At 44.9% G+C, this 64,309-nt stretch overlaps 3 protein-coding genes across 5 annotated transcripts in view; 2 read left to right on the top strand and 1 right to left on the bottom strand.

The window, feature by feature from the left end:
• Positions 1 to 8,358: 8,358 nt before the first annotated feature.
• Positions 8,359 to 29,430, top strand: RAB11FIP1 (RAB11 family interacting protein 1). Of its 2 annotated transcripts, XM_026658156.2 has the most exons (6): positions 8,359 to 8,730; positions 18,646 to 19,097; positions 20,310 to 21,153; positions 22,154 to 24,478; positions 25,837 to 25,942; positions 28,292 to 29,430. In XM_026658156.2, the coding sequence occupies exons 1-6, from the start codon at positions 8,372 to 8,374 to the stop codon at positions 28,505 to 28,507; spliced, it is 4,302 nt and encodes a 1,433-aa protein (XP_026513941.1). In that variant the 5' UTR covers positions 8,359 to 8,371; the 3' UTR covers positions 28,508 to 29,430. The 2 variants fall into 2 exon arrangements, with proteins under 2 accessions (XP_026513941.1, XP_026513943.1); XM_026658158.2 differs by lacking the exon at positions 22,154 to 24,478.
• A 7,912-nt stretch (positions 29,431 to 37,342) lies between these two features.
• On the top strand, positions 37,343 to 47,051 carry BRF2 (BRF2 RNA polymerase III transcription initiation factor subunit). Its single transcript, XM_024214255.3, has 5 exons — positions 37,343 to 37,420; positions 39,012 to 39,174; positions 42,864 to 42,923; positions 43,302 to 43,623; positions 46,325 to 47,051. The coding sequence occupies exons 2-5, from the start codon at positions 39,021 to 39,023 to the stop codon at positions 47,034 to 47,036; spliced, it is 1,248 nt and encodes a 415-aa protein (XP_024070023.2). The 5' UTR covers positions 37,343 to 37,420; positions 39,012 to 39,020; the 3' UTR covers positions 47,037 to 47,051.
• A 1,304-nt stretch (positions 47,052 to 48,355) lies between these two features.
• Positions 48,356 to 64,309, bottom strand: part of ADGRA2 (adhesion G protein-coupled receptor A2) — a 114,503-nt gene continuing 98,549 nt past the window's right edge. For both annotated transcript variants that reach the window (XM_026658136.2, XM_029912921.1), the window contains 5 exons: positions 60,945 to 61,072; positions 58,701 to 58,824; positions 58,109 to 58,254; positions 57,405 to 57,494; positions 48,356 to 52,240 (listed from right to left, as the gene is read on the bottom strand). In XM_026658136.2, coding sequence (XP_026513921.1) covers positions 51,004 to 52,240; positions 57,405 to 57,494; positions 58,109 to 58,254; positions 58,701 to 58,824; positions 60,945 to 61,072 — 1,725 coding nt within the window. In that variant the 3' untranslated portion in view covers positions 48,356 to 51,003. The remainder of the gene's footprint in view (positions 52,241 to 57,404; positions 57,495 to 58,108; positions 58,255 to 58,700; positions 58,825 to 60,944; positions 61,073 to 64,309) is intronic.

Raw genomic sequence — 64,309 nt, 5'->3', positions numbered from 1 at the left:
TCAGGTGGCAGCTCCCAAGGGGGTTTCTGTGATCCAACCCGTCACAGCAGTCTCTCTATTTCAGCAGCTCTTAAAGCACCCCTGGGTTTTCCACATGAAGTACCACAAAGTGGAGGTCTTATCCACTCCTGTATTGAAGCTTATTACCTCATTACTGTCTACCTCAGCAGCACCTAACTTGCCTCCCAGCCTGGAGGGAATGCTCACATACCGTACTAGTATTTTACATGTGGATCCATCACTAGGCTATTGTGCTCTGCTAGAACCATTGCCCAGAAATCCACTTGCTTTTTTTCCTCCCACTCTTAAGCTTTGTTTACTGAAGGGTTTAAAGTTTTATCCTGCATCAAATCTCTCCAGACAGTGCTGCGGCTCCGTGTGCATGAACATTTCTCTGTGCACCTAAGACGATGTCTCTAGTGGTTAGGCCATTTGGACCTGTGTTGCCCTCCACATTTGTACTGACCGCTGCCTTCCTTACTTTCGCATCATCAGCAAATTCCATTGCCTCGTGCATTTCATGTTCCAGCTAACTATACACTGTATAAAGCAAACAATATCAGGCCTCCTGATCCCTGCAGCTCTTCCAAATTTCCCTCAATCCTTCCTCAGGTGCAATTTTACTCCTGTCCAGAAGGCCCATCATGCGGCCTATACACCACTTAAACCAGTGAAAATGGTGCATAGACCTTGAACTGACCCTTGGCACTGGGTGAATTTCACTCAGAAACTCTCTTGAAAGCCAATTCTTTAGGCACTCACACGGCTACATCCTACTCTCCCATCTGGGACATCAGCCCTTTGTGCTGCTGTACTCTACTCCTTTTCTAAATCCCAGGGAGACCCTGCGGGTTTCTCTGCCATTCTGTTTGTTACTTTGAACATGAAATCTGATCATTCATGAGCTGAAGGAGAACGTAAACTGCCTGCATGGTGGGAAAATTCACAGAGGCTGTCACATTGAAAAAAGTTGCAAATGCTGATAAAGACACAGAAATAATCCAAAGGGTCCCAGAGAGTTTGGAAATATGGGCACACAATGACAAAGTGAGATTCAGCTTGTAAACTGTATGCTAATGTATCTGGGAAGAAATATCTATAACCAAAGAGAAGGAGGGGGAGGGGGGTTGTACCCACCCGATCTGTGCACGGAGGGGACCTCCCCTAAAACCTCAGATGCGACAGGGGCTATGCATCTACCTAGAGAGATAGACCGACTGTGTGCACATGGATTTCTCCCCCTCACACAGAAAGAGGAGCTGCCTGATCCCCTCAGCTCCCTCCAGATACTCCATGGTTCCAGGGTATGTAAGGAGGCGGTGGGGGGCAGGTATGAGAGCTCAAGGCCAGGAGGCATTCACATCATCCCTGCCCACCATGTGGATCTGACCCAGACAAGATACTATAGCCTACGGTTGTATTGTCTTTACCATGGAGACCCCGGTGTGCACGGTGTGGTATAGCAGACACTGAAAATGCCCCTGGAAGTTAAAGTCTGATTGATTCATCATATAATCAAAGGTGGAATGGGGAGCAACACAAGCATTGTAGTTTCCTGGTCCCTCGTTAAGACCCGCCCTTTCTTATTATTGTTATAATTTATATTACGGTAACACCTATAGGCCCCAACCAATAGTGCTGGGCACTGAACAGACACATAGTAAGAGACATTCCCTGCCCCAAAGAGCTTACAGGATAAAGAGTCAAGATAACGTGGGAGAGAAAGGAAGGATTATTATCCCCATATTACAGATGAGGAACTGAGGCCCAGAGAGAGTAATTCACATGTCCAGGGTCACACAGGGAGTCTGTGGCGGAGCCAGGAACTGATCTCCTGAATCCCAATCCAGTTCCTCAACCACAGAATTATCTTTCCTTCCTCACTAATATTGGGGTTGAATTAACCTGCTTCACCTCTCAGCACATGGTTCCTTAAACCATTGCATATTCTGGGACAGAGCTCCTCATTTTCTAGAGAGTTCTTCAGACTTTCAGATTTCCTGATCAGAGACTCTGGCCTGATGCTGCTTATCTTCATACCTCCTCCTGCTCTCAGGCTTCAATGTGTCTGCTTGCCTCTTGGGCCACTAACTCCTCCTGGGCTGTCTCTTGCCCTGATCCAGCACCAATTACAATACATGGAAAATTCCTATTGACTCCTGTGGGGGTTGGATGGGATCCGGTGTGCTGGGGAAAGCCTTATATCTTACTGCAGCCTAAGGGGAAATCTCCTGTTCCTTCATCAGCTTTTCTTGTTTTTAACACTTCCCTACCTTGCAGTCTTTCATGTCCTGCTCTGCCCTGCTTGGTCCAGCTGTTTTACACCTAGTTGCCTGCACATGGCTCTTCTTTAGCTTTGTGCTTCTTGGTACAACATCACAGGCCTTATTTTTACAGCTCCTGCTATATGCATTACAACGTTACATGTCCTGTAGTTGGCTACTCATTCTCCCTCACTGTACATTTCATCAGTCTTTCTTTGCCTGCATTTGTCATTCAGTATTTCCCACAGTCTTCCAATATTTAGTCTGCTGAAATTCAGTGCATTTTCACTTTCATCCTCTGGGATCCCATTACTATATCACATTACTACAAAATTAACCAGATTACAGCCACTGAGCAAGGAGCAGTCCTGTCAAAAGGAAAAGTCCTCTGCTGCCAATGATTTGTACATTTGTTTCCTCCAATTAGCTGATTATCGAACATCTGGAATTTATTGAAGTACACAGGTACAGAGTTGGCTGATACAACCCAGAAAGAGAGGGCAAAAGGGAAGGAAACAAGAAAAGGCTTGTTATTTTTCATTTACCTCATGCCAGTTCCTAAAGCAAAAAATAAAAATAAAAAACCCAATTCTAATAGTTCCAACATTTTTAAACAACAGAGTTAATATGAACCGCATGGCAGAAGGGGGTGCTGTTGTTTAGCACACAACAATTACAAGAGACTGCTCGTTTAGAGGAACTGCAGAAGGAAAACAAAATATGCAATTACACAAGCAATGGGTACTAAATGCCCCATTTGCTTGTTCAGAGGTGCAGGCTGCAGCCTCTTCCCCTAATTAATTGTCTAACAGGGACATTTATCCACACCTGGCCTAGCTACTGTAAAACGGGCTCATAAATAATAAAACCCTTTCAGTTTAAAGTCTGGCCTATAAACCAGGCTACCTCTAAAGAGACGTGACAGTGTGCAGTGTGTTACAGTGAAGGCTTTCACTAACCCAGTTGCACATATTTTAATTTTGCAAGTATCAATGCTAGACTTGTTTTGCCTCACGCTGAGGTCTCCCATACTTGATCCATGCCTAGAGTTGGGAAAAACTGAGTATAGCCCAAACTGTAAGTGTCACAGAGCCATGGCTATAAAAGGTGAAACAGCTAATCCAGTGCACAGGCGTGCAACGAGAGAGGATGAGACAGTGGCACTGGTGACCATAGGGGATGAAGGGTGACTAGCCAGGATGGGCTACTGTGAATCACCTACAGATTTCACAAAAATAATCACAGAGGTGTTGGAAAGCGAGTGTGCTATTTTTCTTGTGGGATTAGTTTAAAAGGAGAATGAGTATTTTTCCTGGGGCAAGGAGACTGAATAACACGAGTACGTATCTAGTCCTTATAGAATGCTTTACATCTTCAAAGCACCTCATAAACATAATCAAGCCTCCCAGCTTCCTGAGAGGTAGAGCCCAGGTTTACAGTTGGAAAAAGACAAAGACAGAGAGAGAGAGAGGGCAGTGTAAACTGTATTGAATTAGCAGACACCAGAGTTTGTGCTCAGAACAATTATAGTGTCTACCCTTAAACGCTACAGCAGTGCAGCTGCAGCTGTGCCCTGGTAGCACTTCAGTGTAGACACTACCTATGCTGATGGGAGGGGTTCTCCTGTCGGCGTAGGTAATTTACGTCCCCAAGACGTGGTAGCTAGGTTGACAGAAGAATTCTTCTGTCGACCGAGCGCTGTCTACACTGGGGAGGTAGGTTGGTATAGCTGTGTCTCTCAGGGATGTGGATTTTTCACACTCAGGAAAGACATATCTATACTGATGTAAGTTCCTAGTGTAGACCAGCCCTTAGAGAGATGTAAGTCTGAGGCCTGGGATGTTCTCACAGCTTCCACCAAACCACTGAGGTATATTTCCAAGCTCTCTAGGTCAGTAGTTCTCAACCAGGGATCTGGGGCTCCTGGCGGGTTGTGAGCTGAAGCCCTCCCGCACAGGGCTGAAACCCGGGGCTCCGAGTCCCGCAATCCGGGGCTGAAGCCAAAGCCTGAGCAACTTAGCTTTGTGGAGCCCCCTGTAGCATGGGGCCCCGGGTAATTGCCTGGCTTGCTACCCCCTAACACCAGCCCCGACTTTTATATGCAGAAAAACAGTTGTTGTGGCGCAGGTGGGCCGTGGAGTTTTTATAGCATGTTGGGGGGAGGGGGTGGCTCAGAAAGAAAAAGGTTGAGAACCCCAGCTCTAGATAATGGTGTCTAATTGCAGTAGGTCAGCACTCTGTGAGAGCCCTCAAGCATGGCACCGTATATTGCAGGTGTTTGCAGCAACTCTGAAGAAAACACACACCTCTTATGCCCCATGGCAGCCCCTCCAACAACACGGAGACGATCTGTCATTAATACACTAGTACAAGTGCTTATGTGGGGCCAGATTTTTGCACAGTTCCCGTTTAGGCCTTTAAATATTTCCCGAAGTTCTCAGCACTCAGCTCCTCCCATTGGGACACTGAGGGGCAGCTTTTCCAAAGGGCTCAGCTCATTGGCGTACGTGTACATGTGTGCGTGCTGGGGCGTACACAGACACAGACATACACACGGTTTACATGCTGATGTGGTACAAAGGATTCACCAGCATGAGTTTGGATGGAGTGCATTACTCACAACTCCGAGAAGGGAAGCCTTGAGTGAATTGAGTGGCTTGTCCCAAATCTTCACCCCACTCTCAGATACTGCACTACCAAATTCACGGCCATGATAAACGCATCACGGACCATGAAATCTGGTCTCCCCCCTGTGAAATCTGGTGTTGTGTGCTTTTACCCTGTACTATACAGATTTCACAGGGGAGACCAGCATTTCTCAAATTGGGGGTCCTGACCCAAAAGGGAGTTGGGGGGGGCGGCGCAAGGTTATTTTAGGGGGGTCGCAGTATTGCCACCCTTACTTCTGTGCTGCTTTCCGAGCTGAGCGGCCGGAGAGTGGCGGCTGCTAACTGAGGGCCCAGCTCTGAAGGCAGCAGTGCAGAAGGTTGCCAATACCATACCATGCCATCTTTACTTCTGTGCTGCTGCTGGTGTTAAAGAGATTGTTTAACATAAGTAGTTAAGACATATTTTAAGGGACCATTCAAGGCGAAGTGGCTCATTAACACCCTTCCAGTAATAGGGAGGAAAGGAGGGAGGCAGCAGGGGGAAGGGGAGGGGAGGAGAAGAGTGTTGTTAGTGAGTTATAGATGGTTGTAATAAGCCATAAATCCAGTGTCACTATTCACTCCATGATTTTTAGGATCTAGTAAAGTTATGAATTTAAGCTCCCAGGTTCATCTTTGGAAAGTGTCGTATAGATTCCCTTTGAGATGAGGACTGATAGGTCAGATATAGAGTGATCGCTTTCCTGTTGAGCTCATTCGAGAGCATAGTGATTGTATGATTTCACCCACATAGTCGCTATTGGGGCATTTAGTCTCTCCAGTGAGACAGAGCACCTGCTTATAGCCTCCTAAGACCATGAGATAGTGGACTTTAAAACTGACATTTTTATGTGTAAAGCACCTGTCATGGGCTCAAGAGTAACTCTTTTCCTCTGGGCTTTTGGGCTGGTATAAATATGGGGTGAAATTCCACATTTGGGGAGAAAAGGAGGAGGCATTTCTCCAATAGGTTGACTTTTTTTTTTAAATGGTGACTGTTTGATGCCGGGTGTTTGGAATGTTGGAATGAGTCAATAGATTAGTGGGCAGAGGGCAGTGAGGTTGTCAAAGGTGTGATAAATTAATATGTTACATAGCTGTGCAATTTATCATCTGGCACAGCATATGGATGCTGCCTCCACATTGTCAATTGTCTATTGTCAATTGTCTATTGTGTATCATTACACATTGGCCATCTAATATAAACTATCTAAGTAGCCAGGGTCTAATCGCATTTGCTATAGCTAAGGTTGTAAAACAGTTGCTATCATAACCCCATATTCCTTTGATTATAATGTGCTACAGCATTCAGCATTAAGCTGACAACTTCCATACTTGGTCTCTGCTATGACGGTAAATTTATTTTTTTCCCCATATGTGTGTTTATGATTTCAGTTCTGCATTCTATTTATGTCTGGTGTCACATGGAGAACACAGACACTTGACTCATGGGTCATGAGCCTATTTGCATTAGGAGTGGCTCCTAGCATTCCTCTTTAACTGGTCACACAGGTGCCCAAGGGAAAATTATTGGAAGGCCTAATGATTTGGATGGCAATGTAAACATAAGCATTGAGGATAGAAGTTCCAGGATGAGGGAAGGTGAATCTCCAGGAAGTGTTAACACGAGTCATTAAGGGTGACCTGCAGCTAGACTGAGCTGTTTATTTTTGTGATGTATTGAGAATTCCTAAATTGCCTTTTCCCCTCAAAAAGCTGTTTTTTTACAAAGGAATGCAGGTAATATCTATCCCGAAGGCCCCGATGGAGACCCAGTGAAATGGTGATATCACAAGAGTCAAGAGAGTGAAAAGTGAGTAGCTGAAGCTTTGTCTATATTAGGGAAATGTTCTAAACATTTACTCCTGCATTGGCGTTAGGAACATCACGAGCCTTAGTAGAGGTAAAGTTCCTGTTTTTAATACTCTATTAATCTTCTCAGTGCAAGTCTCAGTGCACTCGATCTGTGAGCATGTGCAAGGAGTGACTACAGAGGGTTCTTATTGGGGAACTGATGTTAAGGAAACAGGTGAGATCATTGTTTACTAACTTGTGTGAATGAGTAACCTGTCTGATGCATTCCTCACATAAAAAGCACCACACCCCGAAAGCATTACATTGGTATGAGCCAAACACCGAAACTACAGAATGTAACAAAACCACATTCTCCACCTTCTCATTCTTCTCTTCTCTAGGAAGAACAAGGCATCCTGGTGTAAAACTGTCAATTACTGAAAAGGGGAAGGTCAGAGACAAAAGCACATACTGAAGGAAAGAAGCTCGTAGAAACTGTAAATCTCATACTTCACACCTATATTTGCAGCTTTTTCTTGGATAAAACTAAGCAATCAGAAAGCATATTCGGATATGTTGAGGGTGAGAACCTGTTTGTGACTGATATAATCACAAAGCTCAAAGTTACAATACTGTACATATGATTATTCAGAACTACTGCCAAATAAATGCCATCACCTCTCTCCCCTGTATATCCTGGCCACTTGTTCTATGACATGATGCTGTTCCCATAGGAATGGATTGAAGGGGACAGTTCAGGGGTGGCTATTCATATGGCCAGGGCAGTTGTGGGGCGGCTGTTTGAAGGGGACAGTTGGGGGGCGGCTGTTCGCATATCCAGGGCAGTTGGAGGGTGGCTGTTCGCATGGCTGGGGCAGTTGGGGGGCAGCTGTTTGAAGGGGACAGTTGGAGTGGGGCTGTTTGAAGGGAGTAGTTGGAGGGCGGCTGTTTGCATGGCTGGGACAGTTGGTGGCGACTGTTTGAAGGGGGCAGTTGCGCGGCGGCTGTTTGAAGTGGACAGTTGGTGGCGGCTGTTTGAAGCGGCCAGTTGGAGGGTGGCTGTTTGCATGGCCGGGACAGTTGCGGACCGCTATTTGATGGGGACAGTTGTGGGGCGGCTGTTTGACGGGGCAGTTGGGGGGCAGCTGTTTGCATGGCCAGCACAGTTGTGGGGCGGCTGTTTGAAGGGGGCAGTTGGAGGGCGGCTGTTTGATGGGGGCAGTTGGTGGCGACTGTTTGAAGGGGGCAGTTGTGGGGCCGCTGTTTGACGGGGACACTTGGCACTGGTCTAAGGGGACAGTGGTTACTATGGTTAGCGTTGCTGAATGTGGCAGTGGTACCCAGAGGCCCCACTCGGCAGGACAACCCCCTGGCACCAGGCGCTGCACACACCCAGGGGCGCAGACAGAGACTGTTGGAGGCAGCTGGCGGGCGCTGATTGGAACTGGGACTCAGGCAGCCAGGCCGCTCGCCCCATCCCGGATGGCCCCGCCCCTTCCATCTGGACACGCCCATTCCCCCCCCCACGGAGCCTGTGCCCCGCCCCCACACACCTGCCCCTCCGCCCCGCCCCTCTAGCGGCGCGAGCCAGCCCCGGCTCTCGCGAGCTTTGCCGCGCGCACTCCCCGACCGGCCCAGTCCCAGCTCGGCAGTCGGTCGGTCGGGATGTCGTTGTCGGACTCTCCGCCGCGCTGGGCCCCCACCCATGTGCAGGTAACGGTGCTGCGGGCCCGGGGGCTGCGGCCCAAGGCCAAGGGGGCCGGCGGCGGCAGCGACGCCTACGCGCTGATGGCGCTGGGCAAGGAGAAGTTCGCCACCTCGGTGTCGGAGCGCTGCCTGGGCTCGCCCGTCTGGCGGGAGGAGGCCACCTTCGAGCTGCCCCCCCGCCGGCCCGGCCACGGCGGCGAGCCGGCCCTGCAGCTCACCGTGCTCCACCGCGCCCTGCTCGGCCTCGACAAGTTCCTGGGGCGGGCCGAGATCCGCCTGGCCGAGCTGCAGGAGGAGGGCGGCCGCCGCAGCACCCGGTGAGTCCCGCTGGCGGTAGCGAGGCCGGGGTCCGGGGGGCGAAGGACTTGTCCCTCACGCTGCCTATTTGGAGCAGAATGGGCTGAAAGCTCCGGTTCTGACCCGAGCTCTGGGGGGAGGTTCCTTGGCGTGGCGAGCTCTCCCAGGCTCGCTATAGCCCCCCACGATGGGATCGCCCCTGGGTTTGAGCCCCGTGTCTGGTTCCCAGCGCTGGCCCTCCCCGAGCGGCAGGTTGCTCTTAGGGCAATGACGGGGTTGTTGTCCGTCTTTTCTCCCCATTTGTGTCTCTGGGACTCAGGCAGTTTCTCTTTATTGCTCGCCCACAGCTTCAGTTGGAGGAAGGAGTGGGGTGCGCCTCTGAAATTCTCTCTTTCCTATTCTTGGAAAGCCCGGAGTAGATCAGAACCGTTGTGTCATGAGCTGGGGCTTGGGTGTTTGATTTGCCCTCCCCTAGCATCAGTTTCTTGTGCAATATGTCAGCACTTTTACCATAATAAAGCGAGAGAGATTTGTGTGGGATGGAATCAATCTGGGTTGGCAACCAGGGAGAGCCCTTTGATAACAAGGAGTTAATTGAGAAGTAGGGAAGCTATAAATCAGCTGAAGTTTTAATGTGTGTTTCTGTGTAGACAAATCTTCTATTATTCCATGGCAAACTTAATCTGAATTTTGCAGCTAGGTCCTTAGATTCTGTGCCAGCTTAATTTAAAGTTTTAATAAAATGATAAAGAATATACCCAGTACAGCATCAAGGATATTTATTTTGATAAATATAATGTAGTCTGCATTGTCCTCACATTTTCAATTTTCAGTATGAGAAACTTGTATTGCATACATTGCAGAAGTTGTCAAGGTGAGGGGAAGCAAGTGGGTTGGCAAGTGGGTGAAGGACAAATGAGGCTGTTGATAACTAGGAGGGAGTGGAAAGCAGTTTCAGATTGCAGGATAAACACTTGAGTGGGTGTTTCTGAAACAAATAATGTTGAGAGTTAAATTGGATGTCATCATGAGGCTTCTAAATTAACATGGCATTGTGATGAATAGGACCAATTTACATATCTTAGCTATTTTACTGGAGACTTTGGGACAGTATTGCTCTGCTTGTTCTTTTGTGTGTAATGTTTCTTTCATGAGGGCTAGAAAAACTTTCTTTAATTTAAAGCTTGTATTTGGGAGCACTGTTGGTCAGTTCAGGAAATGACAAAGATATAGGATTGTTTGATGAAGGAAAATTATTTTTAAAATGGCATTCTGGGATTTGCTATTCAGTTTCAAGTACTTTTTCATCAGATAATCTCAGTTTACAAACAGGAGGATATTTTTCTGACTCCTAGTCCTACAGAATCAGATGGGTTCTTTCTTGTGCATTAACAATGGCAGAGAAGATTCTGTAGGTCAAATTATGCCATTAAACATCTTACTACAAAACAATGTATATATTTTTGTGTTTGCAGTTCGTTTCCTTTCCTTGCAAGCGGACACAGTGTCTCTGTGTCCCTTTTTATTTGAGTGCCCAACACAGTTTGTACCCTATGGGTTGGATCATACCCTTTTACAAAAATATCTGCAGGAGGGGAAATGGGAGGATGAACACAAGTTCGCAACAGGAGTGAAGATTTAAGTTTTTTAATGTTAGTGCATTTTAGTTGTGTGCTTATTAAATTATATTTATTGGAAAGGAGGAGTTATGTTCTGATTTTAGTGTCTTTGGTTTTATACACTCTGGATGTTTTTAATATTATACTACTCTTGGCATCATTGCTCCAAAGAGATTATTGTCTTCTGATTTTGCAGGCTGTATTAAAAACTATACACTGACTTATTGGAAGTGTTTTTTAGTAGGGTCAAGCATATTAAAGGAGAGCTAAAAGGCATGTTTATTACCATAGTTGTTCTAAAATGAAAACTTATTTACATATGAATATTTGCACCACATCAGAAAATTCTAGTCAAATGCGTTTGAGATCTTCACTTGCTGCACTACTGTACCCTTCTACTACTGGAATGGAAATGTCATTAGTAATAAGCTGACTTCAAGATTAGTGTCATCGTTCTCTTCTATATATATTTCATACCAGTGAAAATAAAACTTTCAGATGAAAATTTTGAACTTGCATTTAAACTTCTAGAGCAGGAAAGTACAACTTTATGACAAAAATACAATCAATGGGCATCTATTTTAGCAGGCTTTGGCTTCTTTTTTAACTATACCAGCTACACCTATTCTTGTTGATTTCAGTATGAAGGGATAGTTTTCTCCTCATGCAAAGTATAGTAATTTTAAATATATATTGTTTTATTTGGATTCATAAAAATATATACAGAGGCTTTGAAAACCCTAACAATACTTAAACTTATAATAACTGTAACTATCAATCAGCATTAAAAACCCATGTACAAATTCATTGAATAAGTCATTCACGATCAGTTTAATTAAATGTAGTTTTCGTAAGGGGCTAACTTGTTATAGCATAGCCCCTAGGAAAACTACTTGTTTTGATTGTCTTGAAGTATGATGCCTGGACTAACGACCATCAGTGTATGGGAATTCAAATGGATTTTTTAAAGGATTGTATCTACCTTCCTTTGAGGAGGAAATCATTGACAAGGTGATCTGAGTAGATAATCTTTAAGCCTTTTTTTTTTTTTTAATTTAAACTCTGCCGTCAAGACTCAACTAGTCTTTTCTAAAGCTCCTGTGAAGGTATTTCAGTACAGACAAACTTAAGTTCTCTGGTGCTGTTGTACATATGCTTGAGTCAAAATAGCATGTTCACAGAAGCTGTGTTGGTTACCTCTAACAAAGTCTGACTGCTTGTGTTACTTACAAAAAAGAAAATCCTTTTCCTTTGAAAAGATGAAACTGTCTTAATGATTCAGTGTTGGGGTCAGTCTTTTGCTAGTCATATCTGGAGGAGACTAGGATTGGGTTTTACAGGTTAGTCAATGTCCATTTTTTAACCTTTTTCTATTGTGGAGGCAATAATGGCTTGGAGTAGGATATGGGTTAGAGGGAAGTTTTCAATATTTACTTCAGTTTTGAGATACACTTGGTTTTTGTATATAAATCTTTAAAAAGAAACAGTAACAGTTCACACTGAGAACAGTGAAATCACCCAAGAATATTTAGCATGTTTGTAAAGGCCTCTTGTTTAGGTGAAGAATGAAAGTACTGTCCAATGCAAGTAATAAACACTCTTGTTCTTAATAAATAAATACCCTTAAAGGGCATAATCTCCTGGAATAGTAACTCCTTCAGTAAAGTGTTACTTTCCGTTAACTGTGCAGTGGAAATTGTATGAAGTTAAAGATTTTTCCTCCTAGCTTTGTACAGCTAGATCAGGGGTCAGCAACCTTTCAGAAGTGGTGTGCCGAGTCTTCATTTATTCACTCTGATTTAAGGTTTCGCGTGCCAGTAATAATTTTAATGTTTTTAGACGGTCTCTTCCTATAAGTCTATAATATATAACTAAACTATTGTTGTATGTAAAGTAAATAAGGTTTTTAAAATGTTTAAGAAGCTTCATTTAAAATTAAATTAAAATACAGAGCTCCCCGGACCGGTGGCCAGGAAAATCAGCTCATGTGCTGCCTTCGGCACGCGTGCCATAGGTTGCTTACCCCTGAGCTAGATCAACATTGCTTTCTCGTATTTGCTGTTTTAATGTAAATGCTCTTGGCTGCTCTGAAATTAGTAAGATTGTGGTTTCTACTGTGAGACTATTCTTAATGGAATAACAGTGTGTGGCTAACATACACTCTGACAATCATTTAATGAGCTGTTTTAACTACCTAGCTGATCTACCTAGGTGAATCTAATGAGGGCCGGTTTGGCCTTTACTTTCACAAAAGTGATAGGTTTGGCAGCACTGGCTTCTTGTAAATTGATTATGCCCATGTAAAGGCTCCTCCTAACGGACTGACAACCATGAATGCTGGGTTTGGTGTGGACTTATTTTTCTTCCAGGGACTAATTTTTTAGTTCTGGGCTGATATCAGGCATACAGGAGCATTAGCACCAACTTGGCCCATAAGCAAACACTCAGTGGTTCTTGACAAAGCTGTGTAGCACTCTGTTGTGTGAAGGACTTCTCAAACACAAATGTCTAATGAAAAATGTAGCTGTTTTTTAAAATGCATTGGAAAAGATGGCATATGTTTATAGTCTGTCATAGGAAAGGTGTCAAGTTTTAAATATTTCTTATTTTGGACTTTAAAAGCGCTTCAGCCATCAAGGTTCAGTATGCAGGCAACTTACTCCATTACATAGTGGTGTAGTATTCTTCCAGGTTTGCTTTTATCCAAAGATCTGAAGAAAATTAAGGAAAAACCTGGTAATGCCTGTTGGAAAACGTAGTTTTGTCAATAACTGTTTTCATATCTTGTTTCTTACGTTGAAACTTCCTTGTCATTGGGCTGTTGGCTACTGGATTTATTTTAAATTTTGTTGAAGAGGATATAATAAAATAACCCACCATTTTCATTTGAAGTTTTTCTTCTAACCTCCCACTTAGGCTATGTCTACACTATGGACCTTACAGCGGCACGACTGTACTGCTGCTGTAAGACCTCCTGTGCAGCCACTCTATGATGGCAGGAGAGAGAGAGCTCTCTGGTTGGCATAATTAAATCACTTCTAATGAGCGGCGGTAGCTATGTCGGCAGGAGAGTGTTTTCTCACCGACATAACCCTGTCCACAATGGTGCTTTTGTTGTTTTTTTAAATACCCCTGACCAACAAAAGTGCTATTGTAGACATAGCCTTAGTTACAGTATGCAGAATATATACAATCGTGGCCCTGACTGCTGACATGCACATTGTTTGCTAATTAGTCTGTGGGGAAGGTGCCTACAGTTTGTTGCACAATATTGCAAAGATTGTGTTGCTGAAAGTAAATAGCTATTACTTGCACAGCAACTTTTCTTAGAAATGATGGCTGTACTTAAGTTAATAGAAGTTGCATTCCTTGAATATTTAAAGCTTTTTTGAAAACATTCAACTGGGACCATTTTATTAAACGGGCTATGCAAAATAAACAGGATAAGCTCACTGATGTACATTGGGAGCCAGAAAATACATAAGAACATTCCTTGAATTAAACACACTTTTGAGTCACAAAAATGGCCAGTGGCTTTTTACATTTAAATGCAAAATATATTCATTTTTATACTTTTGTCTAAGGCTTGATGAGTGGAACTTATTCAACTTGTATTCTTTGATACTCCAGTGAGAACGGTCAGCATTTCCAGTGTAAGTTTCATTTTAGGGAATTTGTAATTTGGCTGTTTGTCATTGTAGGCTGACACTTGAGTTCAAGTTTTATTTAAAGCAATTTTCTTCCAAGTTTTCTCACCCCTTTCTCTTTAATGCATTTCTTCAAGAGAGCTTTTTATGTTTGTCTGAAAGTGGAAACTCATTTTAGGGTCAACTGTCCAAAATAGTTTTGAAACAAACTGCCTAGACCCATTATTTCTCTTCACCTCCAATGTGTGGCAGTGCAAAAACAGGCAGCAAGGCATTTTCGTGTTTCATGCTTTTCATTCCACTTGTGATGGAATACTTCTGTTAGTTTTCTTTAATTTAGTAGTTAAGCTGTGAGGGAAAATCCCAGCTCCTTTCAAAACAGCCTTTCATGTCAGTTCTGTGGGGTCAGCAGATCTATAGCTCCTAGTGATTGGCAAGAAACTATTCATGGTGCATGATGCCAGTAAATACCTACTCTTTGTGCCAACAAGATTGAAATGTCATCAAGTAGTACACCATGCCTGGTAATTGAACAAGTTTAATAGTCTAACATAAGTAGCCTGCAGTGTTTAAAACTGTAATTTCAGAAATAGATAAAGCGTTCAAAATATAAGTGCAGAAGTCCAGTCTATAAAGAATCTTGCTTTTGGTACCTTGATTCTGAATCAGTATTGTATTAACAGACTAAAGTAAACAGAAACATCCAACAATGAAAAAGTGCTTGATTCCGAAGAGGAAATTATAGGCATTTTCCCTCTGCGGTTCAGGAGCTTCTACATTTGAAAAGTATTGAAATAGTAAATGAACAGAGAATTGGAAAGAAAGGTATGGGGTGTTTGGAGAATGCCTTGACTGAACTATTTCAGGTGTTGGTGTGTAGTTTCTCGGCTCTTTGAGCTAAGATCAAGCGTAGTACCTGTTCTGTTGCACTGATGCTTTTTCTGGCATACCTGCTTCTACTTTTAACCCCTGGAAGTTTCAGGAAGCAGAAACAAAGTATAAAGTTTGGGAAACCAAAGTGAAATGTTACTTTACCCTTCCTCATTTAATTAATTTTTAGTTGATGACTCTCATTAGCGCTTTAATATTGTCTCCTTAAGAAACTATCGGCCCTCTGGAACTCCTTTATCCCTTAGGCCTGGTCTACACTGGGGGAGTGGGGGGGGGGATTGATATAAGTTACGCAACTTCAGCTACGTGAATAATGTAGCTGAAGTCAACATACACCTCTACCCCGATATAATGTGGTCCTCGGGAGCCAAAAAATCTCACCGTGTTATAGGTGAGTAGGGAGAGGAACCGCTTCCCGCCCCAGCTCACCACCGCTCTGCCTCCGCCTCCTCCCTTAGCGTGCTGCCGCTCCGCTTCTCCCTCCCTCCCTTCCTTCCAGGCTTGCCGTGCCAATCAGCTGTTTGGTGCGGCAAGCCTGGGAGGAAGGAGAAGCGGAGCTGAGCGGCGTGCTCGTGGGAGGAGGCAGCGGTGGAGCGGAGGTGAGCTGGGGTGGGGAGCGGTTCCTCTGAGCCCCCCCTTACTTGCTGCAGCACTGTGGTAGGGAGAGCGCTCAGCAGATCAATCGCGCCGGAGGTAAGTGTAGCCATACCCTTAGTTTTGTTTTGTTTTTTTCCCCATGGGACCTTACCTACCAGTTCTGAGTTAGTTAAAGTCTTCTCTTTTGAAGTCCATGGTCCTTATTCTGCTGCTCACATTTTCCTTTCCTTAGAATCATGAAATCTATCATTTCTTGGTCACTTTCACCCAAATTGCCTTCTACCTGCAGATTTACAACCTGTTTGTTGTTTCAGAAAGTGAAGGAAGTAAACAGGGGGCAGCCCTTCTAGACTTGATTGTGACCAATTGTCTCCAATATATTCCAAGAACTTATTGGACATTTTGTGTTGTTATATTACTTTTCCAATAGATGTCTGGGTAGCTAAAGTCTCCCATTACTACCAGGTCTTGTGTTTTGGATATTTGTTTGTTCTAGAAATGTCTCTTCCGCCTCCTCTTCCTGATTTGGTGGTCTGCAGTAGAGTCCTACCCATGAGGTCATCCCCATTTTTCCTCCTTTTTGTCTTTACCCAGAAACTTTCATCTGGTCTGCCCAGGGTGGATTTGATTTAAATCAAATTGATTGAAATCACTAGTCAGGAAGACTCAATTTAATCATGGATTTCTACATAAAAGTGCATTCTTGTTGGTTGTTGTAACTTTAATACATATTCTTCACAACTCAGAGATAGATGTAGGCTTCATTTTTAGAAGGTACACACTATACATTTTTAAACAGTGATTTATTTTGAAAACTTTTCCGATTAGTTTTACAGCTATATCAGAAAATGAATGATTGGTTATTTCATTTACCAAAGGTAATTGAAGCAGATATTTATGAAGTCATTGGGAGGTGAACTATCTCCAATTCAACAGGTTAATCATTAATATTTGGAGGATTTTCTTGCCATGCTGTATTAGGAGGAGAACATCACCAGACAGACATTTAAATTGTTTTATTTAACTATTTCTCACCTCTGTATATTAATTTATTTATTTATTTATTTTATTTAAAAACATTTTTGCTGTTAACAAGCATGTTATCTCTGGAGACACAAATCCACAGTTTGAGAACTGCAAAACTAAGCATCTCTGATGGTACACCTCTACCCCGATATAACGCGGTCCTCGGGAGCCAAAAATCCCTACCGCGGTGGCAAGGCTCCGACGGTGATTTAAAGGGCCCGGGGCTCCCCGCAGCAGCCGGAGCCCCGGGCCCTTTAAATTGTCGGTCAAGCAGTGGTGAGCTGGAGCTGGTTCCCACCGGTTCGCAGGAACCGGTTGTTAAATTTAGAAGCCCTTTTAGAACTGGTTGTCCAACCAGTTCTAAAAGGGCTTTTAAATTTAAAGTGGCGCCTTAGGTGCCAACTCCGTGAGCTCTGGCAGCTCCCTGCCCCTGGCCCCAGCTCACCTCCGCTCCGCCTCCTCCCCTGAACGCTCTGCTCCCTTCTCCCTCCCCCCCCTGCTTCCCGCAGATCAGCTGTTCATGCGGGAAGCCTGGGAGGGCTGAGAAGCAAGTGGTGGCTTCGTGCTCAGGCCCAGGGAAGCGGAGAGGGAGCGGAGATGAGCTGGGTGGGGGCTGTGAGGAGGGCCGCCCGCGCCGCGGCAGGTAACCCCCTGCTCCCTCCCTAGCTACGCTACACTGCCCCTAAGAGCCAGAGGGACCTGCCAGATGCTTCCCAGGAGCCGCCCCAACTAAGCACCACTGGGACTCTCCACCTCGACCCCCGGCAGGTCCCTCTGGCTCTTAGGGGTGGGGCGGGGTGTGCACCCACTACGGTGGCCCACGAGACCTTCCTGCCTGGCCCCTGAGCTCCCGGCCGGGGAGGCTAGTCCCCAGCTGTTCCCCCTCCCCCACAGCTTCAGCTCGCCCCGCCGCCAGCGCATGCTCTGGGCGGCGGGCTGCAAGCTCAGCCTGACCCGGTGCTCCAGCCGAGTGGCGCAGCTGTAGTGCCACTAGCCACCAGTGCTCCACGAGGTGCATGGTGGCGGCAGCCTGGCCCGGCTCCAGCTGAGTGACGCGGTTGTAGTGCCACCAGCCACCTCCAGGCAGCGTGGTAAGAGGGCATGGAGCGGGGGGGGAGGGGTTGGATAGAGGGCAGGGGAGTTTGGGGGGGTGGTCGGGGGTGGATAGGGGTCAGGGCCGTCAGAGGGCGGGGAACAAGGGGATTGAATGGGAGCAAGGGTCCCGGGGGGGGGCAGTCAGGAAGGAGCAAGGGTTGGATGGGGCGGTGGGAGGCAGTCAGGGGCAGGGGTTCCAGGGGCAGTCGGGACAGAGAGAAGGGGTGGTTGGATGGGGCAGGGGTCCCGGGGGGCCATCAGGAATGAGAGGAGGGGTTGGATGGGGTGGCAGGGGGCAGTCAGGGGACAGGGAAAGGGGGTGGATGGGGCAGGGGTCCGGGGGGGGCGTCAAGGAACGCGGGGGGTGGATGGGACAGGAGTCCCCGGGTGCGGGGGTGGGGTGAGGAGGGAACCGGTTCTTAAGATTTTGGCAGCTCATCACTGCGGCTGAGCCCTGCTGCCGCAGCCCCGGGGTAGCGGCAGCAGGGCTCCAATGGTGATTTAAAGGGCCCGGGGCTCCCCGCAGCAGCCTGAGCCCCGGGGTTACCGCGCTATATGCGAGCCCACATTATATCGGGGTAGAGGTGTATCTTCTAGACTGAGCACTGAGTCCCATTGGGTAGATAGAAAGATTAACCTAAATAATCTATACAGAAGCCCCTGGAACCCCATAAAATTGGGTCCCTAATCCATGAACTATTGTTTCTGGATCTTCTGGACCTTGGAACAAGTGTGTGTATTCTTGATGTATAATGCAGCACCTCCTCCCTTTTTACTCTGCCAGTCCTTCCTGAAGAAGTGGTACCCCTCCTGCTATACCTGTATTCCCGTCATGGGCCTTATCCTACCAAGTCTCTGGTGCCAGTTAAATCATGGTACATGAAAAAAGTTATTTTAGCAGGGATGCCCACAGTAAGCTCTCTGATCCTTGTCTAAACATGAAGTAGTTTCCCAGCTAGGGAGTCTGTTTTCTCCTTTTTCCCTCTGCCATATTTTTCTGTCGCTTGCATTAACCAGAGTTTGTTTTCGAAGCTTGTATGACATTGTCTTTCTTTTGCAGGTGGTATACACTTCACTCCAAACCAGGCAAGAAGGAAAAAGAGAGAGGAGAGATTGAGGTGGATATTCAGTTCATGAGGAGCAACATGACAGCCAGCATGTTTGATTTATCCATGAAAGACAAGTCCCGGTCTCCATTTGGCAAGCTGAAAGGCAAACTCAAAGGAAAGCGGGCCAATGGACTGCCTGACACGGCGTCCGCCATCATTCCCAGCATAACTCACTCGCCAGCGGATAGTGAAGAGGAAACACCTGAAAAAGAAAAGAAAAAATCCAAGATCAAAACCCTGTTTTCTAAACCTGGTTTGCAGAAAACCTCCCTCTCCCAGTCCATGTCAGTTTTACCTGGTTTTCAGCCAGTGACGGAGAAAGTTAGGCTTAAACCTGGTGACTTTCAGGCAAAGTGGGGGGAAGATGATGATGATGATGAGTCCTTTCCTCCAAATTCAGAAAGTGAGTATTTCCTCTCACAATATTAAATTTTATTACTATCTTAAATCTTTGCTCAAAAGAGAGGTTGATTTTTGATATGGTAGGTTAATATATTGACAGAATATTAGCAAAGATTCCACCCATTTTTCTTATGAAAAAGAAAGTGACAAAGTATTTGAAGATGTTGGCTAAAATCAGCATTAATGCACTGTTGGCAGTACATTTGTAGGTGGGTGATCAGATGCAATTTTCTTTTATTGTATACGTTTTATTTAAAACAGTAAAGCTTATCGGGAATTTTCTGATGAAATGCTCTGCCTGATTAGGAGTGGGGTCTTGAACCTGGGTGTCTGATATCCTAGGTGAGTGCTATAGCTACCAGGCTTTTGGCTAGTCTGCTGGTATGGGTGCATGTCTCTTTGCACACAAAAAAAAAAAAATGTCTTGGTGTTTGTTCCGAATGCAGAATGAAACCAAATATCAAACCCTTAATTTTTTGTGAAATGGAGTTCTTGTTTTCTGGCCAACACTACAAAACAGGGCTATTATAGCTGTATGTTCCCAGATCCATTGAAAACATTTAAGAAGAATTTGTCTGATGCCATTCTTTGTATTGCTGGAGCCATTCTGGATGAAATAGGATGCTTCTTCCTTGTGATCTGCCACCTTGCCTCCTGTGCACATCTCCACCCCCCCCCCCCCCCCCCCCCCCCAAAAAAAACCCCACAAACCCTGTATAGCAGAAGTTTCCAAACTGTGGGGCCTGGTTTTGAGGGGGTGCGACAGGGCCTTGGCCAGCCCCCCTGAGGGGGCGGCAGGAAGAGAGCAGCACTAGCCCCTCCCTGTCCCCAACTCTGCTCCGGTCCCGCCCGCAGCTATGTTCCTGGCCCCACATCTGACCCTGGCCCCACTCTCAGCCCTGTGGACCCCCCCCCCCCCCCGCTGCAGTCCCAGCCTCGGTTCCGTTACCCTTGTCTGCGTCCCCTGGCTCTGGGGGGGGGGCATGGCACAGACAGGGGTAGGGTGGGCCCAACCTGCAAAAGCTTGAGCACCGCTGCTCTACAGGGTGATACTCCTGCTTTAGATAACGAAATTTCTGTATCTCTCTAAACATAATTTTTCCATTGTCATGAGTAATCACTGAGTCTTTCAACACTTTAGACTGTAATATTGACTGTCACCGGAAAATATGTTTTTCATAGCTTTAATGTCTCTCTTTTTTTTTTTTTTCAGAGACCTTTGGAAACAAAGCTGAAGATAACTCACTTCATGTTCCTGTACTCATGGCTCATAAGAGAACAGCAAGTGCAGACAATAAGCAACTAAACGAAATAACCTCCAGCAACACCAAGAAAGAAGGGCTCTCCTTATTCAGTGGCCTTAAATCCAAAAATGATCCCACACCCCGATCCAACGTGTGTATTAATGGCAATCATGTTTATCGGAAGGAAAGTGAAACAAAAAAGGAAACCATGTCAAAGGACAACACTCCTTCCTCTTCCCCTCAAACATTCAGGAAAAACCAGCCCTCTGAATCAGAAGAAAACCTGTCTTCAAAATCCACTAAGGAACATGAAAAGACAGGAAGAATGTCTCCTAGCAGAGGTTTATCTGGGTCACACTCATTGGAGTCCTTTAAGTCTATGACTCTACCATCATACAAACTACTTAGCGGTGGAGATTTACTGGGAAATAGTGCTTCACTGAGTTTAGAAACTGCAAAAGAAGAAACTAAAGAGGACAAAAAACAAGAGAACAAGAAGTCTGCTTTGTTGTCTCTAGTCACAGGAAGAAAGGAAGTAGTGAAAAACAGTGATGTAGAAAACATGTCTGACATGACTTTGAAGGAGAGAGAAGCCAAACTTCTTGAAGAAAAAAAGAACGAAAAAGAGATAAAACCTGTTGAAATCCCTAAGGACTATAACCAAGAAAGTACTCCAAAAAACAGCAACACAGCAGATATTCCCAGAAACAAGAAATCACATAACCCCTTTGATGAATCGCTCATGGAAGAACAGAAACCAGACAAGTCTGCAGCCTCTGCAAGGACAATCCAAACCAAAGCTGTCAAACCCAGGTTAGTCTTGTTTTATTTCAGTTTCAGATTCTGATATAAAGCACTGCAGACATATGGCTAGGCTGGCCCACTTCCTGCCACAAGGTAACATTTCTGTAGCTGTTGCCCTTTATAACATCTCTTGTGGGGGACTCATTTGTGTTTCACCACTAGATGAAAGTTTAACCAGTTACACACTTATTAAGATTCTTGGTATAAGTATTAACTTTTACTTCCATTCTTAACCAATTTAACGTCATATAAGTGAGGATGCACTAACATAATGGTTTTTAGTGCCTATATCTTTTCAGATAGTATGAAGTCATTTATTCCTTGTTCTATTAACCCATAACAAAAACTAACAATATTCTCCTGCCTTACTGTCTACGTTTGAAAATGTGTAGAAGGGCCGAAATATCCTCTTTAATCAAACCTATTGCTCTCCACTATACTTCTTGCTGTGGCCTGGAGAATGGCAAATCTTGGAACACATCTGCTTTTGGCATCATTCACAGTTTCATGAAGTATATTTCTGGGGTTCTGTGAGACTTTTTTCAGAAATTCTACTCTGTGACTTACATATATGAAAGAAGCGTGGCCTTACTAACAAGTATCCTGAGTTGTCTGTCTTTAACACTAGATCTTCAATTTATGTTTAAACGCCTTGTGTGTAAATGTAAACATTTTAAGCTATTATGCTATTAGTACTTATGTCTTGGATGCAAAATAAATTATGTACAGTTGCTTTAAAAGTAGACATCACCCTAGTAATCTTTGATTTGCATGTAGCAAACTTTACAACACACGTTTTTTGCATCACAAGTATTGGTATTGCATATAAAATATTTAAACATAAATTATTTCAAGCTTGTTTTATTGGTCCATTAAACTCTTAAGTCTTTGCAGTTTCTTATGCATCATTAGTATGTTGCAAATTTTGTGAAATCCACCTTTAGAACTTGTCTTTGTCTCTCACATGTTGCATCTGCAACTGACACGCGAGTTTTTGTCCCTTTTACAGACTGGGAGTGTCTTCAGAGGATGAAACCGAAGCCACGCTTTCTACTTCTGTACCTGATTCCCTTCCTGCTTTCCTTTCTGCACATCATTCTAGTAATGACAATAACCCTTTCACTTCTAAATTGGGACAAAAAATTAAAGCACGAGACTCTAGTAGCCCTCTTCCTCCATCTCTCATTTCTGGACAACGTTCTAATGATAATGCTTTCATTTCTGACTGGGAACAGGAATCCAAAGCACAAGACTCCGAAAGCTTCATTAGTCCTCTCTTATATTTCCCCCATCCTCCTGCAACTCTGGGGCATGTTTCTCCTCCTCTCCTTTCTACTCACCTTTCTATTGACAATAATCCTTTTGTATCTAAACTGGGACAGGAATCAAAAGTGCAAGACCTCAAAAGCTTTACTAGTCCTCCCTCTTTCTCCCTTCCTTCTGCTGTTTCTAGCAAAAGCTGTTGTTCCTTTGCAATAAACTTTGCTGATTCGGAGCACCCTGCTTTTGTTTCTTCAGAGGAGTCTCAAAATGAAAGTTTGACTAATGATACAAATACTGTATCAAATTCTCTGGGGTCACTGTCTGAGTCATCTCCTCTGCCTGTGTATGAAAGGGTTGGGCAGACCCCAAAGAAACAGTATGATGCCAAAGAGGTACAGATAGTATCACCGGATAAAAAAAATAACAGTGGCGTTAAGAAATCAGTGACCTTTCATCTTGATGAGTTGGAAAATACTTATTCCAGCAGAAATCATGCTGAGGCTTTAGACAGAGAGCAGCGAGAGAGATGGCATCCTGATCAATGTGAAGAAATGTTCACTACTGATCCAACCGTAATAGAAAAGAGAGAAGGGTTTGCCTCTGTGCTGGGTATGGAGTGCTACCGTTCATCTAAACTCTGTGATGAAAGTAGGAGTTCTGTTCAGAACAATGAGAGCACTGTTCAGGATGACGTTGAAGCCAGCAGTACAAGTGCTGAAACCTGGATGAAAGATGGCAAAGAACTAACTTCTCTCTCCAAGTCTAATTATAGCCTTTCACCTGGGAATGCTGTAATACAGCCATCTTCTGCTGAAAGCAAATTAAATGAGGAGCAAGAACTATGTAGTGGAAAGAAAAGTAAGCATTCACTCAAAATGGAAGAATTTGGGCTCGCATTACAGTCCAAGGTAACTCATGCCATCAAAAGTGACTCTTCAGTTCAAGTAGAGCCGCCAAAACCAACTCCAAGAGTTCACACGTTGCTTCCTAAGGACCCTAACATGTCAGAGGATGTTAGTGAGCTCAATCCTCTATTTGCAAAGCCAAAGCCTGCCCCAAGAAATGCAAAGCCAAAGCCTACCCCAAGAAATGCTGTAAAACTAAATAAGTGTGCACCTGTTTCTCTGACTGGTAGACTGAAAGATGAAGACCTGCTTACTCCATCTGACAGCACAATGTCTGGGTCTGGATTTGTGTTTCATAGAGAGAATCCTATGAACCCACATGAAAACCCAGCAGGTGACAGCTTATTAAAAACAGCTACTCGGTCAACTACACATCATCTTGACAGAGATGATAGCAATAATGGACACTTAAAACACAAAACTTATGGTAATGATGATTCATTATTTGACTCTGGAACAGACCTTAAGTCTGCCATTCCAGTTACTGGAGATCAGAGTCTAACACATGTTGGCCTTCCAGTTATTCCAGAAGTAGGATCAGATGATGAGCTTCTAGACAGCTATCAAAAGAATAATGAAATGACTGCAATTTATAAAAGTTTTCCAAATACTGAAAATCAGTGTATAGATTCATTGTCTGCCACTGAGGAAGAAAAACTCAGTTCAGATATGAGCTCTACTCATAGAGCAAGTATATTGCTTCAGAAGGGAGGTGACGGCCCTGAAGATACTTTTAAATCTAGCAAATCATCCAAACTAAATTCAGTAGTAGACATTCATAGTGCAAGCAGCAAGACTAGTGAGTCAGGTTTAGATATCCTGTCTTATCCCAGTGAGCATGGATGTGTTGTTGAGGAACAGGAACTGAAGGAATCTAGCAGTATTAAGGAAAGTAGGAAGAGTGATTTTTTTGAGCCCTCTGAAAAGTCTGTTTCTTTTACCTCCCTGTCCAGTTCTTCCCAACTCTCCCTTTCCTCTAGTTCCCCCCAATCTGGCGCTTGCGACAGTAGTAGAGCAGAATCAGTGAAAAAGCCACCAGCTGAGAGCTTCAATCATAAAGTCGAAAATGCTGGCAAGAAGAAGGTGCTTCGGGCATGGGTTTCACCCTCTGAGACACTTCCCAATCAAACACAACAGAGTGGTGGAAGTGTGTCTGTTAAGCACAGGTGAGAATATGGGGAAATACACAGAAAATTTCTCAGTGTTGTACAAGACATATACTTTTTTCATGCTACAGAAATATCGTGATAGTTTTTTCATTTTGATGTGACTTCATACAGTCTTAACTTGGTCTGACTTTTGGACCCTGTCAGAGACCTATACCATACCAGTGTAAGACCTCTGCCACAAAATTAGCAAAAAATCAGTGATTGCACCAAACTTAGAAACTGTGCCCCCAAAAACTTAGAATGAGCAGTGGCAGTGATTTGGGCAGATCTAACATTCACAATACTTCTATTATTTATGGCAAGTTGTTTACATTAGGGAACTCGGTGCTCATTAGTCAAATATGGATTTATCCTTTTTGAATAATGCTATTTTAATACCACAAATATTCTGGTGTCAACAGCTGGATTTGGTAAACTGCTTTATGATCTCTAGCTTTTCAGAAATGAGGAAATACAATCAAAGGCAATACTGAGAACTGTGGTGGTCACTTAACTGGTAGAGTAAAGATTTCTAAGCATTAAAACATACTACAGGCAAACTTACTTCATGTGACTAATAGGCCTGACTCCCAGATGACCGACATGCTTTTGGACTTCCAGAGCTGTTCACGTTCCAATTAACTGGCACCCCATTATAGTCTGAGGTGCAAATTGGAGCTGTCTTTTTCTGTGAAACTCTGCTAGCCTCAGAACCGCTTTATCTGTAGAGCTCCAGGGAATTACTGTTCAGAAACTGATTGCTTGAAACACAGTTGGGTAACTTGCTTCCACTTTTTAAAATTGCCATTACAAATGGGTCTAGAGAATACAATATGCCTAGGCATCTAGTGTGCCTTATGCAAGAATTAGTCCATTTAGAGAAGATGGAATAAATCCGCTGCTCAAGAGGATATTTGGTTTGTAGACTTCTAATGAAGATAATGTGGGGAAATTATGTAGAATCTAACTCTTATAGTAATATGCGTGTAGTTTAAAAACAAAAACAAACCCACAACCAAACAAAAACTAAGCACTCACGAATATGGTGTAAGCACCTCATGTAACCACTTCTGTTATGTGATGTTTCCAGTTACCATGATACTGTTTCTTTTTTTGTTTGTTTTTTGAATGCAATAAAAATAAGTCAGCAGAACAGGGTGAGTGAGTGAGTGTGTGCCCACCCAATGGAAGACTGTAATTGGAGGCAGAACTCTGTCCTGGAACTGAATTTCTCATATCTTGAGGTGTATAAGGAAATTCATTAAATCCCCTTGTGTTGAGTCTTACTGGATTGAGGAACCTGTTGGATGCTTTGCTTGTGATAAGATCTCAAGATGTTAAGGAACTGCCTAAACAAGTTGTGGCTTTTGTTTCAGACCTCATCCTGTGAAGCCAATGAACACCACAGCAAATAAGTCGCATACTAAAAATTTGACCACAACCACAAAAATGGATGAAAACTGGACTGAGAGCAATAGAAAGGTATGAAAGAAATTGAAACTTGGGTTATAGCTTCATAATGGTTAGTGTAAACTTCGTAGCTTCCAGGGCACTCAGTGTGAACTTGCCTACTCAGGGTAACTTACATTTTTTGGCTCTGACACTCAAACGATGTCTGTTAAAGGATTTCCTTATTTTCTCTATTTCCCAGCATTGGGAGGAAGAAATTGAATTCACTTTTTGTTCTTATTCAATGCAAATGACTTTAAAGCAAAAAAAGGCTCCTGATGGGGGTGCCCCAAGGAACTGTGGCTGTACTACTGGAGTAAACCCAGAAGTGCTCTTTGGTTCTCCACTAGATGGGTACGTTGATGGGGAGGCTTGGTTGTGAGCCAGGAAGATGACTAGTAGGAGTGCCTCGGGTAGAGGGTGACCAGTAAATATGCTACTTTGGAGACAGCAAGGATTGCCTACAATATGTGGGGTGTGGCCACTGTAACCTGGAGTCTGCTTACACCGTGCTTACTCAAGGTGGTTGGGGGCAGGTAGTCACTATCTGCTGCACTGCTGATCTTCCTTTCAGCAGAGACTAGTGGGACCCATCACCTTGTAACTTGCTGCATTGGCAGCTTCCACGATTAAGAACTTCCTCCACAGTCTGAAAAGCCAAATGTCTACTTGTTAAAGCAGGAGAATGTTGCCTCACAAAAGTAGGTTATATTTCTAAATGTGCATGGCTAAAAGCTTTCACCTTCTTTCTCTTCCCCTCAAATCTCTGAAAAGTATTGTCTAAGTGTTTGCATAAGTTCTGATCCCTGAGGCACCATTAGATAAGAGGTCTGAAAAATGAAAGCAAACCAGGTTCTGAGAAAATTCTGATTCAGAAATCCAGGCACAAACTGGCTTGTAATATAGGATTCCTCATCTTAAGGAATGTCTACGTGCCTGCGCGCCCTACCCCAAATGGCAGTGAATCTCACAGCCTGGGTCAGCTGATGTGGGCTTATGCGTCAGTGCTGAAAATAGTCATGTAAACATTACTGCTCGGGCTCTGAAACTCCTAAGTAAATGGCCACAAAAGAAAAATGTGACTGAAAAGTTGAGTTTTTTCACTTAAACTCAGGTGTGCTGCTCTTCAAAGTCTACAGAAGCCTGTTTTCTTAAACATCTGGTGTTTCCAGACCATACCTTAGCTGTGCAAATACAAAACTATTCCCTGTAGTGCCACTGAGATACAACTATGAATAAGTTTCAGAGTAGCAGCCGTGTTAGTCTGTATCCGCAAAAAGATGAATAAGTCTGTTGTACAATGAATATTCTGTACTAAAGTAATATTTATGCTAATACTACTTGTATTTTTGCTGCACTAAAAAGGAAGTATAAGAAATGATTTGGCAGAGGTTACTAAAAAATCATTTCTATTTAAAACAGCAAACAGCATTTTAATTTTAAGAATAACTGTCCAGCAATGTATTGCTAAATAACTGTCTTTTTAAAGTTTCAGTCTCAAAGTCATCAAGTACATTCACTGCTATTTAACCTGAGCTTGACTCTCACTTTATTCAGTATATTTTAACTTGTGGTTCTGTAGATCTTTCAGTGCTAATATTACATGGGGGATTTTTTATGCAAGTCTTTGGGCCATTGATGTCCTAGGATCATGACTCATCTGTCCTTTGTTTCGGACTCAAATTTTACCCTTTAACCCCATGCAAACCTGGCATTCACATATTACTGTAAATTGCTGACAAATATTGAGCCATAAAATTGAGGCTATGGAAAACGCTACCAAATTTTGTCTCATTTTGAGTCTTCCTTCCCCTTAGAATAGATGCCCTGGGCTTCCTAAATCCTACAGTATCAAATATTCTTGTGCCATAAAAGTGCAGTACTTAAATATTTTTCCTGTTACTTTCCTTTCCACATAATCTATTGTTATAAAGCTCCACCTGTCCACATTTTGAAAGTGCATGAATATCTGCTAATAATTATAACTTCGCTGTCATTTCTAGCTGCCATTGCTAAGTGCCCTAACAGATGTCTCTCTTGCGATAGCAGTTGCATTTGTGTCACTTTACCATACTGGTTTGGTCCTGTAGCTTTTCCCTGTCATTGCTGATGTTGCAAGGCTGGCAGGCTTTGGCCCTGGGGAACATGCTTTTCCTGTTCACTGAAGTAGTAATGACTGATAAATCCTGAAATGCCAGTTGTGTGAAACTTTAACAAGATGTAAAGTACAGTAATTTCTTTGAAGAGCAATCCTGTTTTGGTAACCAATATCCCTGGAATTCTTCAACCTTCCCTGAATACAAAGATCATTAGGCAGTCTTCTCATATTACTGTAAAACACTTATTTCTGCATTGACCCTGTCTGTCTTCTCTCTCCAAAAGAAATATGATCCTTCGGAACCTGCCTATGCTTATGCTCAATTAACACATGATGAGCTGATCCAGCTGGTGCTGAGACAGAAGGATACCATTACAAAGAGAGATCTCCAGGTGCGGGAGCTAGAAAACTACATTGATAACTTGCTTGTCAGAGTCATGGAAGAAACCCCCAACATTCTTCGGGCTCCATCTCCAAAAAATAAAGCTGGAAGGATGTAAAACCTCTGCCAGAAAACCTGAATAAAGGACTGGACTCCCATCTTATTACTCAAACTTCACAGGTAGATAATGTGAAGTTGCTGATCTTCTGGTACCTGCTGCCTACAAAAAAAAAAAAACCACTTTTCTGCGTCTCTTGCAAAAAGTTGATTCCACTTAGCTGGAGACTAGTTAATAATTATACCAGGTCTTGAATACATAAGCCAAAAATACAATAGTCAGAAGTCTTCCACCTTTCTTTCTGGTACACTGTAAATATTTTACCACCACCTGGGAGGCATTGTTAAAGAATGTAATCAGAGGCCTGAGATTCATGTGGCTGTGAATGTTTTTGAAGCCACTTTTCTCAGTGAGGCACTGATGGTTGTTGGCTTCTGAGCTTCTTTATTTTATTAGTTTTGGGAGTTTAGCTTAAGGGTTGGTGTTTTAAAAACTGAACCGGGTTTCTCGGACTAAGAACAACAGTTGTTCTTAATTCTAAGACTTAAGTTGTAGTGCAATATAAGCCATCACATACACTAATTCAAGGATTTGATTGCTTTGTTCAAATAATTATATTACAGAAGTTGAAATGCACTCCAGAAAGAGGTTTGGGTACCATAAGTTGCCTTATTGTAAAAAATGTAATGCCCTTTAAACATGCTGTAAAATTGGAAGGCCTTTAAATCTACATGAAAATGTGACTATTAATGAAGTGTCTACATCTCATTTTGGGAAGGGAAGCTCAAAGCCTGTATAAACCTAGTGTTGAAAAATTTCAAAGCAGTGCTCTGAGCAGGCTCTTATGGCTGCTTTAATATAGCAAAAATCAAACAAAGATATAACTGCCATTCGACTACATGATTAAAGAACAGTTACAAATTTTAGACGATACAGGACTGTCGCATCTTACGCGCATTTAACATGCGCGATTTCAACTTTACGCGGTCGGCAAAAACAAAAAACAAAAAAAAAAAGAGAAAAATAACAATTTTAATACTATACCTGTAGTGCGGGCGAAATCAGATTTTGGCTATATGCGGTTTTCGCTTTACGCGCTAACTGCGGAACGGAACCCCCGCGTAAGATGAGACAGACCTGTATAGTGATCTGAATTAGGAGCTGTTTTGTTTCATAGCCATCATATTCCTGATTTGAAGGTTCTTGTTCAAACTAGGGGGCACACAACTCCCATACAGTTTACTCGGTATCCTATATAAACATGTATGCACCTGTTTCCTTCGTGGTACACATGCTTAGTTTGTTTATATTGCTATGCACAGCAAGTGGAAGATTTTTCTGTTGTGCCACTCAAGATTGTAAATTTTTAAACATGCTGTATTTGGGAAACTAGGACCTGTAAAAATACAACTGTCCAAGTTGATCCATATGGAACATCTAAATTGTGTGTATGTTTGTGTGTGTGAGACAGAGAGAGATGTCTGAGACCTGGGTCTCTTAGTAAAGGAGCATTCAAATGGTGGCTTTTAAAAATTGAGCTGGTTTCCAGTAATAAGATTTGTGGTTGAGAATGTTAGAACAGGTTTTATTTTAAATGTAATCAGAAGACATTGTGCTGCTATTTTGCAAGATAAATCAGATACCTCTGTCTGAATCTTTTGCCTTAGTCTGCTGTAACTATGGAGTTTGCCATGGGACAGGCATTTCCCATTTATATCAGATAGCAAACAGCAAGACACTCACAAACAATCATTTTAGCAGGCTCACGTCAAATCATTCTTTTAGGATAGTGTTGATAGGAATTGTCAATAAAATTCAGCACTGAGATGGAAAGTTGTGATTGGATTCAACATTAATTTACATCTACATTTAGTGTTGGGGCTGATGTGTGGCAGGCTCTCAATTTTAACAGTTCTGTGCTCACCGCTCTCAAATTGACTTCTTGAAGGTACAGTGAGGATCCGTGATACAATATTAAAGTACTTTGGATAATCTGTTTTAATGTCTAGCATGTATTGTGAAGCAAAAAAAATAAAAATAAAACAAACTCTACCCTTTATCAAGGTGAAAGGTACATTAAGTCCTCCCTAAAGTTCTGAGTGATAATTTCACCTATAGTTTAGGAGGGCACAGTTTGTCACAGTATTCTTTTCGTTAGAGCACTTTAATGAGAGGTGAGACTAGTTGAATTTCCTATTAGCCTTTTAATAGTCTATTGCCTTATATTTAATATTTTCACAAAACACTGGAGACCACTGTAAACTTCTCAGATACTGTATTTTTGTAGTGAAACATAATTTAATCTATTTACATAGAAGAAATCAATGTTTACTGGAATTGTATATAAATATATATGCTGTTATGTGCATTTGTTATTTTGTGATTGTGATTAAAAAGTGTAGGCAAAACTTAACTGCCCTATCATACAACTTTCCTTCAAGGGAAGCCATACATGAAATAATTCACAATACTATGAAAGGTGTAATGTTCCTTTCTAGGACCACAGGTACATAGTAGCAATGAGTGATTGAGCAGATGACTTCAGTTAAGGGGTAATTTTCAGTGTCCCAGATCCCATGAGTGGAGTAGCTTATGCTGAATTTTTTAGCAGAATCTCTAGATCTTGTTTATATATATTTAATTTGCATGGAACTAGCTATCTTCCACTGAAAATGACTGACTGCTGCTTGTGCCTTGAAATAGCGAGGAAGATGAAACATTAATTTCAGTTGCCTCTACCCCCTTGATGTTTCTGTGGAGAGGAATTGTTGCTTGCACCTCCCTAAAAATTTTTTTGCCTTCAGGACTTGATTCCATAGCTTACCAACAGCTTTCTGGTTGTATGAGAACTGTGGAGATCTCTATTCTCTAGTGCCTTTGAGCAGTAGCTAAACAGTCTGAATTTGAAACTGCTGTTATAATCCTAATGGTTGGACTTGCTTTTATACTCAGAACTAATCTAAATGAATCCAATGATTTGAAGTGATTTTTACTAGCCTCATTTTAAATGGCTGCCCTTCTGCTCTGGAGTTAAGATGCTGCTCCACCACCAGCAGCTGAAGCCATTGTTTGTAATGCTGCACCTGCTGCTTGAGGGATAAATACTTTACGAGGATGTTTATCATTAACCAAATGTATTCTTATCTTGGGAAAACGTAAACCCTGTGGTTTTAATATTTGTTGATAACATTCCACTTAAGGTTATGACATTCTACTTCCAAGATGGGACTATAGAATTTTGATAGGGGGTTTCTCTTTTTGGTCATCTTTTATACCAGTTACACTTGGAGTTTGTCTGTCTGGACAAAAGGTTAGCTGGCTGCTCTTACACAATGAGGCTTGATCTCTTGGTTGCACGTGGTAAGTTTCATTTATTGGTGAGATTTGGGCACTGCCAGGAGAGAGTGATACTTTACAGGCCACACTTCTACTTCATTAGCTGTGAAAATGTTGCACAGTCTTATTGTACCTCAAATTTTTTTATTGACAATGCTGTTTTTGAAGTGTTTTGACATAGAAGGACTGGAATTTTTGTTAAGAAAGGTACTTAATTTGAGTACTTATGAGATTAAAGCTTGTTTGTCAAGCCCCTGTACAGTTGCTTAATGAATGTTAAATATTGAAGGATCCAAATGTATTTTTATGTTTATATTTTCTGCTTTGTTTGGGTACTTTTTTTTCTTTTTGGTTTTTAAAAATGACTTTCACTCTTATGGAACACTAAAATAAAATTTTTAATTCAGTGTTTGAACACTCTTGTTGTTTTTCAGTAGACTCTGGAAGTGCTAGAAAATGCACAAGACAGAATGGAGAGAACTCCGTGTAATGGACAAATCACTAATGTGTATAATCTGGGGAACTGTTCTGCAGTGGCCCTGCAGAGTGGAATAAGTCTCTTCCATCACTGTAGAGAAAATTGCATTCGCTTTCTCAGCCGTTCCTAAAGTTTGCACAGCGAAATCATTTTATGCCATATGTGATTGATTACAGTGGGCCAGAGTCTCCTGCAGTTAAAGCTCAATGGCTGAAGTGAGAGAAGCTGGGAATATAGATAACTTAATGTCAAAGTATAAAACAAGCAGGTGAAACTGGCTTACAGTTAGACAAATGTTTGTGTGCTACAAAAAGAAAGAGGTGTTTAAGATTTAATGTGGCATCTCAAGACAATTCTGATTCGTCGGCCTATGGCCCTCTAGCTTTGGCTGCCAGCTCATATTTTCCTCAAGTTCATATAGTGATTCTCTGCTCCACAAAATACCAGCATTTGATAGTTGTCAGCAGAGGATGCTTGATGTTCACTTGTGCACCAGGGGTCTGTCTTTTCCAGGTCATGCAGCAGTACCATGGTAAGTTCTCAAAACTGTGACACTCTAATTTTTTTTTTTTTTTTTTAAACTGGTGAAAGGAGCTGGGCTGACGTTCCTCAAGACTGAAATCCAGTGCTGAACAAGTGCTGTATAGCCAGCGGCAGGGCAAACTTCCTGTGCTCTGTTCTCCTGGCACTGTGCCCCAATTCTTTTCTCTAGAGCTGAGAAGGGAGTTACGTCTTCAAGGCATTTTCAGTGATCGATTGAGTCTGCCAACTAAGGGTCTAGTTATGATTTTTTGATGTGGACACCTCTTCATTGGGAATTGCACAGATTGCTAATTTTACAGAAGCTGAGAGTAACAGCTTTAGGCCACAGCGACCTGGGCTAGATATAGACAAGTAAACTACAAGTGTAGCAATTACCACTATCTGAGCTAGCTAGACACCCACTACAATGAAACTTGATAATGCTCTTCCTTTTGTTTATTATTTGTATATCTGCTCCTCCCTGGTGGGAGGACTTAAAAAAAATGCAGTGGGTTGTGGCTCAGTGATCCAGTACATCCAACTTTCCGATTGGCAGAAAGTGAGTAGAAGAGACACTCTTTGGGCTTGTCTACACTGGCGCTTTACAGCGCTGCAACTTTCTTGCTCAGGGGTGTGAAAAAACACCCCCCTGAGTGCTGTCAAGTTCCAGTGTAGACAGTGCACCAGTGCTGGGAGCTATTCCTCTCGTGGAGGTGTTTTTTGTTTGCTTTTTGATTTTTTTTTTGCCGCGACTACACACACGTTGCTAGTGAAGACATGCCCTTTGTCACACACACATTGCTGCTGCCTATCCCTCTCCTACTTTGGGATTTGCTAGAGGGATGGGAGCTGTCTCTAGCTGCATTGAGTCCATGGTAAACACCCTGTGGGGTGGGAAGTCTGATCAAGTTCAGCAGCATGTGAAGACTGAGCTTATTTACATGATAGAGAATGTATGAAAGTTATTGCCAAAAGCAGTCCATTAGAACCAGGTTAGTAAGGATGTCAATCCTTCAGGAGCATTTTAACTGCATTAACTTTTAAATCCTCTTCACTCTTTGTTCAGTATATCTGGGCAGCAAGGACAAGGTGGGAGAATAATCCATTTTCCTTTCTCTGTCAGACCACTTTGGCCTAAAATGTATTTGCCTTGTCAGGAGAACTTGCATGCCACTATAATAGCCTCCTTGATGCTTCTCTCTGCCTCCACTCTAAGGCATTGTTTCCTTCAAGGGATGGATCAAACTAGCTATTAAGGTCCTTCTGCATTCAGTCTGAATGGTTCTCTCCTCTGCCAGGGCCATCAGCAATAATGCTCTGGGGAAACTTACAAGCCAGCATTGAATAGAAATTACCTGGTACTTTCAAGCATTTCATCCTTGTGCATAGCTCTAATGAGGTATTGTAGAGACTTGGAAGAAAGCTAATCAGATGCCTACTCTCTCGCTGCAGGTGTTTCCACGTGGCCTTCGCTGGAGAAGGTAAATCATAGCTGAGTGACTTCATTCTGGGAAACAGGGCTTCTGTTTTTAGTTTCATGTGAATTGTCATGCTCTGTCAGACCATTGGCTCCTCTAGTTTGGTATCTTCTGGTCAATGCTTGAAGCCTCACAAAAACCTCTACTGCCAATGAGCCTGGCTAATGGAAACTGCTGTGGCCTGGTAAGCAACTTTCCACCTCTCCCAAGCTCCACTTCCATGCAAGCACCAGGCTGGCTTATTCTCTGAAACATGAGGGCTGGTTACCCTTAGCTGTATCTGCTCATAATTGGTTTGTATTAGAGTCCTCTGACATTGTTTGGCTTTCCTGGAGCAGAGTGGTGGCTGGTTGATTTCCTTGCTTGTTAAATTTTCTGCCATTATTTGTTTAGCAATGTCTTTAGGAAGGCTTTCTTCATTGACATGTTGTTCAGGCTATATATACACTACGCAACTTTTAGTGACATGGCTGTCACTACAGCCGTGCTGCTAAAAGTCGTGTCGTGTAGCTGCTGTTTGTCGGCTCTCCTGCCGAAAAAACTTCCACCCCAACGAGTGGCGTTTGTCAGCAGGAGAGCGCGCCTGCCGACAACACTCTGTTCACACTGGCGCTTGTTGCGGCAAAACTTTCTTTTGTCTTTCGGGGGTCGGGGGGAAGGACACCTCCGAAAGACAAAAGTTTTGTCATTCAATTGCCAGTGTGGACATAGCCTCAGTCTAGTCTCGTGCATAAGAGTCAGATGCCAAATGACTTGCACACATTTGAGCTGTGTGCTGATATCAAGACTGCAATAATTTTGGCATATCACTGAGAATGGCCTTTTCCAAGCATCACCTTTTTCTCCTCTTTGTATTATTAAACGTCAAGCCTGTCTAACTGATTTCCTATTCACTTTGGGGCTCTTTAAAATTGCCAAATCTGCAGTGCTATATCGGCCTGTTATCACTACTTCTCCTCCAGGTTGATTGGGACTAAGTTTGTTTTTCTGCAATCTTTCTTGTAGGGGCCAGAATGGCTATTCGATTTCATAGTGCCCTTCAGTCAGCCCTGAATAAATGTATTGAGTCCCAGTATAGGATCTTCTGGGCCTTCTGAATAAAAAGAGGCAAGTGCTACCAACTGCCTTAGACTAACATTTGACTCTCAATCTCTGGCAGACTTTCAGCGGCTATGGAATAGTTCATATCTTGCTATTTGCAGCAGGTCCCTGTTACAATGATAACGAATGCTTAGCCATTAACCATTAATCCTCTCTTCCATCCAGTGGGGCAAATGAGTGTTATCCATATTTTGCTGTGAGGCTGGAGAAATGGAGGCAGAGTCGAAGTCACATGCCCAGGGCTACACAATCAATTTAGCCAGGACTAGAATGCAGGAATTCAATAACTTCTAATCCAGGAGTTGGCAACTTTTCAGAAGTGGTGTACCGAGTCTTCATTTATTCACTCTAATTTAAGGTTTCGCATGCCAGTAATACATTTTAACGTTTTTAGAAGGTCTTTCTATAAGTCTATAATATATAACTAAACTATTGTATGTAAAGTAAATAAGGTTTTTAAAATGTTTAAGAAGCTTCATTTAAAATTAAATTAAAATGCAGAGCCCCGTGGACTAGTGGTCAGGACCTGGGCAGAGTAAGTGTCACTAAAAATCAGCTCACGTACCGCCTTTGGCACGCATGCCATAGGTTGCCTACCCCGTTCTAATCCATGTCCTTGGATGACTAAGCACCGTGTGTTGGATGACATATGGACTGTATATGTACATTGTGTTCTTGTGCTTGTACCACTAGTGCATGCACAGCTGCATGCAACCCTTGCCTGGATACTGATTCACCTTTTGTACTTGGGTGCTTTTCATATGCATAAAGAGGGAAATCCCCCTTTGCTTACCCCCCCCCCCATTTTGCTCAGACTGTGTGTTGGCATTTTAATTACACTTTTAACTTTATAATGGTTGGTTTTCATCCCTCACTGGGAGGCAGTGTGTGATCCACTATAGAAAGAACACTTTACTAAGTGTTCCTAAAGCTAGCTCGAAATTGGTTCACAAGGTCAGGAGTTGTGGGCTACAGTTCAGAGCAGTGGTTCTCAAACTTTTGTATTGGTGACCCCTTTCAGAGAGCAAGCCTCTGAGTGCGGATCATTATAAATGCTGGAGGCAAAGTGGGGTGTGGGGTGGAGGCTGACAGCTTGTGACCCTCATGTAATAACCTTATGACCCCACGTGGTCCTGACCCCAGTTTGAGAACCCCTGGTTTAGAGCATGGGTCTGGTCATGGCTATTGGGTTCTCTTTACCTGTGTTCCATGTTTACTATTCTTCTGCTAAAAATATTATGGATCCAGGGCTAGGAGTTCAATTGCTACCTAACGTGTGTTAGCTGTAAATGCAAAGCGAGGTTGCCATCTGCTGGTTCACACCCCAGTGAGCAGACAGTCCCAGTCCCATCTACTTTTTCTGTCCCATATAGTAATACTGATGAGCCCATTTAGATTCCTCTCCTCTAGTTTAGCCACCCCACCCCACCCTTTAAAGGATTAATGGGTTAGTTACATGATGTCTATTGACTGATTTGTAGGAGGTTGTGTTCTAGGAGCCAGAAGATTCAGGGGTTGGTGGGTCCCAAAGGAAAAGCTCGTGTCGGTCATTTCAGGAGCGAGGTGCACTAACTACGTTACAATGTTTGGGGGCAGAAGGCGGCTGGGGGCTATTGACATGTGAGCTCCAGCGTGGGGGTGCAGCGATCTGTCACGGGTGGAGGGTGGAAGATATACAGGTGCCCTGGTTGCAATGGTGTCCGCCGGCTCCGTGCTCGCCCCTTTGTCCCGAGCGCTGCCGGTGCCAGCACCACGGCAACGCCATGGCACAGGTGCCTCCCCTTCAGCTTTCCCCTCCCCTTCAGCTTTCCCCTCCGCACCTAACTGCGTGCGAAGCCCAGGAAAAGGGCGGAACGCGGTGACGGGGGTGCTGCCTCTGCTCGGACGCAGCCGTTCGAACGGACCGGATGTGACGGAGCGATCGTGTTTTCTCCGCGGCCAGCGGGGGGGGGGGGCCGCGATCCACCCCCCCCCCCCCCCCCCGGTCCGTGCGCGGGCGTCTAGTTCCGTTTGCGAGCGGGAAGGCGGTGGCGGCTGCTCCCCGAGCCCGCGGGCGAGGTGAGTGTTTGGGGGCCTGTAGGGGAGATCCGGGCCGGGGAGACCGTGGTAAGGGGCTGGGCAGAGGCTGAGCCCAGGGGTGGGGCGGAGCGGAGGGACGTGTGAGCCCAGAGCTGGCGGGCGGGGGGTGTTGAACGGGAGGTTTCTGGGGATCCCCTGGGAGGCTGCAGGGGGTGATCTTGGAAGGGGGAGGAGAGCAATTGAAACAGGGATCTGCCCTCTCCCAATTCCCTGCAAAACCAGAGCTACAACCGCAAGAGCCCTGGCTTGGGCAGGCGTTTCCATCACTCAGGCGAGTGAGGCCAGCCGGAGTTGGGAGTTTGGCTGCTCCTCGCTTCCTAGTTCTGCTGATGCAGCTTAAGCCTGCTGGTTTTTTAAATGGTGTATATGGGAAACTTGAAGCCACATTACAGCCTTGGCTCCAACGGCTGAGCTTCTATGAAGGGAGAGTTTAGAAAAATATCACCCTCATCAACGTCACGGTCTCCTTTGAGAACAGGACCCCGGCATTTCGCGAAGCCCGAGCTCGTAAGCTGGAAAAGTACGCTCCCCTGGCCGACACCCTGAGAGCGAAGGGCTACGATGTGCAGATGGACACCCTGATCGTCGGAGCCCATGGCGCCTGGGACCCCTGCAACAAGGGTGTGCTGCGGACCTGCGGGATCGGTCGACGCTACCCACGGCTCATGTGGCGCCTCATGGTCTCCGACACCATCCGATGGTCCAGGGACATCTACATCGAGCACATCACCGGCCACCAACAGTACCAGGAGGCGTGAGCCAGAGTTACATCGTTCTTCGACCACGAGAAAGGGACCAAGAGACTTTATCCGTTGGATCATATGAACTGGAACCATAAACTCCCTGAACATTAAATCTCACCAAATGAGGGTCAATCCATCCTTATCATCATATCCACTCATTATACTCCACATCCGAACATAGCCACTTTATGAACTTCATACCCTCCTATCTCAATGCCTGTACTTTGATCCATCAACCTTTTACCCCAATCGGGGATATTGCAGTTTATGTATTCCTTATGCCACCTGATCTTAAACCAAACCCTGCTACCTAAGTTTATGGAGGGAATGGTTTAATGGGATAACGTGATTTTAGTCAATTAGGTAATAAAGTGCCATCGCTGGTAAAATGTGGGTCTGGCTAGAGAATCTTGCCTGTATGCTCGGGGTTCTACTGATCGCCATATTTGGGGTCGGGAAGGAATTTTCCTCCAGGGTAGATTGGCAGAGGCCCTGGAGGTTTTTCGCCTTCCTCCGCAGCATTGGGCAGGGGTCGCAAGCTGGAGGATTCTCTGCGACTTGAAGTCTTTAAATCACGATCTGGAGACTTCAACAGCTGAGTTAAGGGAAAGTGGGTGGGTCAGCTTTTGTGGCCTGCATCATGCGGGAGGTCAGACTAGATGACCATAATGGTCCCTTCTGACCTTTAAGTCTATGAGTCTACCTCGATAATCTGTATGTTATTCCCTGATAACAAGAAACTTCTATGCTTAAACTCTGTACCGTTCACTTTTTTTTTTTTTAACATCTTAATAAAATCTTTAAATCTGTCTCAATTCGACTTGCAGGTTTTCGAGATGTCGGGCCAGAGAAAATGCCCTGATTGTGGCTCCTCCGAAATTGTGGAGGATGCACATTATGCTCAGAACCAACTGGTGTGTGCTGACTGTGGGTTTATCCTCACCGAGGGGCTCTTGACAACCACTTTCCAAGATGAAGAACATTTACAAGGTCAAACACTGATTTTAGTTTGCATAAATATGTCAAAATCCACAGGGCTTTGCGTACATGGCATGAAAAGTCGTCATCGTAGTCATGAGGACAGGGAGGCAGAGATTTCAAACAAAAAAACCACCCATTGCTCAGAATTTTGGAGAATATTTTAATCAAAAGTCTTTTTTGCCCTAAAAACTGTGCAGAAAAAAGAGTAGGAGATAAATTGCTGTTTTAAACTTTACAAAGGCACCAAGAACAGCAGGCCTGGACAGATGTCTCGTAACCCACGTTTCTTCCCCCAAATCAGAGAGAGCATAAATTTGACTCCCTTCTTCCACCTGTATTACAAACCACTAGTCCTAACTATGAGAGTTCCTGCAGACTTATCTTGCTCCTGTAGTCCTGGTTTTAACTTATTTCTCCAACATACAGAGATTGCTTTGGCTGTCTGCAGAAACATTCAATTACCTCTTCATGTAAAAATGCCAAAATATAAAATAGTGATTTTTTTTAAAAACATGAGAATCTTGGAATTCATGACTTTTTGAGTGAAAATAATCATGATATAGCAGCAGTGAAACCTGCACTTGAGTCTTATAAGTAGGGGCCCTACCAACTTCAAAGCCATGAAAATCACGTCACGGTTTGTGAAATCTGGTCTTTTGTGTGCTTTTACCCTATACTGGGGTCGGCAACCTTTGAGAAGTGGCGTGCCAAATCTTCAGTAATTTAAGGTTTCATGTGCCAGTAATAAATTTTACATTTACAGGGGCCCCCCGACAGAACCCCAGACTGGCAGCGGGCTGAGCAGGGCTGGCGGCAGGGACCCTGGCTGGCAGGGGCCGGTGGGTGGAACCCCAGACCGGCAGCATGCTGAGCCGCTCAGCCCACTGACGGTCTGGGGTTCCGGCCGCCGGCTCCTGCCAGCCGGGGTCCCGGCCGTCGGCCCCACTCAGCCCGCTGCCGGCCTAGGATTCTGTTCATCCAGGCAGGCAGCGGGGTGAGCGGGGCCGGCAGCCGGGACCTCAGCTGGCAGCAGCGTGCCAGTAAAAATCGGCTCGCATGCTGCAGGTTGCCAACCCCTGCCCTATGCTATACAGATTTCACAGGAGAGACAAGCATTTCTCAAATTGGAGGTCCTGACCCAAAAGGAGGCTGCAGGGGGATCGCAAAGTTTTATTTTAGGGGTTTGCAGTATTGTCACACTTCTGCACTGCCTTCAGAAGTGGGTGGCTGGAGAGCAGCGACTGGAATGGAGAGGGGTTACTAGTGGTGTTCCCCAAGGGTCAGTCCTAGGACCAATCCTATTCAATTTATTCATAAATGATCTGGAGAAAGGGGTAAACAGTGAAGTGGCAAAGTTTGCGGATGATACTAAACCGCTCAAGATAGTTAAGACCAAAGCAGACTGTGAAGAACTTCAAAAAGATCTCACAAAACTAAGTGATTGGGCAACAAAATGGCAAATGAAATTTAATGTGGATAAATGTAAAGTAATGCACATTGGACAAAATAACCCCAACTACACATACAATATGATGGGGGCTAATTTAGCTACAACTAATCAGGAAAGAGATCTTGGAGTCATTGTGGATAGTTCTCTGAAGACGTCCACGCAGTGTGCAGCTGCGGTCAAGAAAGCAAACAGGATGTTAGGAATCATTAAAAAGGGGATTGAGAATAAGACGGAGTATATCTTATTGCCCTTCTATAAATCCATGGTATGCCCACATCTCGAATACTGCGTACAGATGTGGTCTCATCTCAAAAAAGATATACTGGCATTAGAAAAGGTTCAGAGAAGGGCAACTCAAATGATTAGGGGTTTGGAATGGGTCCTATATGAGGAGAGATTTAAGAGGCTAGGACTTTTCAGCTTGGAAAAGAGGAGACTAAGGGGGAATATGATAGAGGTATATAAAATCATGAGAGGTGTGGAGAAAGTGAATAAGGAAAAGTTATTTACTTGTTCCCATAATATAAGAACTAGGGGCCACCAAATGAAATTAATAGGCAGTAGGTTTAAAACAAATAAAAGGAAGTTCTTCTTCACACAGCGCACAGTCATCCTGTGCAACTCCTTGCCTGAGGAGGTTGTGAATGCTAGGACTATAACAGGGTTTAAAAGAGAACTAGATAAATTCATGGAGGTTAAGTCCATTAATGGCTATTAGCCAGGATGGGTAAGGAATGGTGTCCCTAACCTCTGTTTGTCAGAGGGTGGAGATGGACGGCAGGAGAGAGATCACTCGATCGTTGCCTGTTAGGTTCACTCCCTCTGGGGCACCTGGCATTGGCCACTGTCGGAAGTCAGGATGCTGGGCTGGACGGACCATTGGTCTGACCCAGTATGGCCATTCTTATGTTCTTATGATTGTTGGCTGGGCAGCCAGCTCTGAAGGCAGCGCCCCGCCAGCAGCAGCGCAGAAGTAAGGGTGGCAATACCATACCATGCCATCTTTACTTCTGCCCTGCTGCTACCCAGCACTGAAGGAGCAGTACCACAACCCCCTCTACAATAACCCTGCAACACCCCCCGCAACTTCTTTTTGGGTCAGGACCCCTACAACTACAACACTGTGAAAAATTTCAGATTTAAATAGCTGGAATCATGAAATTTACGATTTTTAAAATCCCATGACTGCGAAATTGACCAAAATGTACCATGAATTTGGTAGAGCCCTACTTATGAGACACTGACAGGTTAAAAATCACACATTTTAAAAAACAAACAAATATGAAAACAAACTTTCTTGCCTGTGGTGCAAATAGAACCTTAGATTAATTCTTAAAAAACGATCTTTAACTTCTAGTAAGCTGGTTTGCTTGGTTTTCAGATGAAAATATACTAATCAGTTTCATTTTCTGGCTCTCATGCTGAAGTGAATACTGTGATGTTTGTATTGCACAGGCTGCAGATTATTCTTCTAAAAACAGGGCTCTTTAAATATGTCCTGGAAGCATTTATATTTGGCTGAAAGGTTTTGTACAAGCTCACTTTTTTACAAAACTACATTTTAAAACAAATATGTCCTGGCAAACATCCTTTTAAGTAATTATGGTAAAGTATCCCCAAGTGGCTTCCAGTATAATCTTGTTCACTTTTTTTTTTTCCTTCATAAAACTTTATTTGCAGATTTCATGGTTGACTACTTAAAACGGATTTGATTGTGAGGAGGGTAATGTTTATGCCATATAGATTGACTGGATCTGATATGTACCTATGAGTAGCTCTCCTTTCTCCCTCTCCCCAAGGCTGAAGAATCAATGACCCACATCAGTTATGGCAGAGGGTCTCAAACTTGAAGATCTGGTGTACCAGACCTAAAGCGCAGAAGTTCTTGGTACACCACTTTCATAAATGTATTCACTGTAATTATAATAGCTCTAACAGACTACATCCTTTGCTGGCAATCTGTAGAGAATCAAAGAATCGAATGGCCCATGAGAACTGAACACCATTCACCTTAGAGAGTGAGGGGGGTATCTCTTTTTAGTTCAGGATTGAGGCAAATGGCATGAGGCATGCTTGAGAGAGCCTGCACTGTTGTTGTCTGTGCTGCTGGTACCTGTTCTGTGGATATAAGGAGAATGACCAGCCTTGGAAACTGAAATCTGGTGTTTTCAGTAGCACCAATCATAGATCTCACTCTCTACTCCACCCCTGAAAGTGGCTGCTTTGCCTGATGCTTGTTGTTTTCCAGAAGTGACATATTCACGGAGTACCGGCCAGAATGAGCAGCTGAGCCGCTGTAAGCTACGAGGTGAGAGCTTTTTTTTTAATTATTCCTTTCTTGCAACACTAAGACTCTGCGTGATGCTCTGGCCGAGAAGAGACTACCATTCAGATTGTACAATCTGTTCCTCATACCCCTCATTTTTCTAAAAGCCACAGGGAGCTGCTAACTTTTCACAAGTGACTAGTTCTGAGCCCAGGGGAACCTTCGGGAAAACCTTCCCAGCTGCATGAAGAGAAATGGGCAAAAGTTGCCGTGGGCAGATGACAAGGCTTAAGTTGCCACACTGCCATGTTGCTCCCCCTGGCTTTGGCTGAGTGTTTGCTGCACTGCAGTATCACGCTGAGGTGCGGTTAAAGAAACGTTTTGTGCAAATGTTAAAAGCATCATGGGGTTTTCCCACAGGGATCAAGCGTGTCCAGGATCTCTGCAAAGTCCTCTATCTCCCAGCTGTGTTTGAAGAGACAGCCCTGTCCTATTTCCAGCGAGCAATTGAACACCCCTCCTTCCACTTAGTCAGCTTGGAGAAGAAGGAGATTCTGGTAGGCTGCTGTGTCTTTGTGACCTGCCGGCAGCACAACTGGCCCCTGACCATGGGTACTATCTGCTCCCTGCTCTACGCAGACAAGGAGTTGTTTGCCAGCGTCTACCTGTGCGTCCTGAAAGAGCTTGAACTGGATGTGCCAGCCCTGAGCCTGACGGATCTGGTGAAAACACACCTTAACAGGTAATGTAACCATCTGACACCATTCACAATAGAGGATCCAAATGGCTTCCAAATGATATAGGCATAACTAAAACACAGCCGCCTGTGAGGTGAAAGACTACAACCATGAACACAGCAAGCTGTACTACCATGGAATGGGGGTAGCTTTGGCCAAGAACATTAAGGCAAAGCTTTGTCCCTTGGGATCTTTAAAGTCCATACATGGCAGAAGGGACTTCTGTTTTAGAGCCCTGTCTCAAAGGCTCACATTCAGTTTATCTGATTCAGAACAATGAAGAGCTGTTTTGATCCTACTGAGATTTAAACTTGTGGTCATGGTGTTTCAAAACTGGAGTGTAGCCCCTCTAAGTGTTGTGCTCATGTAAATGCATCCATGTGTTCTTGTATTGACTGGGATACAAACTAAAGCTGCCTCCTGTATTGCCCCAGACTAACCACTCCTTTGGTGATGGGAGAGAGATGGGAGGCTCTAGGACACTTGTTAATTGCAGCCCGGGCATGGGAAGCCAACTCTTAGGTAGCTTTTCTGATCCCAGAGTGCCGGGGGAGGCCAGTTTGTTCTGTTTTGTACAGTGCCTGTCAGGATGGGGGTCCTGGTCAATGACTGGTGCTCCTGGGGGCTACGGTAATATAAATAAATAATAATAAACCTCTTTGGGCACTAAATCTGTAACCCCTTTTGTACCACTGCTAGTGAGGTTACATTTAAGCAGACTATATTCTGCTTCTCTAACCTATACTGTAGAATTCCACCTGGATATGCTGTGTGTTAAGTGTTCTTAAACAGCTGCCCTATTCTACCAGACTGCATTTCAGTGTCAAGTGAAGCAATCCTTGTGTATTGTTTGCTGATGAAGTGCTATAAAAATGCCACTTGTGAGGCAGTGTTGTCTTGTGACTAGAGCAGGGGACATGCCAGGTGCTTGGACTTGGTTTTATTCCCAACTCCACTGTTGACTCAGTGTATCAGCTTGGTGTGGAGAGACTTTACCTGTCTGTCTCCATTTTTCCATATGTAGAAAGGGCCGGTGCTCACCTAAGTCCTAGGTGTGTTCGGTGAATGGGCTACAAGGCTTATAGTGCCATTATTGTAAGAAAAGTGACTAAGTATAAATATCGCCTCTGTTTTTAACAGATCTGCTCCCCGTGTAGCTGGTTACCGGCTCATCTGGTTTAATTATGGTAGCTCTGTTCTGTTTGTACTGCTGTTAGTGAGCAGGCTGGGTTCTACTGGGCATAATAAAATTCTCAAAGTACATTCCAGTTAGAGAACTTTTTAATATTGGAGATGTACTAGCTAGAAAGCCCAATCTGGAGTGTCAGAGCGCAGGGGAAATTCGCAGTGCTGGCAGTTAGAAAAGCCAAAGTCTTTTCTCTTCTATCTCTAAAAAAGTGTGCTGTCAATCTTTAATCCCTCTGCTTTTTGTGGTCTCTCCTCTCTCTCTGTGTGTCTTTCACTCACACATACTGTATACCTTCTACACTGTAAATTGGTTGATTTTTGCCCTCTGCCCATCACTGTGGTATCTCAGTGCCTCCCTAAATGTTGTAGGTGAGTGACAAATTCAGACTAGAAATTAGATGCACATTTTTAACAGTGAGGGTAATTAACCAGTGGAACAATTCTCCATCACTGCCAAATTTTAAATCCATGTTGGATGATTTTTAAAGCATCTGCTCTAATACAAACTGAACTAATTCAGGGTAGTCCTGTGGCCTGTTAAACAAGAGGTCAGACTAGAAAAGAGCCCTTCTGGCCTTGTAATCTGAGGAGTCTAAACAGCCATGAGACTTGTTGCTTCTCTCCCATTGTCTCAAGACTCATAGGACTGGCTAGAATTTCATTTCTTTCTTCTTGCCCTCTCTCCCTGTTTCTGAGGCCCGGTGGTGTAGTCCTTGCTCACCTACAGCAGAAAGCGAACGCGTGGAAAGCCTGTCCGAGGTCTTGCATTTCTCCTGGAAGGCCTAGCCAGCTGTTGGCACTGTACATTTCAATAATAACCTATGTAAACCAAGCAAATTGGGTGGGGAGACTGAGGATGAGTATGGGAGCCATCCGAGGCCCTTTGCAGAGAGGACTGCACTTTGATGTGTGTGTTGCACATTGGAAGCCTCCGACCGTGCTGTGGCCATGTAATACCTAGGGCCCTACCAGATTCACAGCCCTGAAAAACACATCACAGACTGTGAAATCAGCCCTTCCCCAGGAAATCTAGCTATTGGAGGGGAGTGGGAGAGGCAGGGCTGGGGGTGCCCCAGCTGGGGGCTCCTAGCTGTTTGTCTGGGCTGGGGGGGGATCAGACCCACCTCTGGGTACCCCCCCCGCCCCCCCCCCCCCCCCCCCGGCTGCAGGAAGCTGCACGGCTATGTTGAAGGCAGTGCAGAAATGAGGGTGGCAATCCTGCAGCCCTCTCCCCTCAACAGCTTTGCAACCCCCCCATGACCTCCTTTTGGGTCAGGATCCCCAGTTACAACACCATGAAATTTCAGATGTAAACATCTGAAAACCTGAAATTGACCAATTTTAAAACCCTTTGGCCATGAAATTGATCACAATGGACTATGAATTTGGTAGGGCCCCAGTAATACCTGATGCCTCCCCTGGCCTTGCAGCACGATGGACTTAATGATCTAATGGCTTCCTTCTACCTCTGATACCCAATGCAGCAATATAGCTAATGGGCTCTCTTTGTTCTCTCAGTTTCAAGCTGTTCCAGAGTTCAGCCAGCGTCCCTGCCAAATTTGCTGAGGACAAGGAAAAGATGGTTGCCCGAACAATCCAGATTGTGGAGCTGGCCAGTGAGACGTGGCTGGTGACAGGCCGGCATCCCATTCCCATTGTCACTGCTGCGGCCTACCTTGCGTGGCAGTCGCTGCAGCCCGTGGGGCGCCTGACGTGCACCTTCCCTCGCTTCTGTAAGCTGGCAGGTACAGACCTACCTCCACCGGCCCACCTGAGGCTGAAGGAGCTCAACGACATCCTCTTGAGAATGGCCTCCCAGCTGGCCTGGCTGCGCGTGCTCAACGTGGACAAAAAGACTGTGGTCAAACACATCGGGGACCTGCTCCAGCACCGACACTTCCTGCTGAGAAGCTCCTTTAGCTCAGGAGACACTGAGGATCAAAGTGCCACAGCAGCGGGTGATGGCTCTGTGAGTTCACCACAAGCTGCAGGGTGCTCGGCCCAAGCTGAGGGCTGCCACCCTGGGGGCAAACAGAAATGCAGCAGCGTACGGAGGCCTTTGCTGCCACCGTGCCTTATAAACCCCAGGAAGAGACTTCGAACAGCAGCCCTGAGCCCTTCGGACCAGGCTATCACTGGAGACGAGGCCATTTCAGACAGCGAAATAGAGCAATACCTGCGGAGCCAGGAGGAGATGCAGGAGTTCAGCAAGGCCCAGGCCTGGCACTGAATTGAGCTCCCAAGAGCGACACGGACAAAGGCACTAAGAACTAGCCACCTGAAGCAAAGGTATGAATTCTCCAGCACAGCTGTCTGTGGCACTGCTAGCGGACACGCTTCCCACTGGAGAAATAGGATAATGGGGCCTCTTAAGCGTTCCATGCTGCGGGGGGGAATTGTAAGTAAATGACAATATGCTCTCCTAGTTCTGCTGGGGCAGAAAATTAAAATACCAGAATGACTTCCTAACTGAGACTTTCCTAGGGAAACTGTTTAGTTTGTTAGAAATAATCATCACGGCTGCCAGAAATGCCTTCAGGACGTTCTCTTACCAATTTACAGTTAGTCATTTTGTTGAAATCCAGATGTTCTCCAGCATCGTCCTGGTGCAGCCCTTACAAGCGAGTCTAACTTGTCTGTGTACTGATCGAAGGCAGCGGCAGTAGCATGGGTAAGTAATTCTATTGTGCCTGTCAATAGAAACATGATCTGTGTGGTTTTGGTTAGGACTAATTGCTTTGCATTTCCTGCCCTAAATTGTAGGATTATTTGGATGAGGAGGGCCCTTGAATAGGTCAGCCAGTTCATTTCTCAGGGCTGCTCAGTGCACACACGCCTTCTATTAATTATTATAGAACAATATCAGGGTTATGCATTTACCTTTGGAGATCTGGAGGAGAAAGAGGGTACTTTTTTCCTGTCTAAAACGGAGTAACACTTGGTGAAAGCTCAGTGTTCCAACCTTGCTGTTTGGCACTTGGTTCATTTGAGTTCCTTCCCATGAAGTGTGACCCTGCTATGTTGTTTCACTAGAGCTCAGCTGCATTGTTTGTGATCTAGTAGAACTGCCACTTTCATTTGCTGTTAAGGCTCTTTTCAAAATGTAGTGCCTGTTTCCCTCGGTGAGCAATATGAACGCCCTGTGTTTTAGACCACGTGTGGGCATCACGCTACAAGATCAGTCTTGGGGCCACTACCACGGGGACAGATAGTGGATTGGGTTGGATTGGATATCAGAGACGTCCCTAATAATACTGTTGGGAAGCTAGCGTTGCCCTCTGCCTAGTAAGGAAAACAGTTCTGACCTTGGCTGTTAAATTTGTTATGTGAAGCTGCTGGAATTTTGAATCCTTTCTTTGTACGATTATGGCACCATTTGTTGATATCTAAGTACAGCCAAATTCAATAAAAGAAATGACCTTGCTGTGCTGAAGGGTCTGTCATTGTATTGGGGACCAAGGGCCTAAAACAAGCAACATCACTTCTCAGTAGATTTGCAAATCTTTAATATATTAAAACAAAACATATCTGCTAGAAACATTCGGTTTATATAAAAAAAATGCAAAACCCCCCAACCCTTTAAACACATTTTCTTTGGCACTTTTTTCCCGCTCCCTCCCCCATGTATATTGCAAGAAGCTCTGTTGATATGTCATTTGCTTGTAATGTAAACAGACAAAATAAGTGTAATACAAAGCTTTTATATAATACTGTCACAGTGCAGCAAGCATATAACACGTTCGGCATCAGCAAGAGTGTGTAGGTTGGGGTATCAGCATCTGATTCAACTTGTATTAAATACAAAGCACGTTTAAACAGGGGGAAGTCTAACAAGGCTGGGGGGTAGTAGCACTGCAGTGTAAGCCCATCGGTCTTTCAGCGATAGAGGGGGTGGGGGGGGTTCAGAATGGAGAGGAAGAAATAGAGAAAAATCTTTTAAGTGCTGTATAATCTGTTAACTCCTGCATCTTTCCACCCCAAATCTCTTAGAAATGGTGTGAACATGAGCACTGGCTTGTGGCTGAATGCTGGCTCCATGCATGCCTTCTAGCACTTCAGTCCATAACTAACCCCTTGGGAGGTAGCTAAGTGTTGATACCCATTTTTACAGGGGCACAGAGGTTGTGACTTGGCTTCAGCCACAAAGAGGAGTCTATATCAGAGCTGGGCTTAGAGTGCAGGAGGTTCCTGGCTTGTAGTCCTGTGTCCAAGGCAATGTGCCCCACTCTTCTAATTCTCCTTTGATTTCAAGTAGGACAAAAGCAGCCAAAATAGCAGGAGAACAATTAAGGCACCGGGTCTCCCTGCTGACTATAGGAACAAGGGTAAAATTATCTTCTCTGAACTACACCGCAGGTCTCTTCTCAGCTGACCTCCGGTCAAAACTCCTTTTGAAAGGCAAACGCAAATTCTGTGTAGGGAATGAGTGCCAAACAGCAGGACAGAAGGGAGAGAAGAATTGTAAGGGCTGTTTCTTTCTTCATCCACTGGTTAGGTTATGAAATTACTGGTGGCTTGAGTACCCCAGTTCAATGCCTCACAAGCTAAAGATGCTCTGTTTTCTTCTTATGAGTTCTCACTATGTTTCTTTAGTGATAGGTGGTGGAATTGGCAGCAACTCTCAGCTCATGCTAACAACAGGAACATGAAACTTGTTGCTGGGCACTGTTTTGAATGGCAACTTCCTTTTTTAGGAGACATTTTTCTATAAACATTTTAACCGAAGGCTCCTTTTCAACACCAGGCTCTGGGACCTGTTTGTATTTATAGCAAGAAGCTGCTTTATATTTTTCACTAGAAAAAGGGCACTTGTTTGTCCAATAAAAAAAATCAAGTGCTTAGCCAAGTACCAGCCCTTTTAAAAACATATTAGGAAGGATGAGTTATATATACATTTACCTAAATCAGTTTTTCTCTGACCCTGTGTGGCCTGAACAGTTGCCCTACTAGTTTAGCAAGATTCTTTTCACTTAATAGAACCAGCCCAAGTCTGTAAAATGTTCTTTCCTCTTGGATCGGTCGACTCTGAATGATCTATTCACATTCATGTAAATGTTTTGCTTCAAGAGCAAAATGAAACATTTTTGAACATGCTAAATGGGATTTATGGGCCAGTATCGATATCTGTACCTCTGCCCACTGTCCAACTCTTTGGTTCCCTCCCGAGTAGCCAGTACTCCCAACACCTGACATACAAGGCACGAGACTTTCACAGTGAGCGTAACATACATACAAAATAATGCCCCTGAAGCCTCTTTGCTGCAGCGAACAACCCTTTTGCAGAGCATGGGCTTCGGAGGGTGTTTAACCCAGCTCGAGAGCAGTTTTCCTGCAGCGATTTTAGTGTCTGTCAGATGCAGACAATTTACTTTGCTTGGAGCTTTTTCTTATCTTACCTCTTGTTCATTTTTAACTATGGCTTTTACTTTGGTAGCTCAGTAACCCATAGGGCTAAATATACATTTAAGAACAGTCAGCTCAAATACTTGTCATTAAAGTCTCTCTGTCTGAAAATGTGTTTTTCGTAAGGATGAAACAGCCACATCTCTACTGCAGCGTCTTTGCACGAAGGAGCTAGTTCCGGTCTACTAACCGACACTGGATGGCAAAAGTAAGTTCTTGCCAAAACTCCTAAGGGGAGACTCGCTGCTCATAGAACACCGATTGTATAACATGGAGGCACTTCCATCAGCTACCAGTCAGTCTATACATATATACATACAATAATATAGATTTGAAAAATAAACATTTTTCTTCTGTAGATTTATAAAATAGCATTTAGAATCAGTCTCACGTGACATGCAGAAGTGATTAAAATAAGATTGCTCCTCCGCAGCCTGAATTGCAATGATTGTCTTTCACCTTAAGATCTTAGTGCTCCTGTGTCCATTGAGAATTAGATGAGGCTTATCGATGTGCTCAGCTAGGTGCTGTGCTCTGACTCTCTCCATTCCAGCACCCAGGTGGAACAAGACCCACCGTTACCTGCTGATTGATAGAGGAATTAAAACATCCTGGACAGTACCACCCAGGCCCCTGTAGTGCACTTCTATGTTTATAACACACTTAGACTCGGATGGAAGATGCCTTCAGTTAGCAGCGCCATTCCCCACGCCCTGCCGCTGGCTAAGCGAGCTGTTCCTTTGCCTGAGGAGAAACATGCTGGGATGCTCTAGCTGCCTGGGCAACTCAGCGCTCTAGACGGTTGTTTCGCTCTTCCAGAGGCCAGTCTTCATGCCGGCCATGCTCTCTGCGCCGGTGAGGTTTATATCGTACTTACTGCCTTTCAGCCCCCCGTTCTGGTTGGCCACGTTGAGCGGGTAGGATCTCCGCTTAGTCTCTTTCTCGATGGTGTGGGCCTGTTTGAGGTTGTCCCTGCTAGCGCTTCTCCTCTGAGCTCTGCTGAAGTCAGGAACCCGATGGCCGCTGCTACCACCGTCGCTCCCTTCGGATTGGGTCAGAGCAGCATCCCCCTCCTGCACAGCTGCTACCCTCGGTCCTATGCGGCTGTTGTTCAGGGGGCTGTTTCTGCTGCTGTGGTAGCTCTCAGAATGGCTGTTGTGGAGGCTTCCACTCTCGCTGGAGGGGTGATCCGAAGAAGGCCCCCGCAGCACCTTCAAGCGGTGGTGCTTCCCCTCCCGGTACTGCTTAGTTCTGCTCTTGTGGTTCCTGCGCCCATGTATGTTGTTAGCATACCTGGCCGCGCCAGCGTTCTTGTTGTTGGCCGGCTCCGTCTCTTCGTAGCAAGCTGGCCGTGGTAGGGGGCAGCTCTCTGCCTGGTTCTGAGCCACCTGCAGGTTGGTGAGCTTGCAGTGGCCCATGGTGGAGTTGGTGCTGCTGGGTGAGGAAGAGGACTTGATGGAATGAGCCACCTCGGGGTTGCACCCGATGAAGATCTGCGAGCCCTCCTCTGCCGCCAGGCCCGGGTGGACATAGGCTTGCATGGGCAGCGCATTCCTGTAGGATGGGCAGCAGGCAAACCAGGAGTTCTGCACATCTCGACGCCGGGCACAGTGGTGGATGAAGATGAAGAGCCCCAGTGCCACAGCCGTTACCCCGTAGAGGCAGCTAAAGATGACGTTCAGATACCAGCGCTGGGACACAGCCACGGCCCCAAACGTCCACAGTGCAATGTACAAGAAATGGGTGATCAGCAGTGCCCAGAACTGCATCTTCAACGAGTAGACGCCATCCACATCGGCGCTGGGTGTCCCGGAGTTAAGGGTGACTGAGATGGAGCCTGAGTCTGTCAAGAGGTTGCTGCTGCCACCCAACCTTGGGGGGGTCTCGAGGGGCACTGGAGGGTCTTTTTGGTTCTTTGACTGGCACCAGAGGTTGACCCCAGTGCACAGGAAGTAAATCCAAGTGATGAGCAAAATGAAAGCCACAGGAACGTAGAAAGCCCCAAGGCTCGGCCTCCACACCAGCCAGCAGCTGTAGGGGAGAGAAGAGCTTAAGAGTCTGCCTTGGCCCTGCCAATGCTTCATCTGGTCATCAACATCTCAGGGCCAGCCTGTGAGTAGATCTGGGACTGGGGCACTATTCACATTTCACAGGTAAGGAAACACATCTAGAGCTGGGATTCATATGGGTTTCGTGAGCCTAGATTCCTTCTGTAAGCATTAAGAACATAAGAACGGCTGTATCGGGCCAGACCAAAGGTCCATCCGGCCCAGCATCCTGTCTACCGACAGTGGCCAATGCCAGGTGCCCCAGAGGGAGTGAACCTAACAGGTAACGATCGAGCGATCTCTCTCCTGCTGTCCATCTCCACCCTCTGACAAACAGAGTCTAGGGACACCATTCCTTACCCATCCTGGCTAATAGCCATTAATGGACTTAACCTCCATGAATTTATCTAGTTCTCTTTTAAACCCTGTTATAGTCCTAGCCTTCACAACCTCCTCAGGCAAGGAGTTCCACAAGTTGACCATGCGCTGTGTGAAGAAGAACTTCCTTTTATTTGTTTTAAACGTGCTGCCTATTAATTTCATTTGGTGACCCCTAGTTCTTGTATTATGGGAACAAGTAAATAACTTTTCCTTATCTACTTTCTCCACATCACTCATGATTTTATAGACCTCTATCATATCCCCCCTTAGTCTCCTCTTTTCCAAGCTGAAAAGTCCTAGCCTCTTTAATCTCTCCTTATATGGGACCCGTTCCAAACCCCTAATCATTTTAGTTGCCCTTCTCTGAACCTTTTCCAGTGCCAGTATATCTTTTTTGAGATGAGGAGACCACATCTGTACGCAGTATTCGAGATGTGGGCGTACCATGGATTTATATAAGGGCAAGAATATATTCTCCATCTTATTCTCTATCCCCTTTTTAATGATTCCTAACATCCCATTTGCTTGACCGCCTCTGCACACCGCGTGGACATCTTCAGAGAACTATCCACGATGACTCCAAGATCTCTTTCCTGATTAGTTGTAGCTAAATTAACCCCCATCATATTGTATGTATAGTTGTGGATAAATGTAAAGTAATGCACATTGGAAAAAATAACCCCATTAAATTTCATTTGCGATTTTGTTGCCCAATCACTTAGGTTTGTGAGATCTTTTTGAAGTTCTTCACAGTCTGCTTTGGTCTTAACTATCTTGAGCGGTTTAGTATCATTTGCAAACTTTGTCACCTCACTTTTTATCCCTTTCTCCAGATCATTTATGAATAGGATTGGTCTTAGGACTGACCCTTGGGGAACACCACTAGTTACCCCTCTCCATTCTGAGAATTTACCATTAATTCCTACCCTTTGTTCCCTGTCTTTTAACCAGTTCTCAATCCAGGAAAGGACCTTCCCTTTTATCCCACGACAACTTAATTTACGTAAGAGCCTTTGACGAGGGACCTCGTCAAAGACTTTCTGGAAATCTAAGTACACTATGTCTACTGGATCCCCCTTGTCCACATGTTTGTTGACCCCTTCAAAGAACTCTAATAGATTAGTAAGACACGATTTCCCTTTAGAGAAACCATGTTGACTTTTGCCCAACAATTTATGTTCTTCTTTGTGTCTGATAATTTTATTCTTTACTATTGTTTCGACTCATTTGCCCGGTATCGACTTTAGACTTACCGGTCTGTAATTGCCGGGATCACCTCTAGAGCCCTTTTTAAATATTGACGTTACATTAGCTATCTTCCAGTTGTTGGGTACAGAAGCGGATTTAAAGGACAAGTTAAAAATGCTAGTTAATAGTTCCGCCACTTCACATTTGAGTTATTTCAGAACTCTTGGGCGAATGCCATCCGGTCCCGGTGACTTGTTAACGTTAAGTTTATCAATTAATTCCAAAACCACCTCTAGTGACACTTCAATCTGAGACAGTTCCTCAGATTTGTCACCTACAAAAGCCGGCTCAGGTTTGGGAATCTCCCTGACATCCTCAGCCGTGAAGACCGAAGCAAAGAATATGTTTAGTTTCTCCGCAATGACTTTATCTTCTTTAAGCGCTCCTTTTGTATCTCGATCATCGAGGGGCCCCACCGGTTGTTTAGCAGGCTTCCTGCTTCTGATGTACTTAAAAAACATTTTATTACCTTTTGAGTTTTTGGCTAGCTGTTCTTCAAACTCCTCTTTGGCTTTTCTTATTACATTTTTACACTTAATTTGGCAGCGTTTATGTGTCTTTCTATTTACCTCACTAGGATTTGACTTCCACTTTTTAAAGGAAGTCTTTATCTCTCACTGCTTCTTTTATATGGTTGTTTAAGCCAAGCCACGGTGGCTCTCTTTCAGTTACTGTACTGTGTTTCTTAATGTGGGGTATACATTTAAGTTGGGCCTCTATTACGGTGTCTTTAAAAAGCGCCCATGCAGCTTGCAGGGATTTCACTGTAGTCACTGTACCTTTTAATTTCTGTTTAACTAACCCCCTCATTTTTGCATAGTTCCCCCTTTTGAAATTAAATGCCACAGTGTCGGGCTGTTGAGATGTTCTTCCCACCACAGGGATGTTAAATGTTATATTACGGTCACTATTTCCAAGCGGCCCTGTTATAGTTACCTCTTGGAGCGGCTCCTGCGCTCCACTCAGGACTAAATTTAGAGTTGCCTCTCCCCTTGTGGGTTCCTGTACCAGCTGCTCCAAGAAGTGGTCATTTAAAGTATTGAGAAATTTTGTCTCTGCATTTTGTCCCAAGGTGACATGTTTCCAGTCAATATGGGGATAATTGAAATCCCCCACTATTATTATTGAGTTCTTAATTTTGATAGCCTCTCTAATTTCCCTTAGCATTTAATCATCACTATCACGGTCAGGCGGTTGATAGTAGATCCCTAATGTTATATTCTTATTAGAGCATGAAATTACTATCCATAGAGATTCTATGGAACATGTGGATTCCCTCAAGGTTTTTACTTCATTTGATTCTACATTTTCTTTCACATATAGTGCCACTTTCCCCCCACCGCACGACCTGTTCTGTCCTTTGGATATATTTTGTACCCCGGAATGATTGCGTCCCATTGATTGTCTTCAGTCCACCAGGTTTCTGTGATGCCTATTATATCAGTATCCTCCTTTATCACAAGGCACTCTAGTTCACCCATCTTATTATTTAGACTTCTAGCATTTGCATACAAGCACTTTAAAAACTTGTCACTCTTTATTTGTCTGCCCTTTTCCGAAGTGTCCGATCTGGCCCTTACATGATCCTCTTCCATCCTCTGCTCCCGACTAAAACCTAGAGAATCTCTATCAATAGACTCTCCTCTAAGAGAAGTCTCTGTCCGATCCACATGCTCCTCTGCAGCAGTCGGCTTTCCCCCATCTCCTGGTTTAAAAAGTGCTCTGCAACCTTTTTAATATTAAGTGCCAGCAGTCTGGTTCCACTTTGGTTTAGGTGGAGCCCATCCTTCCTGTATAGACTCCCCCTATCCCAACAGTTTGCCCAATTCCTAATGAATCTAAACCTCTCCTCTCTATACCATTGCCTCAGTCACGCATTGAGGCTCTGAAGCTCCACCTGGCCCCGCGCGTGGAACTGGGAGCATTTCTGAGAACGCCACCATAGAGGTCCTGGATTTCAGTCTCTTTCCTAGCAGCGTAAATTTGGCCTCCAGGACATCTCTTCTACCCTTCCCTATGTCATCGGTACCTACATGTACCACGACCATCGGCTCCTCCCCAGCACTACAAAAGTCTATCCAGATGCCTCGAGAGATCTGCAACCTTCGCACCAGGCAGGCAAGTCACTACATGGTTCTCCTGGGCATTGCAAACCCAGCTATCTCTGTTTCTAATGATAGAATTGCCTATTACTAACACCTGCCTTTTTCTAGTGACTGGAGTTTCCTCCTCCGGAGAGGCAACCTCAGTGCGAGAGGATATCCTAACAACTTCTGGAAGGAGGATCCCAACTATGGAAAGGTTTCCCTGTGCTCTGGTTGACTGCTCCGCTTCCCTGGGCCTTTCATCCTCCTCAACGGGGAAGGGCTGTCTGACTGGAGGCGGGACACTTCTACAGTGTCCTTGTAGGCCCCATCAACATACCTCGCTGCCTCCCTCAGCTTCTCCAATCCCACCACCCAGGCCTCCAAAGCCTGAACGCGGCAACTGAGGGCCAGGAGCTCCTTGCACTGAATGCAAACAGCTGCCACCTGCTCACAGGGCAGTCAGTCATACCTGCTGGGCTTCTGCCTGCATGGTCTCCTAGTTGCTGACAGGGTTTTGTTTGAATCAAGAGGTCTTGACCAACAGCCAGGGGCTCTCGCTCCTCCGCCCTCCCCTGAGAAACTCCCTGTTAGCAGCCCTTGTTTGCCAAGCTCCCTGGTCGCATAGCCCTGGCCTGCTTGACAGCCCCACCCACTGCCTAAGGCTCGGCCAATCGACAGAGACTTCTAGCTTTCAGGCCCTCTGTTGAAGCTCACAGCTTTCACCTGCCAGCCACAGCACACGGTCCTTTAAACAACCAATCAGACAGACAGACAAGCTCAGCACACAGCGTGTAACCCCCAAACACAAAGGCTTGTGCATTGTTCAGGAACAGCGTCAGCAGTCACTAAAGGAAGAGTGGGGGTCAATGGCGTGTTGTAGGAGTAGATTCAAAAGCTTACAAAAGCATTTCCCCTTCACTGTCATGGGCACTCATACAACATAATTCCCTGTTTAGCTCTCACCTTTGCAAACAATACACACTTGCCTGGTTTCTTGGCAGATTGCATTTAATTGGGTTGGATCATGCCACAGAAAGATCATTCATTTCTGGTTCAGAAATAACTCACTTTCCAGCAGCCATTTCCTATGGGTGCTGAAGTGCTTGCCCCTTACAGCTGCTCATTAATGGAGCATGCTGTCGGGAAGCCGTTCTCTGGCAGCCTGAGGGTAACCTTCAACTGCAGCTATAGGATATGCAAGAGCCCAAGTGATGGATTCTGACCTGCCCTGGCCTTGAAATAAGAGAGTGGATTGCGTCCTTGCATGGTGGGTAGTTTTAGCTTCGCTGCACGTCTCTGCTCTACACTGCCGCAACATCGGCCTTTCCTGACCAGGCCCCCTCTCCTCCCTCTAGGCTAAGCACTAGTGCCTGAAGAAGGAGGCAGCAATAAGGTAAGGGAGGAACAATTCCCTGCTCCCGTAGCACTTACTAGGGGTTGTTATCCTGGTAATTGTGGATATTGACAGCCGCTGTGATGCCACAGATGATGAGGGGGATCCCGCCAGCAATCAGATAGAATCTGTAACATGAAGAAAGCCACAGTTACCCTGTCACCCTCGGGGAATGTAATCAGTTAGGACTGTGCCTATTTGCAGGTGTTACTCCCTTTATTCCAGCTGGAATTACACTGCGGGTTGCCTAATTGTTCACAGCCCCATCGATCGCTTGTAACTTTCTAAATCTCTCGTCCTGGGGGCTGAACTCTTCCACATGTGACTGACGTTTTGGGGGAAGTTTGAACAATTCTGGCTCTGCCATCTTTGAGAGGGAGGATCTGGGGAAAGAACTACACTTTCCTCTCCTTACAAAGAGGTGGCACCCTTTAAAAAAACCACCGTGATAGTGACAATAGGGTGGGGACTAGAAAGCTGTAATTGAGGAAAATTGCCCAGCCAGAGAAGCGATGAAAATGGGCTCGAAAAGAAGTGTCTGTATTAGGTAACACTAAGCACACGGGTACTTTTCAAGGAAAGACAGCTGCAATTGAAAACCTCTCGCTTAAGTGCTCTGATGCTAGCTGCTGGGCAGTGAATGAGACAGGCTGGGTGCTACTCCCTGTGGCTTTCTCCTGAGCTTGTCTCTGGGCATTCGCTTCAAACTAGTAATAGCTGCATCAAAGAGCAACATCTGTACCGTAGCATGGGCCGAGGGGCTGGCTGTGGCACGTCCCCTTCCTGCTGCTGCGGCGCCTTCCACGTCACCTCCTTGTAGATGACTCTGGCCTTCACTGCCATCCACAGAAGAGTGGATAAGGAGGAGTAGTGCAAAATGATGCCGACCTACAGGGCCAGAGGTTACAAAGCGGTCAGGTCAGCGGGCATAGGTGTGCGTATTCCTGCTAGGAGTCATTAGATTCAGGCACCAATAAAGTACTGTTACAATGGCTGGCTGCAGTCAATGCGGGGGGGAACTTCAGCCTGCTCTGCTAAATGCATTGCAGCTGCTGCTGCTCTTTTTCTCTTGCGTCTGTGTTTCTAATGTACTCGGCACCGGAGGAAGCAATCGCCTCTGCCCGGACCTGAAGCACTTCCTGAGGAGTATCTCTGCATTTCCCGGTGTGGGCCCCTCGGAAGTGGATGCTGCCAGTTGTGACACACGGGGTAGTGGTCTGTCATGGCGCCTCCGGGAATAATGTTCCTCACTTCTAACCTGGGCTCAACGCTTTGAACGCAAGTCTGCTTTGCCTAGGGCTGTCTACAGCTAGGTCCGGACCAGCTGTACTTACTGCTTGGCAGACAATCATGTAGTTGGTCAGAGTGATGCCTCCCGCAAACACGGCCGATGTCATGGCGATGTAGAAACAGAGGTTAAGCAGCATGTGCCAGCACTTCCGGGAGATCTGAATGGTGCTGAAAGAGAGGCGCGCGGCAGTGCTAATTAGCTGCTGTCTTGGAGGGGTTAAATACACCACTACCGTGCTGTGTGTTCTGAAAGTCCCTTCTAGCAAACAGGTACTACACGTGCTACTACTGAGGCAGGGTTGTAGCCTTCCCAAGGACTGAGCATTTACCTGAATTATAATAGTACTAGGTACCTTGGAGGTCCTCTCCGAGGACAGCCTTGGAGAGAGGCGTCAATAACAGCAACACTGTACCCAGTAACCCTGGACTAGTTGCTGTAAGAGAAGCTTTCCCAATCTCTTTGGAATTGTTTTACTAAGACTGTCAGAGGGTCGTTTACATCTTTAAGCATGCACACAACTATTCTGAGTTGTAATTTTTAGGAGAAAAGATAATAGCTGGACTCCCACTTCTGGAACTCTGCACATACAGATGGCTCAGAAAATGCCTGTGCATTTGGTCTGGTGTCAGGAAAAACTCCAGACTTTACATGTGAGGCGTTTTACAAGTCAAGCCGTGATGCTACTGTGTTAATATTGAAGAAAACACACCATTGTTTAAAATAACCGATTACTGATAAACAAGGTATAATGCTGTAACTTTAAATACATTTCTTTTCATTACAGTGACGTAAACATTCAAGGTTTATTAAAACGTGTATGTTTTGTAAGGCGTCAGCATTGTGCAATGTTTTTGGTCTGGCAGGAATAAATATTTAAGTAATTCGGCTGCTAAATACCAGTGCTGTTACTTGAACTAAACCATGCCGGATTCCTTAACCTGCAAGGGGTTAGCAAGGAATGGAGAGGGTAACTGGCGTGGCTCTCCAGTGGCTGATCGGTTTGGGCTTTATTGTAGGAAACTTGAGGCCTGAAGGATTTTAAGCACCCCCAAGAGGAGAATTTGCTGATTCCCGAGAGGACGAGAAGCAGACCGAGAAGAGAGCTGGAGAACTCGCCCACCGGCCAGGACGGCAGGGTGATGGGTAATGGTACGGACGGCCGAAAAGCAGAGTAGAAATGGGCAGGCTGCAGTGAACGCTACGCACCTCTGGGGGCTAGACTTCTAACTCCTACTCCTAGGTGTATTCTATGGATGGAAGGAGCACCTCAGGGCTCCCCCTCGTGCTGGGCACTCTACCAGGGCCCAGACGGTCCCTGCGCCTGCCAACTTACCGAAGTCAAGAGTGGGAGAACGGATGGATTCGATCCCTATTTTACAACAATCCTAAGGCTGTGGCCCCTAAAATCTGGTTTGCGTAAGGAAAATGTGCTCCAGTCTATGAACCAATGCTGATCCTAGAGACCAACTGGACTAGAATCCATAGTGAAGCAGACAGACCCATTTGCAGTAACTACAGCATTTAGAGTTAAGGCTACCATTTTTTATGGCAGAGCTGCAGGAAAACGAGACATGGCCTGGGGATTGGACAATGCACCTCTGTCTCTGTGTAGGAGGGATGCTCACTCAATACGGGGGCCCTGTGGTCCCACTGCCACTCAGGTTTAGTCAGGAGGGGGTCAAATTAATGATTACCAAGCACAGCCTGTTCTCCATACCAAAATCAGCACTGTCGTTAAAGTTAGCTAGACCAGTGAGTGAGTGTCTGGTTTCCCAGCTCTCTGGTGCCTTGGTTCTCAGTGGGTGGTGGTAAGGGTTACACCATACGTACCCTTAGTTTGATTTTTAAAATAGGATTGCTGACGCCAACGTCTAGATCTGGGGTGTGAGCACTCTACCGTGGAAAGATGACTGCTGCGTGCATTACTGTGCAGCGGGGAACAATAAAGAAGGATTTGTTGGACTGACTCTGGTGTCCTCTGTCAGGAGCCCAGGGGGTTCTCACTCCACTAAAAACACCTTGGAGCAAAGTCTCCTAAAGATCGATTTGACAGGAAGTGCCTTAATCCCTGCTCTGGCTGCTGGCTAGTGCCTCAGTGAGTCTGAAACAAATCAAGGCTGGTGGACAGGTCCCTCATTCCCCCAGCTGCCACTGTCTATGGCCAAGGGCCAGAGCATATTTATCTACCTTTCAGCCCCAAACCACTCAAGTGCAGCCACCTCTGAGTTGAAAGTGGCAGCTGGTTAACAGAGTATAGCACCACGTCCCTGCTGCAGCCCCAGCTCACCTGTGGTTGATGATGTAAGTGATGATGGTGGTGAACAAGCACAGCAGCAGGAGGGCAGTGCAGGTGTAAAGAACAGGATGCAGAACCTCAGCTGGGCCTGGTGCCTCACTGGGGAAATTGCTGAGTTCCTAGTTACAAAAACAAAATTAGTTTCACATCTACATCTGGCTCCACCCAGCAGAGGGGTTAGGGGGCTGCTCGTAAGCTGGCTAAATCAAGACCGCCACGCCAGGGCCACTGGGGATTGCTGCTGCCTCAGCCTACATCCTGTGCGTGAGTGGACAATGACCGTTATACTCCCCTCTGCCACCTGGGAACACTCCCCTTCCTTGCAGGCCACCTGGAAGGGGTGGGGGGAGCTAACGAACAGGAGCAGCTAATGGGAGTTAGGTGTATCTAGCCCCTGTAATCTCCCTCGCCAAACATTCTTTGCACTTAAAGGTCAAAACACCGCTTGATAAAAACAAAGCACCAACAAGGGAACAAGCTTCAGGAGTAAAAAGAGAATGCAGGCAGAAGTCCAGCAACAGAGTGGGAGCTACCCAGTTTATTGCACCCAATGCAGCATGTATGATTACCTGCCCTATGGGCAGGTGGCGTATGTATGCATTCGGTGCAAGGAGCTCCTGGCCCTCAGAGACCATGTACGGGCTTTGGAGACCAGAGGGGCTGAGCTGGAGGAGCTAAGGGAGACAGAGAGGTACATAGATGAGACTTTCCGGGACACAGTAGAACGGTCCCACTCCTGGTCTGACAGCCTCTGTGCTGTTGAGGAGGATGAGAGTCTCAGGGAAGGAGAACATCCAACTGGAGCAGAGGGAAACGTTCCCTTAGTTGGGGATGATGTCGTGATATCCTCTTGCACTGAGGATACCTCTCCAGGGGAGGGAACTCCAGTTATTAAGAAGAGACAGGTATTAGTAATGGGGGATTTGATCATTAGAAACATAGATAGCTGGGTTTGCGATGACTGGGAGAACCGCGTGGTGACTTGCCTGCCTGGTGCGAAGGTTGCGGATCTCTCAAGACATCTAGATAGGCTTATGTGTAGTGTTGGGGAGGAGCCGATGGTTGTGGTACATGTAGGTACCAGCGACATGGGGAAGGATAGGAGAGAGGTCCTGGAAGCCAAATTTAGGCTGCTAGGTAAGAGATTGAAGTCCAGGACCTCCATGGTAGCATTCTCTGAAATGCTTCCAGTTCCACACGCAGGGCCAGTTAGGCAGAACTGCAGAGTCTCAATGCGTGGATGAGACGATGGTGTAGGGAGGAGGGGTTTATATTTTTAGGAACCGGGGAAGCCTATCAGAAGGATGGGCTCCACCTAAACCAAATTGCTGGCGCTTAAAATTAAAAAGGTCGTAGAACAGTTTTTAAACAAGGGCTGGGGGAAAGCCGACGGGTGCGGAGGAGCATGTGGTTCGGACATCCCTTAGGGGAGGATCTATAACTGGAGATTCCGTATGTCCTAATAAGGAGGAGAGGATGGAAAATGATAAAATACAGGGAGGATCTGATGAGAAACAGTCAAATGAAAAAAAGTCCCATTCAATTACGTCATGCAATAAGGGACAGCCAAAAAATGACAAGTTTTTCCCTTCTATACCAATGCTAGAAGTCTAAATAATAAGATGGGTGAACTAGAGTGCCTAGCATTAAATGAGCATATCGATATAATAGGCATCACAAAAACCTGATGGAATGAGGATAATCAATGGGACACAGTAATACCAGGGTACAAAATATATCGGAAGGACAGAACAGGTCGTGCTGGTGCAGGAGTGGTACTGTATGTGAAAGAAAGCGTAGAATCAAATGAAGCAAAAATCTTAAATGAACTAAACTGTACTATAGAATCTCTATGGATAGTAATTCCATGCTCAAAAAATAAGAATATAGCAGTAGGGATATATTACAGACCACCTGACTAGGATGTGATAGTGACTCTGAAATGCTCAGGGAGATTAGAGAGGCTATTAAAATAAAAAACTCAATAATAATAATGGGGGAGTTCAACTATCTCCATATTGACTGGGTACATATCACCTCAGGAAGGGATGCTGAGATAAAGTTTCTTGACACCTTAAATGACTGCTTCTTGGAGCAGCTGGTCCAGGAACCCACAAGAGGAAAGGCAATTCTTGATTTAGTCTTAAGTGCAGAACAGGATCAGGTCCAAGAGGTGAATATAACTGGACCGCTTGGTAATAGTGACCATAATATAATTACATTTAACATCCTTGTGGCGGGGAAAATTCCACAGCGGCCCAACACTGTCGCATTTAATTTCAGAAAGGGGAACTACACAAAAATGAGGAGGTTAGTGAAACAGAAATTAAAAGTTACAGCACAAACAGTGAAATCCCTGCAAGCCACGTGGAGACTTTTTAAAGACACCATAATAGAGGCTCAACTTAAATGTATACCCCAAATTAAAAAACATAGTAAGAGAACCAAAAAAGAGCCACTGTGGCTAAACAACAAAGTAAAAGAAGCGGTGAGAGGCAAAAAGGCATCCTTTAAAAAGTGGAAGATAAATCCTAATGAGGAAAATAGAAAAGGGCATAAACTCTGGCAACTGATGTGTAAAAATATAATTAGAAAGACCAAAAAAGAATTTGTGGAACAGCTAGCCAAAGACTCCAAAAGTAATAGCAAAATTTTTTTTAAATGCATCAGAAGCAGGAAGCCTGCTCAATAATCAGTGGGGCCACTGGACGATGGAGATGCTAAAAGAGCACTCAAGGACGATCGGGCCATTGCGGAGAAACTAAATGAATTCTTTGCTTCGGTCTTCACTGTTGAAGATGTGAAGGAGATTACCAAACCTGAGCCATTCTTTTTGGGTGACAGATCTGAAGAACTGTCCCAAATTGAGGAGTAGAGGTGGTTTTTGGAACAAACTGATAAACTAAACAGAGGTGACCCTGGCAACTACAGGCCAGTAAGCCTCACTTCAGTACCGGGCAAATTGGTTGAAACTATCGTAAAGAACAAAATTGTCAGACACATCGATCAACATAATTTGTTAGGAAATAGTCAACATGTTTTTTGTAAAGGGAAAACATGCCTCACCAATCCACTAGAATTCTTTGAGGGGGTCAACAAATATGCGGACAAAGGAGATCCAGTGGATATAGTGTATTTAGATTTTCAGAAAGCCTTTGACAAGGTCCCTCACCAAAGGCTCTTAAGCAAAATAAGCAGTCATGGGATAAGAGGGAAGGTTCTCTCATGGATCAGTAACTCATTAAAAGACAGGAAACAAAGGGTAGGAATAAATGGTCGGTTTTCAGAATGGAGAGAGGTAAATAGTGATGTTCCCCAGGGGTCTGTTCTGGGATCGGTCCTATTGAACATATTCA

The sequence above is a fragment of the Terrapene carolina genome, unplaced genomic scaffold (assembly GCF_002925995.2).
Source record: "Terrapene carolina triunguis isolate 2854851 unplaced genomic scaffold, T_m_triunguis-2.0 Scaffold53, whole genome shotgun sequence".
Lineage (NCBI taxonomy): Eukaryota > Metazoa > Chordata > Testudines > Emydidae > Terrapene > Terrapene triunguis.
The sequence above is the reverse complement of the archived record's forward strand: the minus strand, read 5'-3'. Positions and strand labels throughout refer to the sequence as shown.

Bases quoted from the DNA above. Each gene is read 5' to 3' on its own strand.
- RAB11FIP1 (XM_026658156.2), top strand. From the start codon at position 8,372: ATGTCGTTGTCGGACTCTCCGCCGCGCTGGGCCCCCACCCATGTGCAG. The intron at 21,154-22,153 runs GTTAGTCTTGTT...TCCCTTTTACAG, and splicing joins ACCAAAGCTGTCAAACCCAG to ACTGGGAGTGTCTTCAGAGG. The intron at 24,479-25,836 runs GTGAGAATATGG...CTTTTGTTTCAG, and splicing joins AGTGTGTCTGTTAAGCACAG to ACCTCATCCTGTGAAGCCAA.
- BRF2 (XM_024214255.3), top strand. From the start codon at position 39,021: ATGTCGGGCCAGAGAAAATGCCCTGATTGTGGCTCCTCCGAAATTGTG. The intron at 39,175-42,863 runs GTCAAACACTGA...GTTGTTTTCCAG, and splicing joins AGATGAAGAACATTTACAAG to AAGTGACATATTCACGGAGT. The intron at 42,924-43,301 runs GTGAGAGCTTTT...GTTTTCCCACAG, and splicing joins GAGCCGCTGTAAGCTACGAG to GGATCAAGCGTGTCCAGGAT.